Here is a 72,089-nt window from a genome sequence, read left to right on the forward strand (position 1 = left end):
TCAATCAAGACATAAAGCCACAATATTGATAAACAAATGGCAGCAAGAGGAAGAAGGAAGAGAAATTTACTAATATCCTTACCCAACATCTTATCGAGTCAAGATATTCCCTAGATTTCTAAAACAATTAATAGAGATTTGAGACTATCATTCAAAGGTTAATGATTTCACTAAGGTAATAAAATTTTAATAATGAAAAGTTTGGCATAGAAAGGGAAATGGAACACTGTGTGGGTTAAATCTATGATTTTTGGAACTGGAAGTTAAGAGACAGCATGTTAAATTGATAATCGAAAAAGTGTAACAAAATACCGAGGACATTTTTCAAAGAACTGGAACAAACAGCCCTTAAATTTGTCTGGAACCAGAAAAGGCCCAGAATTGCCAAGGAATTGCTGAAAAGGAAAAACAAAGCTGGGGGCATCATGTTGCTGGATTTCAAGCTATACTACAAAGCTGTAATCACAAAGACAGCATGGTACTGGTGCAAGAACAGACACATAGACCAATGGAACAGAATAGAAAACCCAGAAATGGACCCTCAGCTCTTTGGGCAACTAATCTTTGACAGAGCAGGAAAAAAAATCCAGTGGAAAAAAGACAGTCTCTTCAATAAATGGTGCTGGGAAAATTGGACAGCTATATGCAAAAGAATGAAACTTGACCACTCTCTCACACCATACACAAAGATAAACTCCAAATGGATGAAAGACCTCGATGTGAGACAGGAATCCATCAAAATCATAGAGGAAGAACATAGGCTGCAACCTCTTTGACATCAGCCACAGCAACTTTTTTCATGACACATCTCCAAAGGCAAGAGAAACAAAAGATAAAATGAACTTGTGGGACTTTATCAAGATAAAAACCTTCTGCACAGCCAAGGAAACAGTCAAAAAAACTAAGAGGCAGCCCACAGAATGGAAGAAGATATTTGCAAATGACACTGCAGATAAAAGACTAGTATCCAAGATCTACAAAGAACTTCTCAACTTAATACACGAGAAACAAATAATCAAATAAAAAAATGGGCAGAAGATATGAACAGACATTTTTCCAATGAAGACATACAAATGACTAACAGACACATGAAAAACTGTTCAAAATCATTAGCCACCAGGGAAATTCAAATCAAAACCACATTGAGATATCACCTTACGCCAGTTAGAGTGGCAAAAATTGACAAGGCAGGAAACAACAAATGTTGGAGAGGATGTGGAGAAAGGGGAACCCTCTTACACTGCTGGTAGAATGCAAGTTGGTACAGCCACGTTGGAAAACAGTATGGAGGTCCCTTAAAAAGTTAAAAATTGAGCTACCCTATAATCCAGCCATTGCACTACTGGGTATTTACCCCAAAGATACAGACGTAGTGAAGAGAAAGGCCATATGCACCCCAATGTTCATAGCAGCATTGTCCACAATAGCTAAATTGTGGAAGGAGCCGAGATGCCCTTCAACAGATGATTGAATTAAGAAGATGTGGTCCATTTATACAATGGAATATTACTCAGTCATCAGAAAGAACGATTACACAACATTTGCAGCAACATGGAAGGGACTGGAGGAGATTATGCTAAGTGAAATAAGTCAAGCAGAGAAAGGCAATTATCATATGGTTTCACTCATTTATGGAACATAAGTAATAGGAAGATTGGTAGGAGAAGGAAGGGAAGAAGGAAGGGGAGGTAAACAGAAGGGGGAATGAACCATGAGAGACTGTGGACTCTGGGAAACAAACTGAGGGATTCAGAGGGGAGGGGGTGGGGGAATGGGATAGGCCGGTGATGGGTATTAAGGAGGGCACGTATTGCGTGGTGCACTGGGTGTTATACGCAAGTAATGAAACATGGAACTTTACATCAAAAACTAAGGATATACTGTATGGTGACTAACATAACATAATAAAAAATTATTATTAAAAAAATAAATGAGACATTTGATGGTGAATGTACAGTGTGTGCAATGATGGTGGGGGTCAGATAAGACACTACTGCTTTTTATCATAAGCCTTTCCACACAGTTTGTCTTTTTAACCATGTGCAAGAATTTCACTAATTTTTATTAAAGAATTAATTTAAAAATTTTAAGATTTTATTCATTTGAGAGAGAGAGAGTGTGTGTGTGCATGTGTGGGGGGAAGGGAGCAAAGATAGAGGGAGAGGCAGAGAGAGAATCCCAAGCAGACTCCATGCTGAGCCCAGAGCCCTATGCTAGGCTCCATCTCACAACCCTGAGATCATGACCTGAGCTGAAACCAAGCGTCTGACGCTCAACCGGCTGAGCCACCCAGGCGCCACAAATTAATAAAATTTTGATTAGTAGAGAAGTTTGGACTTAATCCCCTCTGGATTGTCTTTGAGATCCCAGCCATTATTCTCAAATAGCCTCTGAAACTACTTAGAGTTAATACTGTGTTTCATGTAATAGTGGATTTCGTAGTTAGTGTTCATACAGTGTTTCAAATAGAGGAAATACTTTTTTCACGTTTATCACTTCTATATATTTTTAACAACCCTGGGAAATGTGGTTGGGGCACTTGGAGAATAGACTCTGAGGTAGATACGTGTTTCAAAAGTTTGTTGGTGACACCTATGTGGAAATGAGGAAGCAGGATTGGGAAGGAGGATACAGTGAGCTGCGGGACAGTGACAACAAAGTCTTCAGCTGATTCTACAGGGAATTTTGGACCTGAGGGGACCTTTCAGAGTTGTCCCAAATAGAGACAATAGGGCCTGGGCACTATTCCCCCTTATTGACAAGAACTGCCTGGAGGCTTGAACTTGGGGTGTGATGAGGCATTCTTTAGCCGAGGGCAAAGCCCCAAAAAGAGGATCTCACTAAATTTGGTCTCTCTCATTAGATTTTAAAGCCCCTAAAACTGAGACTTATCCCTTGGCCAACCACCGTATTCACTGCTTTACCTCCAGTAGGTGCTCAAAAATGTCAAATTGCAGATTTCTTTTTTTTTTTTTAAGATTTTATTTATTTATTTGACAGAGAGACAGCCAGCGAGAGAGGGAACACAAGCAGGGGGAGTAGGAGAGGAAGAAGCAGGCTCCCAGCTGAGGAGCCTGATGCGGGGCTCGATCCCAGAACACCAAGATCACTCCCTGAGCTGAAGGAAGACGCTTATCGACTGCGCCACCCAGGCGCCCCTCAAATTGCAGATTTCTTAGAAGGCAAATGGAAGGCTTGTTGTAAATTCCAAACTTGATGCTTTATATTTTATACTTTTAATTCGAAGACCTCAGACAAGTCCTTGTGTCTGTTTCCAGGTTGCCCTACCTACATCACAGGTCAGGTATAAAAAACAAAATGCTATTCAGACAATGACGTACATACATTTTACAAGCCACAGTATAATGGACATATTATGTTTTTCTATTGTGATTGTGATACCACCAATTGTCAACTTGATTTCAAGAAATTGATTTCATCACTATAAAACTTGATTGGCTCCCAACCACAAGCTTACATTCACCCCTCTTGACCTAACTACATGACTCACGGAGCTGTGAGTTATGCCATTTTCCTAACAAGATGCCCAGTACTGAAACAAAACCACTGCAATTGGATGTTTATTTTCAAATACAGTGTCTGTAAGCATTCACATTATTGTGACTTCAGAATACTATCCCAGTCAATGAATGAGATTTTCCTCTGAGGTTGCCTCTTGACATCTGACTCATGTCCAAACTAAAATTTTAAGCAACAGGAAAATATGCATCATTGCCCTGTGTGTATCATAGGTTTTGTTTTGTTTGTTTTGTTTGAGGTGATGTGCCAGAGCCCAGAAAAATACTTTCCTCTTGACTGTCAACCAGAAGGAAAAACAACCCTTGGATTTATCATAAATGCATTTAAATACCTCTGTGATACTATCCTGCTACTAGAAGGATAGACTGTCCATAAATAAAAGAAATTGGCATCCAAAGTTTATTTCATGAAAAATATATAGACATAGTCCTCGGATGTGATCTACTAACTTTATGAAGTATTCATACTAAATGGACATTAGTGAATAGTCCTTGAAAACCTGAAGTTTAACATCTGTTTCTAAATAAAATATGAAAATTATTTTCCACTTGAGGGTATTTGGAAACAGATACTGCTTGGTATGAAATTTCTTAAGTGAAGGCTTTGTATTTTCTTTGGAGAGTTCTGTAAAAGTTTCTGTGCTTATCTGATATTACAAAACTTTTTTTGAGAACTGTTTTACAAAATTTATGTGTTCTTATGAGTTCTCTGGTTCTAGATAACTATGTAAAAGACACCAGTACCAAAGTAAAACCAATCTTGAAAAACAAAAGAAAAAACAGGAAAGAGAGGGTTTATTGTGGATATCAGACCTAGACTTTGAAATAACTGTGATTAATATACTTAAGACAATAGAAAAAAGACAAAGAATTTAATCAGTAAACTGGAATCTATAAAAAATAAAACCAAATTCTAAATGTGAAAAATAAAATAACAAATTTTAAATCTCAATTGAGCAGATCTTCCTCAGGTGAAAAAAAAAAAGGCTAAAAGATTAGTGAACTGGAAGATAGGTCAATAAAAATCAAAAACAAAAGCATACAACCATCACCACAAAAACCCAGATAGGTTAGCGTAGAAGAAAGATGTAGTAGAGAAAAGTGAGTACTGATACGTGGGTCATGGTAAATGAATCTAGCATTAAAGTAATTAATAAATATTGTTAAAGTTTTTAAAAGAAAATGGCCATGAATCTTACAGAGCTTACAAACTATCTAAAATGTTGATTCACAAAATTCTACAAATTCTGAGCAATAGAAATCCAAAGATAAGTCACACCTAGCTACATCATAGTAAATTTGTGGGCAATCAAAAACAAAGGATAAGCAAGAGATAAAAGATATGTTTTTCAAGGAGTATAAACACACACAGAGACAAAACTGTCAGATAGCATCTCAACCAAAATATTGGAAGCCAGAGAGCAGTGGTATGGTAGCTTCAATGTTTTACTGATAGTCAGTAAAGTGTGGTGATTAATATGCCACATTTGGGAGTTAAAGAATACTGTATTCATATCCTAGCTGTGCCGTTATCTAGTTGAGTGACCTTCGAAAAAGGTCACTCTCTGAATCTTTAGTTTTATTATTGAAGAATAGTTGACATACTCTCTGAATCTTAGATTGAATGTTCAACCTCTTAGATTGCACACGTGTAACATGGGGAAAAATAGTGACATATCCTTCATACTTATTGTTGAGATTAAAATATATCAATATGCATAACATGTTTAATACAGTACATGACATGTCTTGTTATTATATTTAGTTCTTTAAAATATACATAACAAAATTTACCATTTTAACCATTTCTTAGGGTATGGTTCAGTGGTGTTAAGTGTCTTCCCATTGTTGTGCAATCAATGTCCAGAATTGTTTTCATCTTCCTAAATGGAAGCTCCATACCCTTGAAACACTAATTCTCCTTCCTCCCACCCCCAGCCCCTGGCAACCAGCATTTAGCTTTCTGTTCTATGAATCTGATTACAGTGGGAATTCCGTATAAGCAGACTTATTCCATATTTGTCTTTTTGTGACTGGCTTATTTCATGTACTATTACTGTCTTCAAGGTTCATCCATATTGTAGCATGTGCTACAATTTCCTTCCTTTTTAGGACTGAATGTCCATTGTATGTCTATAGCTCATTTTGTTTATTCATTTATCTGTCAATGGACACTTGGGTTTTGTCTACTTTTTGGCTATTGTGAATAATGCGGCTATGAACATTGGTGTGTAAATATCTGTGTGAGTCTCTGCTTTGAACTCCTTAGTGTATATATTCGGCAGTGGAATTACTAGATCATATGGTAATTCTATGTTTAATTTTTTGAGGAACTATTATTATATTTTTAATTATTACTTATAAATACCATTCTTTTATTCATTAGGTTGAAAAGACCATGATGAAAAGCATAAGGTTTGCCACATTACACTGGATTCTCACCTGGTCTATAGTATGTATCCAATAAATACTTGATGAATGGATGTATCAGTAACATTGTGGACCAGTGGACAGTACACTGAATGTGAGGGTAGAATATACAGGTTCAAATCCAAGTAATCACACAACCCAGCTTTGTGGTCTGGCTTCTGGTCACTTTAGTCACTGAATTTTCTGAGCTTTGCTGTTCTTTCATGCATTAAAGGGAAGAAGAGAAAAGCCCAGTTCTGAGAAACAAATGAGTAAATTTATGTAAAGACAATCCGAAGTGCTTTGAAGAAACTATGATAGTCTAGTCAATTTTTAACCATTATTCATCCTGAAACAGATGTTTTGGCATTTTCACAAAACACGTGGATTGTGGTTTGACATTCCTAACACAATATTTTTGTAGAGTGTATTTTAAAATAACTTTTTCAGAAAATGATGAGTCCTGGTTCTATTCACTTACATATTTAAGCGCTTCAAAGTATTTTTAAGAAATCAAAATAAAATTTTTTGGTTACAGATTGTTCTGAACATCAGGGTGGAGGTTACATTAATTATGTGAAAATGCTGGGGGAATCTACATAATAATACAGTTTGAAAACATATGAGAAGATGAATAATGAAAGAAGATAATTCTCTGCAACTGTAAAAGTAGTATAAAATGCAAGTTACTGCCTTACTGTTAGGTTTTAGTGTGGAGTACCAATTATGTACGAAGTGCTCTGGAGGTCCTTGGCAGTACTAGCTTTCATAGCTGTAGGTAAAAGAAAATGATTTTAGGGGGAAAGTTGGGGAATAGTGGTATGCTAACTCCCAGAATTTAAGTAAGTGATGAACAATAAGCTACAGGGAGGTCAGGTATAAATTTGAACTTCAGGAACAAATGGAATCAGGAACTAAAATGCTGCCAGATCAGTCTCTGTGTCTCTTACCACTGCTTTTGTGGGAAGTCTGTCATCATGTTACTGTTTTAGATTGGTTTCTCCTTATGAAGGGGCCAGCAGCATATTATTGCTAACAGCAATAGACGTCTGCCAACAGCATATTACTTGGCTTTGCCTACAAAAGAGGGGCTGATTTGATTTGATTTGATTTTTTAATTAACAGACTTTATTTTTTAATTCAGGTTTAAGTTTGCACAAAGATGAGCAGAAAATGCAAGGAGTTCTCATTTGCCACCTCACCCACCCACCCTCTGCATTTCCCCTATTATTAACATCTTGCATTAATATGGTACATAGTAATTTACACAAATTAATTATAATTGATCAGCCAATATTTATATGTTATGATTAACTAAAGTTTATAGTTTACATTAGGGTTTACTCTTAGTGTTGTACATTCTCAGGGTTTTGACAAGTGTATTATGACATATCCGCCATTAGAGTAACATACAGAATAATTTCACTGCCCTAAAAATCCCCTGTGCTCCATCTATTCATTCCTCCCTCCCTGATCCACTAAACCTGAGGCAGGCACTTATCTTTTTACTATTTCCATAGCTTCACCTTTTCCGGAATGTCATGTAGTTAGAATCATACATTATACAGTATTTTCAGATAGGCTTTTTAGCAATATGCATTTAAGGTTCCTCTGTGTCTTTTCAGGGCTTGATCGATAGTTAATTTCTTTTAATCACTGAAAAATATTCCGTTTTATGGATATAACACAGCTGGTTTTTTTTTTTTCCATTCACTTATTAAAGGACATCTTGGTTGGCTCCTAGTTTTGACAATTATGAGTAAAGCTGCTATAAACATTAGTATGCATGTTTTTGTGTGGGTATACATTTTCAACTGATTTTTTTAGTATACTTTTAAAAAAATTTTTTTTATTTTGGGGAAGTATTAATTTTGGGGAAGTATTCTGATCAGACAATCTTAGGTTAAGGTTATATCCCTGGGTTGATGCATTATTGGGTTGATTCATTTGTTTGGTTTTGAGAAAGAATTCTTTGGATTCATTTGTTGAGTCAAGAGAGGGAATGATAGCTACTGCTCTGGCCATGTGAATGAGGAGCTAAGACTGAGCTTAGGAGAGGGCAGGGAAGACATACATGTGTACTGCAGCCCCTTGTACATTTCACACATTTAGTCTTTACCACAGCCATTTTAATACTTGAAGAAACTCACTAAGGTTTAGAGAATTTAAGTAAGTGATGTGGGTGGAAGAGTCAATCTAAATGTATCCATTTTCAAAATCCATGCTTTCTGGAGAAACCTGTTAGAATCTAGCATCATATAATTTCAGAATATTGCAATATTGAATCCATAGTTGAGGCTCAAATTTGAAAGTAACTCTTATAATATCTTTCATACAGGATTTTTGCCTGCTGCCTGTGCCCTTTACACAACCTGTCACACAGACAGTTATTCAGTTAGGAATCAATACCTGGCAAAGATTGAACTTAGTTGTTATCATCTGATCATTATATCCTCATCATTAAAGTTTTGAAAATCTTCTTCCTATTCATGCAGACTCCCCAAGTTGATTGACTCAATCACTAGAGGTTTTATTTATACAACTATTTTAAAATTGCAGAATAAAGAAGAGAGAAACCAATATAATGCAGTCTAGTGGCAGGAAATTAGAGATATCATCTTTAATCACAATTAAACTGTTACAATGTATCCTGCTTATTTATTGATGAGTAATAAACCACTCCAAAATTTAGTGACTTGAAATAGCCATGCTCACAATTTTGTGGGTCAGGAACAGTGGAAAGACTCAGCTGGGCAGTTGGTCTCTGACCCATGTCGTGTCAACTTCGGGTCTCTGGGGCTGGAGGATCGGATACAAAAATGGCTTCTTTACAGATGTGCCACCTTAGTCTTCCTTGATCTGCTTCTCAACATCATCTTCTAGTGTCCTTTCAACTTGCTTGAGCTTCTCAAATATGTTGATCTTAGAGTAGTCACTTTTCTTACATAGAAGCTGGAATTTAAGAGGCAAAAGCTGCCAGAACAGTTAAGAGTCACACTTAGGGCAGATAGAAAAATCCAATTTTGTCCTATTCTGTTGGTCAAGGTGCTTATAGGACTCCTTTACACCCTATCCTCATTCAAGAGTACATCTCTTCTTATCGGGGGGATGACAGGTCACATTTCAGGAGAGCATGCAGGGTGGGAGATGATATTGTGAACATCTTTAGACAATATAATCTGGTACATCACTGCAAACAACTCCTCTCTTTCTTGCCTACCTATATATACAAATAGTATCTAAGTGCCTGTAGAAACTTAGTGATAGCAGAAACTAATCTTTTTTTGTTTGTTTGTTTATTTGACAGAGATAGAGACAGCCAGCGAGAGAGGGAACACAAGCAGGGGGAGTGGGAGAGGAAGAAGCAGGCTCATAGCAGAGGAGCCTGATGTGGGGCTCGATCCCATAACGCCGGGATCACACCCTGAGCCGAAGGCAGATGCTTAACCGCTGTGCCACCCAGGCGCCCCAGCAGAAACTAATCTTGACTATACAATTTAGAAGAATTTATCGATCTCTTGAATATTCCTAAGAATATATGATATGTTATGTCAGGTCAAGCTTAAGTTAGTTAACTTAGATAAAGCCATGACTTGTTGAAACCATATTTCTACGCACCATTACTGGGCACTTCCTTTGTGACAGGAATTCTACTACACACGTACATATTTAATTTTTTATTTAATCTTCATGATAATCCTCAGAAATAAGGATTTATGTCTTCCTTTACATGTAAGGAAGTTAAAGCAGTAAGAGTTTAAATAACTTTGTGCTAAATCTGAGTTGTGAATGCAGGTCAACCTGACAGAAAAGTCTATATAGTCTATACTTTATTTTTTAAACCCACATGTATGTGTGTATATGTGTGTGTGAGAGTGTATGTGTGCAGAGTTTGTGGGGTTTGGCAGCAGCCTTCCCAACTCACACATATTTAACATAGTTCTCACTGAACTACATCAAACCCCTGCCCTTGACATAAATGCCCAAATCCCAAATAACTAGTGTCCTCCAGAAGAGAAAATCATGAACCTGCGGGTCCTTAGGCAAGGTCTTCTCCTCCAACAGCACTCAGCTCTCAAACCTACACACTTACATGAATTTTAAGGACCACAGGTCATTTTTTGTCATGAATTTTTGAATGTCTTGGCCTTCGTGACATCTTGGTGCTCAGACATATCAAAACTGCTTGTCACTGTTCTAGCTATCTAACTATGCCACAAATACAAAGAGAACCTAGGATAAAATATAATTCAAAGTTGGTTGCAGGGAATGCCGATAGAATCACTAGCTAGTAGAACAAAGGGCAAGGAATATTGGACAGTGCATTCTGTCTTAGTCCAGGCTTAGCTTGGACTAAGATCAGGGCCTGTTATAACCCCCCTCAAACCTATGTGAATATTCTCCCTTTATTAGACCTGAAAAATTTCTCTACAGAAATGACCAGCAAATTCTGTCATGCATGCTAGTTGAAGGGCTGGCACCATTACTTCTATACTATGAACCATGCTATATCTTTATTCTCCATACCGCCTACTCAACCTATCTCCCCATCTCCTATATAAAAATTGTAATTGGTCTATTTAACAAAATTTATATAGTTTATTCATTATAATTTAGCTTACTCTAAAGACCTATGAAATATGTTCATGTTAAATTTATTTATTTAATGTAATTCCCACTATTAGCTCAATTCAATTTCCTTCTATTCCTCATACCTAAACGTTACTTGGATATCTTATTCTTTCCTGTGAAATCTTAATGCTCAAGTATTATAAAAATACAAAAATGAAGACACAATTTGGAACAGAAGTAGAAAGTTCTCTGATGTCATAATACTAAATAATAATAATGTTCATAAAACAAGATTTTATAAGTAGCAGTATTATTCATTAAAAAACACCCCCAAAACTTACATGATTTCTATTTTTAATCCATCTCTAAAGGTAGAATTATATACAGTAAAATAGTCAAAATTTGTTGAAACAATATTTTACACATTTACTTATAATTCCATAATTTTAACTAGAGTATTGAATAAAGACTATTATGTTTTTGGCAGATTTGTCTTGCTTTATATTTCTAGGATATGAAAATAGCCCAAAGAAATTTTAACTTCCACTTTTCCTAGTTCACAAATGAAAATTGAAGGTTAGTCAAAGGAAAACAGCTTCCAGGAAGAAAGATATTCTAAAAAAAATTGAAACAGCAGCCTCCTCCAAAACCCCAGGCCCAGAGGCAACTCCAACATGGCCAATAAAACTGCATCTGGAGCCTTGAGGGGAGCCAGATGCTGCAGCAAGTAAGGCCTCCTGCAGCCAGTGCCTGTTTCTGCAGCTAGCTTCCAAAGAAGAGAAGGATTTTCAGAGAAGAGTTGCACCCTTTCTTTACTGATGAGCAATGACTGTGATTAGAAGTTCAGAATGCTACCAAAACAGCCACAACAACAACAAAAACCTACATAATATTCTCAATCAATGTCTGTTTTTTGAGGTTTCATCATTTGTTCATTATTATGGTCAGGTTTGCTGAGACTTCATTTTTCCTCATTGCATTCTAGGAAGGCTTCCCATTTTCATCGAGGAACATGTGGCGCCAGGAATTAGTGAAAAGAAAAATAAACCAACGGCAAGAGGATCAAGCCCTTTGTGACTAATGTCATGCCATGGAATCATGTGGTTAAGATATAAACATTACCTTAAATTTGTACCAAAATACCGTCATGGTTCTTGACATTGTGAATTCAGGAACACAGAAGCGTCCACATGTTTGGGGATGCCCCTGCTATTATTGATTTAAAGAATTTGTGGGAACCTAAATCCTATAGCAATGTATTTCCTCCACATTGCCTTGGGCAACTCTAAGCTGGGCAGAAAGGAAGATCTTAGTCTACGTGTACTGGAGCCACTAGAAGGCAAAGTGATAGTGTAGCAGTTTTTGGCTTAAATATTCCTGGACATCTTAATTAAACTCAGATTCTTTTAACAATTAGTGAGAATATACTATTTTTACATAGTTGTGTTTAGAATTCATTAGATGATATCAGTAAAGCCCCCAATGTGACTGTGTTTAGAGATAAGGTCATTACGGGGAGATAATTAAGTTTAAATGAGGTCATAAGGGTAAGGCCCTCATCCAATAAGACTGTTGTCCTTGGACACAGAGGAGACACCAGGAATGCATGTGCACAGAGAAAAAGCCATGTATGGACAGTGAAAAGACGAACAGCTGCAAGACAAAGATAGACGCCTCTGGAGAAACCAACCCTGCCAGCACCTAGATCTTGGACTTCCAATCTTCGGAAAACTGGGAGAAAATGAATTTCTGTTGTTTTAACCAATCAGTCTGTGGTATTTTGTTATGGTAGCTGAAGCTGATGAATACAAGTGCATCACCTAAATGCATCACCACCTACAGATGTTGAAAATGAAGTGTTCTCTATTTGTCTTCAGAGTTTCCATTTCCTTGTGAAGGGGTGGTCAAATGAGTGATTTCAGTTACTGGGAACAACTGAGTGGGCAAAGATAGCTGAATTGACACAACAGCCCTCCACTGTACCAAAAGCAGCATCAGAAAGACCTGTGTCGGGATTACGAATCTCCTTCCCCACTTAGACTTTTGTAAAAGCAGTTCTGCCATGACTCTCCTCTAGTTAGCACCCTTCCAAAAATATGAGGAATTGAAGGAGCTAAGAATGCACATCCATTTTATAGCTCCAGCTCCCCTCCCACAACATGCTTCAAGAAACTGGAAACCTGGGATTCCAAGCTACAAAGGCTTTCTACCCTCTCCCATAGCCTGCTTTTGCTTCTTTCTAAGATCAGTCTTAATGGAAGCTCATTCTGCCAGGGTACACTCCCTAGACACAGAGATGGCCAGGAGTGAAGTGCAATCTTTTGCTGTGAGGTATGAATAAACCTTTGGCATGATCGTTGGAATGTCCACTTGCATGTGTGCATAGCCTATTGTAGTATTGGGTGAACTTGGAAATGGGAAGAAAAGGAAGATGTACTGGGCGTCAGACAGACCTGAGGTCAGAACTCCAAGGAATTTGAAATTCTCAATTTAAGTCTGGCCTTCTAGATCATTTTGAAAAAATGTGTGTCAATATAGAAGGGAAGATAGATTTTATTTACTGGAATGTTCATTTAAGTTATAACTATTTAGACATGTGATATGTGGCTCTCCATTGGTACTTTGCCTCTGGCTCCTGGAATGTTGGGAGAGGTGCAGTCAAATCCATATTCTGTGGAGAGAGAGAACTGACACATTCATCTTTAGGTATAGGTTACATAGACTGTGCTCATAGTTTTACTTCCCCCAGTCAAGAGTGTGCAAACTGCACTTCTGAGCCCTGAGTTTCTATGCTGCTGCTCCACGTAGGAATGGGGTCAGGGGTAATAAGTGAGCATAGGGGATGGGTCTTGAGCATCCTACTCCAGCAACAGTTTCATTTTGTTCAGGCTTGGGGCTCTTACATATGTAAAGGACCCCTTTCAAAGAAAAATCATTATGCACTTATACTTTAAATAGAAAACACTTGCAGGTGCTAGGCAATCTATAAAATGTACCTTAATTCATTTAAACCAACACAACCGTCTGATGACATAGGTTTCAATGGTCTCACTACTTTATAGATGAGGAAACTGCGTGTCAGAAAAGTCAAAGAAGTTACCCAAGATTTCAGAGCCAATAGTTGATGGAAAGCCAGAAAATAAATCCTACACTTAGAGCTCTAGTCCATCCTATTTCCAGGACTCCATGCTGTCATTCAGCTGTGCTGTGCTTATAAATTTTCTCGAAGTAGCATTCAAAATTTTACTGAAGATTCTTAAGAGAATATAAGATGATATATATTAAAAATAATAAATGTATGTACATGATTATGTATTTATATGTATTACATATAATCATTTGTGAATATACATATATATGATCATGTGTGTATGTGTATATATACATATGTATATATAATCATAAAATTCACAGACTTTAACATCTTGAAAAACTTAACAGACAACTGGATTCAATATATGCAAATTATTATTCAGTTGATTATGCAATCCATCCAGAAACTAGTAGTTATACCATACCTTATAATTAATATCAGACTGCCTACACAGAATAAAATTAACTAAGTTTGTACTCTGACTAATTTTCATTGCAGCACTGTCACTAAGGAATTTAAATAACTTCAACAGTAGGTTTTGTAATACTCCTCTATTGCAAGGGGTTGATGGAAGCATCTGTTCTTTGAAGTGGTTTCCCTGGACTTGGGAAAAATCAGTATTAAATTATCCCCAAATAAAACTTTAAGTGCTATAACAAAAATCACTCCTATGACACTGATAGATTTGTTTTTGTAATTTATTTGATTATTTTAATGAACACATTATTATGTGGTAAGCTTTCTTCACATTATTTTAAGGTGGTTAAAACTATTCTCAAATACATGAAGTAATTATTCAGAAAGCAATCAAGAAAGAGTTTGCCGTTAGAATGAAAATGTGCCTTTCAGATAAAGCTTTAAAAATTTAAGAAAAATCCTGATTTTTGTGTTGCTCTGTAGTGGTATCATACCAGGACTTGAACATTAATTTTTGAGCTGGGCAGGCGCCTCTTCTTCACAGTCACTAACGGAACCCTTTTCATACCAGTTAAACCCTTGAAGTAAAATTTAAAATGTAATGAAAAGCAAATTACTCTAATGTAAAGTGGGTCTTGAAGAATCCAGAACTTTAATGAAGTAGATAAAATTTAAATCTAATTTGTAAAATTAAAACATTTCATTCTCTCTCTTTTTTAAAGATTTTATTCATTTATTTGTGAGAAGAGAGAGAGCATGAGCAGGGTGGGGGGAGGGGCAGACAGACAGAGAGAGAGAGAGTCAAGCAGACACTCTGCTCAGCAGGGAGCCTGATGAGGGGCTTGATCCCAGGACCCTGAGATCATAACCTGAGCTGAAGGCAGAAATTTAACCAAACAAGCCACCCAGGTGCCCCTAAAATATTCCGTTCTTTTAGAATTGGTGAACACTCAGTAACATCCTTGGAAATTGGTGGACAGTGGTCAGCAGTAAGAATCATTAATAAAATTTATGCACTGACTATCTGAGAGGTTCCACAAGCTGTATGATCTTTTCATAAACGACTTAATCTTTTGTAGTAGGCTCAATAAAAGTTACCTAAAGATACCAGTTCCTAATTTTTAGAAACTAATTGTTTCCTAACAAGGGAAAAGAATCTTCATAGATGTGATTAAGTATCTTGAGATAGGGTTTATCCGGATTTTCCCTGTGGGCAGTAAAGTTAATCACAAGAGGTGGAGGGAGATTTGATACAGATGAGAGGAGAGGATGCACGCACAAGGGAGAAGACAGTGGGAATATAGAGGCAGGGACTGAGTGATGCAGCCACAGGCAAGGAACGCTAGAAGAGGGACCAGGTGTTGGGAAAGTCAAGGAACGATTCCGCCTAGAGCTTGGGTTGGGAACACAGCTCTGATGACTTCTTAATTTCAGCCCAAGGATAATGGTCTTGGCCTTTTGGGCTCCAGAACTATGAGAGAATGAAGTTGTGTTGTTCTACCCCACTCAGTTTGTGATTATTTGTTTTAGTGGCCAAAGGAAACTTACACACCTGTCGTTGCTTTGGTTTCTCCAGCTGTAAATCTAGAGTAATTATAGTACTCATTTCACAGAATTATTAGAATTTAGGAACAGGTCCATATAGTGCAGAATAATGCCTGCACTTGTCTACTTATCTTTATGTATTCTTTAGCTATATTTGATATAGCCATACCATAACTATACTTACCTATATTGTCTACCTACTACCTGGAATTTTCCATTATTACCCATTTTTGTTCTATATCTGAGGCTAAGATTATTAATAAAAATGCTCACTATTGGAAAAGAAAAAAAAAGTTTGTTCCACCAAATGACATTACACAAACAAAAAAACCTCAAAACATGATATTTACATTTTTCAAAACATTTATTTATTAACTATTTATGAATAATGCCATGAAATAAGAAATAGCATGACAATTTTTTTTATATTTGTCAATAAAAAGGATAGCTTGGAAAGACAAAGAAAATCCTCAACATGCTGATTTTTCTCTGTGAGATACAATGTCCAATTTTTAACCTGAGATCCATCTTTAGTAGAAGTTACTTGCCAATCAAAAATCTTTAACTCTAGGGTGTGGTATTTGGGGGAAAAAGGAAGGGATTTCCATCATTGCCTTTACCCTAGAGCACATAGAAGAGGGGCAATACTAGATTCGAAGCTAGGAAAAAGGCCTTTCTTCATTGACTCTTCCTTGACAAACTGTGGCTTTGGGGTTTAAGTTCTCTGGAATTTGGCTTTTTACTCCATATCATTCATAGACCTTTACCAGCTGACTTCACGCTGATGTTCTCTACCTTCTTTTAAATTTCAATCGAGCAATCTATTTAGCTTATTACTGCATCCTCCCTTATGGTTTAATTATTCATTTCTAATGTATCCACTCAACTGTAAGCTCCTTGGGAATAGAGGCCATATCTTAGCATCTATGTATCTGGTATCTGCTCCTTCTCTTCATTAGCTCAGACTATCCCACCTTCTTCCCAACCCTGACTCACAGAATACCTAGTGAAGTACCTAGCATACCTGTGTTCTCAATCTCTCTCTCTCTCTCTCATACACACACACACACACACACACACACACACACACACACACACAGTTGTTTTGTTTTCTTGATGGTAAGAATGGATCTTTAAACAAATGAATAAATGTGTTAGACAAAATAGGGGCGCCTGGATAGCGCAGTCGTTAAAGCGTCTGCCTTCGGCTCAGGGCGTGATCCCGGCGTACTGGGATCGAGTCCCACATCGGGCTCCTCCGCTATGAGCCTGCTTCTTCCTCTCCCACTCCCCCTGCTGTGTTCCCTCTCTCGCTGGCTGTCTCTCTGTCACATAAATAAAAAAAAATAAAATCTTTAAAAAAAAAAATGTGTTAGACAAAATAATCCTTAAGCTCTTTTAAAATTTCAGCTCTCCAAAACTCTTCATCGCTTTAGGTATTTGTACTTTTCAGCAGTTTTCTCTACATGGTCATTAGTCTATTCAGGATTTTCCTACATAAAAGAAGTGGTGAGGTGAATTAACAAATTGAAAAATAAAAAAGTATTGCAAAAAAGCAAATATTAAATGATTAAATTACTAAAAACAAATATTAAATGCAATGAGATCATTTTCAGGCTGAATGTATTGATTTGTTTGATTTATGGACTGCACTAACACCAATTGACTAAATTTTTAAGGGTAACTCAAGTGACGGCTAGTGGACAACCAAGAGAAATAAAGCACTTCTAAGTACTCTGGTTCTGTTAGGCAGTGCTGTGCAAGGCCTCAGACTGTTCTTTGTAAGTTTACTTCTCTTTTTCTAGAATTAATATTATCAATATTTGCCAACAGACTAATCTTTTGAAGGTCTGCAATTGTATTGTAATCATCTCTTTAGTTGACTCTCTTCTGTAAGATTCTATCACTTCATTGATGATCATCACTGGGCTTTCCTTCCCTAGAATCTGAAGAGTACCTGCAATGAACAAGCACACACCAAATATTTCTGGAATATGTAAACAAATGAAAAACTGACTATAATCTAAAATTGAGTAGTTCCTTTTAGAAAAGTTGTATGTATGGGGCCAGGCAGGAATTAAGGTTATTTTGAGTATTACTAATACCTTTCACAACTGTTTTATTGGATTCATTCCCTGAATAAATCCTGCCCACATAATTATGTTGACTCCTGAGGTTTTCAGAAGCTTTGACTCTAATATATCATCAGTTTTTACAAAAGATTTTGTGGAAGCGAATATCACATGTCCCCATGTAGATTCAAAATTCCATCTCAAAAAGTATAGTGCGCATTCCACTTCAAAATCAAATCTTCTGAGCTAATTATTCACTATGGGCTTGTGTGCAGGTGGTGCTTTAAAAAGACAGAGAAAACCCAAGCTAAAGTGGATTAAAACAAGACTCATTGTATTTCAGTAGGAGAAAAGTCTATGAAGTAAAGCTGAAATCTTGGATCTAGGGATGAGCATGGTGTTTTTGTATAGTCCAAAGCAGACTTAAAAATTGAATTTAAAGTCAACATAATACAATTAGAAAAGTAGAGGAGATAAAAATCTGTATAAATCTGTAATTCAACAAAACATCATTTTACCATGAGAAAGCAATGTGGCATAATGGAAAGTACTTGGAATTGAACAGAACACAATTTTATATTCTCATCTAGCTAAATGACATTGGGGGCAGCACTCATTTTTTAGTATTGGCTTTGTTTTCTTACCTATAAGTGTATACAAATATCAATATATCCGGATTGGTTTAAGAATTCTATAAAATAATATAAAAAGCTTTGGGAAATGCCTGACATATAGTAGCTAAACAAAAGCTCATTGTTACTGGTTTTTCAGTTTGCTGGGTTTTTTTTTTTTTTTTTTCATATCTGTCCCCATGCCTACATACTTTTAGTAATTGCAACCATAGTTCATATATGTCTTTGATTCCTTTATGTTGTTATTTTCATTTACCATATCATGGTACACATTAGGTTTTTTGTTTGTTTACATAGTCTTACAAATTATCAATTTTATTGATTTATTTTTTAAGATTTTATTTATTTATTTGACAGCGAGAGACAGAAAGGGAACACAAGCAGGGGGAGTTGGAGAGGGAGAAGCAGGCTCCCCGCCAAGCAGGGAGCCTGATATGGGGCTCGATCCCAGGACACTGGGATCATGACCTGAGCCAAAGGCAGACGCTTAATGACTGAGTCACCCCGGCGCCCACAAATGATCAATTTTAATAATTCCAAATACTGTCGCCAGTCAACATGGCCTCTTGATGGACATGTAGGCTTTCTGAAGTGGGTCTTTAGAAGTGACTTCCAGAATAAGGGGCACTAAGCTCTGACTAGAAATAGCTGCTTGTTATTCCCATCTGCACTTGATGAGGAAGTTGTGGCCTCTTTTTTTCACTGATGTGGATTTTACCATCATTATCCATGCCTCTAACCTGCAGCCTTGATTACTATAATACTCTTGACTTTGGACTACTCTTGAGCTTTGGTTGGTGAAGAATGCGGCAGTCTATTTGCTTGTGGGCAGCCACTGCAGGAAGCAGATTGTACCAGTGCTCCATCGTAAAATGCAATGGAGCTGCACGTTAATGAAGCCACAGCAAGGCTGAGTATATTTGAGGAATCACTTGAATATTTAATAAGTCTAAATGGAAGGGAGATCTGTTTGTTTACTATTTTCCTATCAGACGTTGATCAAAAGACACTTAACAAGAACATCTTAGCTGAAACGCTGTTGTTTCCAATACCATAGGCATTTTACAGCAGAAAAGTTAGATTCCTAGCAGGGCTTAAAGGCACCTGTTTCCAAGCTTAGTGCAAATGGTTGTTACGAAGCCAAGGCCACCATAAAAGAACATCCTTGTCTTCAGGTGATGACACCATCTTTACGGAGAGTGATGAGGCAAAACAGAAAGGTGTCCAGCAATTGGGGAGGATGGCCAACTTGCTACATAAATAGGCCAAAAAAATGCAAAGTCATGTCATGACATCATCTAAAGCATCTAGGATGTAACACATGAGAAAATATGTTCTTGGTGATATTCCTACAAAGGGAATGAATAAGTAATTACCTTCAGGCATTCTTTAGATATGCCCACACATATATGGAATATATGTATAATTTATCAGTTTCCACACAATATACACATACACATAATGCACACACAAGTATATATCTATTTTTTGTCTCTCAATTGACACTCCATTTCTCTTTTTAAGAGGTGTCCTTAGCTGTTATTATATTATCCCCGTGCCTTACTTATCTGAAAACATCTCACCAAGTCTTGTTTCCTAATTGTATCTTCTTCTCTGCTAAAATGAAAATAATCATAATTGTATCAGCCACCTAGTTTCTGCATATCCTTTTATAGTCAGTGATGCTCTGCTGTCATTTGTGACTGGCACCTCCTGAGAGCAAACATGTGCATTTAGTGCATCCCTGAGTTCATCAGCTCATTTGTTACAAGGGCAACCTTCACTGAATTAAGTTTAGTTCACTTTTATTTTTTATTTATTTTTAAAGATTTTTATTTATTTATTTATTTATTTATTTGAGAAAGAGAGAGAGAGAGAGCACAAGCATGTGGAGGGGCAGAGGGAGAGGCAGAAGCAGACTTCCTGCTGAACAGGGAGCCAAATGCAGGGCTCCATCCTAGCACCCTGGGATCATGACCTGAGCAGAAAGCAGACGCTTAATCACGTGAGCCATTTAGGCGCCCCAAGTTTAGTCCACTTTTAAAAAACCAATGGATAGGTAATTCTAATTATACTTATAAGTAGATCTTGCTTTCATGAAGTTTGGCAGAAAATACTGGAAATGGAGATTTAGGGTTGGGGTCCTAGCTCAGCCACGGGTGGACTGTAATGCTTGGAGCCTGGAGGCAGAATTCCGTAATGGGTAAACAATGGTTAACCACACTTTTGGACTTCACTGCTCACTAGCTGTGAAACTTGAAACACCTTACATAATTCTAAATATCAATTTTATTGTCATTAAAATGATGATATTAATTATACCTTTCTCAGAGGTTTGTTGTGCCTATTCCATAAGATAATTTCATTCATGAGTCTACACTAAGCATTCAATCGTTTTAGTTATTGTTCATATCATTGTATATGAAATAAAAGGGGAATATTCTCTTACCTTCTAGGCCTCTCCAATGTCAATATTGGACTCCGGAGATTGGGGGAAAAATTAGTTTCATTGTTGTTTGAAACTATTTGAGTGATTGATGTTAATTCATTCATTTCTTTCTTCCTTTTCTTTTTTTTAAATTAAAAAAAATTTTTTTTAAATTACCAATTCAACGAGTGAGTACTGAGTGCCTACCATGGGCTGGACACTATGCAAAGAACTGATGTTCTAAAGATGAATAAGACAGAGTCTCTGTCTATAGGATGCAGGTCTAGATCTAAGGAAAGATCCATGGGTGAACGTGAATTACAATAAAGTATTTCGATGGAAGAATGCACCTAACTCAGTCTTGGGAACGGATGGGGTAGAAAGTGAAGAAGTCTTGAAAAGAAGAAGGAACCTCATCTAAAGTTTAGATGAAAAAAAATAAGTCATAACTAAAAGAGACAGTAGAGTTTAACTAGTTTACAGAACTTAATTTAGAGTTGAATCTGAGAAGAGTTACATGGCATGGCCACATAGTCAAAACACTGGGAAGCCAGAGCTCTTTCTTCAACTCCAAAGATTTTACATAAAGTCATGTTTACCAAGCTGCATGCTGTGCTGTTGTCCATAGACTTCAGGGTTAGGAATTGGGCCAAGACCTTCAAACTTATATTCTGGAAAACAGGGCCCCTAAGCCAGGAGCCAGCCCATCTGGGGAATGTTGAAACCTATAATTTTCACCCATCCCTACAGCAATATTTCCCTTTCATTTGATAGTAAGGTGGCAATTAAAATAAAATGCAATGCAGTGTACAAGAAGAGGGAAAAGGCAAAACATGAGAGACTCCCAGTGAAAAGGGGAGGAAGCATATGGTCAAGGTAATTAGCTTCTCTCTGTTAAGTGTGGGCACATAATTGAGAGCTGCATAGACCAATCTGTATATTTCTGACTTTTATAAGAAACTCACCTAATAGCCAGCTCTGACTTTCAAAGAAGTGTCAGAAATATTATAGGTCATTGTTCCACTCTACTTTAACTCAGACAATTTCTTCAGCCTAGCTTCAAACCAGCCTTTCATTTACATAACTACCCCCAATCCAATTGACGGTCATTCTAAGGCAAAATTTAACTTATTTCTTTAATGGTAAGTCCAACATGGTTTTCTTGTTCACATCACCAAGTAGTTCTCTGATTCTCAGTGACACTGACCTGGCATCCCACAAATTTAACTCAATTCTGGCACCTATGTACCTGGAGATAATGTCAGATCCCATAGTCTGAGAGTTCCGTCCCCCAAGACTGCCTCTACTTCAGTTGACAATCACAAGTTCAGGTTGTTACCTCTCCTGCTGACCAACTGGATGTAAATTGGAGATTCGCACAACCCCTCCTCGGGTTCCATTAATTTCCTAGAGCAGCTCATAGCGCTCAGGAAACCAGTTTCCTTACTAGATTTTTGGTTTATTTTGAAGGATATTGAAGGATAGAGACAACCAGACAGATGAAGAGATTCATAGGGTAAGGTCGGCAAGGGTCCCAGACAGGGTTTCTGTCCCCATGAGTTAGGGTTGCACCATCTTCCTGGCACGTGGATGTTTCTGGTTCACCAATCTGGAAGATCACAGAATACTGTTGTTGAAGAGCTTTATAGAGCTTAATTTGCAGCCCCTCCTCCTTCCCTTCTCAGAGGTTGGTGGGAGGGCTGAAAGTGCTAACCTTCTAGTCACTTGGTCTTTTTGGTGACCAGCCCCACCCATCCACAGGCTGGCTAGGAGCCCCACCCTAACCTACCTCATTAGCATAAGCCTGAAAGGGGCTCCTAAGGAACAGAAAAAGAAACTCGTATCACTCAGAAGTTCCAAAGGTTTGAGGAGTTTTGTTTCAGGATCAAATATATTTCTTATTATCCCACAGTAAGGAATTTTATTTAAAATATTTATTAATTTTTCCAAGGCCATAGTAGCTAACCTCCTTATTTCCAGTTCATCGGGTCCACTGAAACCATGCTCCTCTTATTTTTGGTCAAATACTTTATTTGTTGTTAGCGCTATAAGCAGCATAGCACGTTCTGCCTGAACGGGTAGAGAGGACCTTATAACATCAACTTTATTCTAAGAAATCCCAACCCTTTGCTGAGTTATCTCAATCAAACGTATACCAAAAGAACAAGAAGAAAAAGCCCAATGCCCAATTTATTACTCTTTTAGGTAGGTAAGAATTAGGACGTAATTATGCATGTTCAGGACTATATGGAATACTGTAAATTATTGGTTGCCCCAATGTAATAAAAATTTAGTGACGCTTTGTCTTAAATTGTCAATTAAGTAAACTTCTGGCCTACTGACTAAAGTTTGATATATGTTGCCTTCCTCTTACTTTTTACAAAAGTGAGAAATTACAGAGCTATCTTAATGTTTCAAAAGATTAATTGTCCGTAACGCCAATTTGGTTTGCATGAAGTCTGAACAGCTGTAATTATGCTTACCTTCCCTAGTGAATATACCTAAGGAAATATTTCTAGGTTACAAGTTCCATCATGTTACATTTAAGAGGCCAAGTTATATACAATGAAACCTGCTTATTTCACTCTTTTTCTGAGTGCTCTCCTACAGTTCACATACAAATTTCAAAGCCTTAGCAAAGTTTCCAAACTGCTGGGTTGCCAACATTCAACTTTTTTTTTTCTTCTTCTCAACATCTTTTAAAAAAATTATAAAGTTTTTTTCTGTCTTGGTAATTATTTCTTGATTAATATCTTCCTTTCCAATTGCATGCAGTCAACTAATAAAAGGACACGAGGATAAGTAAGATAAATTTGAATTTCAATGTCTCTTTTTAATCATAGTCTTTGAACTAATCTCAGTGATCTGTTATCTGAGGTTACCCATTTCTACACACACACACACACACACACACACACACACACACACACACACACACACAAAACACATAATAATGTAATTATCCTAAGGTAACCCAGTTGGAAACACTAGCTTGAAGTCAATGCTAGAAAGACAGAATTTCCAGGCCAATTCATTAGTGAGTACTTTAAATATTCACACAGATCTTTTATTCTCTACTTGACAAAATTATTTTTAATTGTTTTTTATTTTTTCAGAGAAGGGTCCTGAGGATTCAGACCATTTTTAAAAACTTTATTCTAATGTCCTTAGAAATTAAGAGAAAATGCCAGAACACAATGCATTTGGTTCCAGAGACAGCTGTGTTCAAAATAGACTTCAAAAGGTTGCAAGTGTTTTGCTACCTAATGTTCTTAAAACTGCTCTCCTCCTGAGGCCTATATTCTACAAAGTAGGCTTCTTTTAGTTCTGTAGTGCAAGGGGAAAAAGAAAAGGTTTGAAAAGAACAGGAAAATAGAAATGTAGACTTCAGAATGTTTATAGCTTAATAGACACCAGAATTAGGCATTAGTCAGAGTAAGCCAAAAAGTTTAAAAACACCTTAGAGATTAATACAAAAAAGGGGCGCCTGGGTGGCACAGCGGTTGAGCGTCTGCCTTCGGCTCAGGGCGTGATCCCGGCGTTATGGGATCGAGCCCCACATCAGGCTCCTCCGCTATGAGCCTGCTTCTTTCCCACTCCCCTGCTTGTGTTTCCTCTCTCGCTGGCTGTCTCTATCTCTGTCGAATAAATAAATAAAATCTTTAAAAAAAAATACAAAAAAGTTAAGAGATCAGAGGTCTTAATGGGAGGAAAGCTCACAGAAAGGTGTTTATCAGAGTCAGAAAGACAGTATGTGGGTTATAGTTTTTCACTTTTTCTGTGGTTCTAAGCAAGTTACTCAAACTCTCTGACCCTTGTCTAATTTTTTAAAATTAATATAATAATATTAAAATCTGATAGAGTAACATCCAATCCACAATGATACTATTTACCCTAGAAATAACCATGCTACCTCTCCTAACATTAAGTGTAGAGCTGGGTACCTGTGTTTGTATTTGATATTGTCTTCTGAGAAATACAGAGTACATCACCTGTCCCAAGCTAAGATGATCTGCTTTTATTCCTGAGAGGTTGGAATTTAGCCAAAGGCACCCAACTTAGTGTGGCTTGACTGTTGGGCTGATGTGGCATTAAGTAGCCATCTTTTGCCATGTGTACAGGAAAGCAGAGAAAACCATCTAAAGAAACAAATCAAGTAGATATTCAGGGATGGATGGTTGTGAGAGACCCAGAGAGACTGGAATAAAGGGTGCTTGGGGGTTGGATGATTTCCTGTGACCTGGTTGTCATCCGTTGTGTGTTACATGACTACATTCATGTAATAAATTCTTCCTTTATCCCTAGGTCCACTCAAATTGATTTTGTTTTCCAGCGAACAGAAGAGTTTTAACTAAGAAAAGTATTAACCTCATGAGGTAACTGTGATTTACATTTGACAACTATAAAGTATCATGTAATGCAATGTTTAGTGTGGAGTTTTAACAGTGACACATATTTCCAATGCCTGCTAGAGCCTGGTGACTATATAAGTCACATGTTCCACATAATATGTTGCCAGTTTGGGTGCTCATATTTCCATTTTATAGATGAGAAAACTAGGGTCTGGATAGATACAATGATTAGCCACTAATCCATTTATTCACTCAAAACATATTTATATGCTGCCAGTGAAAGGGAGATAAGTCAATCACTTAGGATACTATGATGAATGAGATAGAAATCTCCCCAGCCTTCAAAGTTTCAGTGAGGAACAGGAAGAGTAGGCTTTAAATAAGAGCTTTATAGGGGCACCTGGGTGGCTCAGTCCTTAAGCATCTGCCTTCGGTTCTGGGCGTGATCCCGGCGTTCTGGAATCAAGCCCCACATGAAGCTTCTCCGCTAGAAGCCTGCTTCTTCCTCTCCCACTCCCCCAGCTTGTGTTCTTCTCTCACTGGCTGTCTCTCTCTCTGTCAAATAAATAAAATCTTTAATTAAAATAAAATAAAATAAAATAAAATAAAATAAAATAAATAAAAGCTTTATAATACTCCAACTTGGTCCTCTTCAGGCATTAAAAATTTCTTTTTTCCCTTTGGCAAAAAGTATTTACAAAGAACACAAGTTTTCCATATTAATAATACATCAAAAGGCATTTCAATCATTTATTTAATTTTAGCATATTTGTTTACTTGGTTATTTTCTAGACTGAAATATATGTGACAGAAATTTTTATTGATTTTCCGCTACTTCAGACAACGTTTAAGAAAGAAATTCTTTGCGCTTCCCTTACATTAACAAGAGCTAACATTAGTTGAATTGTTGCCACATGTCAAACATTGTCGTAAGCACTTCACATGCAGTTTCTATTCAATTCTCTTAATACATCTATGTATCTATGTGGTATTTTTTTCAACTTCCTGATGTGTCAGGAGAGGAAACAGCCCTCTACCAGAGAGTTAGTGGTAGAATCAAGATTTAAGCCCAGGTAGTGTGACGGTAGAGCCAACTCTCTTAACCTCGACTCTAGTCCCTTGAAAACATAACACAACAGAAATACTGCTAAAATAGCAGTTACCATGTATTGAATTCTTAAATGCCAAGTTATTACTAAGCTTTTATTATTATTCTATGTTCCAGGAATGCAACAAAACTAAAGTTCTATCACTACAAATAATTTTAAAAGAAACTCCATATATCAAAACTTACTTTAGATCCTGTCACTCCTCCATTATTTCAAGCTATATTTGATGCATTTAAGTCCCATTAAAACAGTACCTTAATTTTAGTAAAATATGACCTACTTCCTACCCCTGGCAAAAAAAAAAAAAAAAAAAAAAAATTAAACATTGGTTTTAATAGGATTCCAGAATACAGATTAGATAATATGCCAATATATTTTCAACTAAAAGGTTATCCTAAAATTTTGGACAGTAAATTTCACTTACCTCTCGATATGATATGTTCCAGCCTGCTGTGGTAGACAGATGGCCCCATATCTATGTCTGGCTTCATGTCCCAGGTGATGTAGGTCAAATTTCATCACCTCTCCAGACCTCCATTCCTGCATCTGTAAATTAGTGGGAGTTAATATGATGACACCAGGTTTCACTTTGTGTCATCTTTTTATTCAGCATTGGTTGTCTCTAGCACTGAGTTTTGAAAGAATTTGAGCTACATCAAGATTCAGAAGAAAAACGTGCCATGATTAGGGAGAAGAGGCTGTATAATTGGAAGGCACTGACAGAAGATTTCTGTTTTACTGAATGTAGGTGAATTGCTGTAATGAAGACTCCAAAATATATATTGACTCAAACACAATAGAAGTTTGTTTCTCCATCTTGTGACAGTACAGGACAAGGGAATGAGTTGGTGTGACTCCCTTCCCACACAGTCATCCAGTGACCAGCCTAGTGGACATCATTTCAGTTTCAGCTGAAATGGAGTGGGGCTGTTGAGTGTCACCACCTGAGAAATTGTTATGATCCAGGTCTGAAAATGTCATCCATCACTTCTCACGTTCTACTGTTGGGTTTCACATGACCTAACCAATCTAACTGGAGGACTCACAGCTTCTGTGTGACCTTAGGAAGAAAATGAAAATATGGATTTTGATGATCAGCTATCTGTCTCTTCCACAATATCTAAAACACCTTTACATTCGCGTAGTCAACTTGATTCCCATTTACCACATGCCTATTTATCTAGTATGCTACGGATTCAAGTCATGGTTCTGCTTAGTAAATTTAAGGATTAGTTTCTTTATCTCTACAGCGGCAGTAATAATTGGCAAAGTGACCAACTACTTAGCTCAGTCAGTCAGCATAAGGCATTAATAAGTCAGGGAATAAATGTTTCAATATTGGTGTTAATTGGTTAGCTTTATTCTAGTAAAATCGTTTTCTATTTCTTTCACTTCTGTTTTTTCAGAGTGTAGGAAACTCATCTGTCCTGCTGTTCAATACATACCCAACAAATACAACAGTGCCTGGCATGTAGAAGATTCTCAATGAGTATTCATTAAATGAATGAACACTCAGATCATAAAATTATTATCATACATTATGAGCTCATGGGAAGTTTCCTCTAAAACTATTACCTATAAAGCACTAGACAAACATATAGTTATTATTATTCATTAAATAAGCTAGAAAATCTCTAACCCTCACATTATTCCCCTTTAGAACTTCCAGTGGCATGTCTAGAAGGCAATTTAACATGAACAAAGAATCATTGCTGGCCAACAAGGTGACTAAAAACAATACTCATTAACACTGAACAGTAAGAAAGGTAACTATACAATCCCACGTGCCTGTGACTGTCGTGGCTTCTGTCCGTTCACTCAGGATTTCACCTGGATGTGAACTTGTTCACTCTCACAAGGGTCCCACTTTGGATGAGAAGTTACATGATTACTTAAGTAATAAATTTTTGTTTAATATTGTTTTATTTTTAACTTTTTAAATGGTAATATGTCTGAATTCTTCCTGATTTCTCCTAGACAGTTCTAATTTCATTGAAGCTTGTGGCTCTATGATAATTTGAAAGGCTGCTTCAAATAACAAATCCATTGCTATAAATCCTGCCCTGTTTTGTGCAATATTATATTATTTTTAAGCATTTGTTAATTGGCTAAACCAACTATTCCAGTTACGAGCAAAGAAAAAGTCATTAGAATATAGTGCTGAGCAGAATTTTAAGATTTACTTGTCAACAGATTTCCCAAGCGTAACCATATTTGGTAACAGCTATAACTGAAATTTCAAACACAATTCATAATAACCGGTGAATTAGCAATAGACTTTCCAAGCATAATTGGGCATAAACAGTAATAACTATTAATTGGAAATAAATTTCCCAAGCATAATTGGGAATAACTAATAATAACTAATTAATTGGAAATAGATTTACTAAGCACAAATGTATCTGATAGCAGCTATCAGAGAATGTCACAGCTCAATTTCAAACACAATTCAATGTTTTAGATCAGACAGCATAATTCTTTTTTTAAAATATTTCATTTTTTTTAAGTAACACCCAGTGTGGGGCTTGAAATTACAACTCTGAGATCAAGAGTCATCATACACTCTACTGACTGAGCCAGCCATGTGCCCCCGGATGACATAATTCTTAACTGAATATTTTCTAGTTTAGTTGAACGATTTGGACAAATTTTTAAAGATAATAAATATCTTCTAACTGCAATAACTAGAGAGCTAGGTTTTTTAGTTAGTAGGATTGCTTCAGTTAGGATCTAGTCCTTCAGGCAATTAAAAATCATTGCCTTTCTTTTCTCTTTCACCATAGAGCAACTATATTTCTACCATTATTGTTACTCCATTTCTTCCTCCTCCTACTGTTCTCATGTAGGACTTCTATGACTATGTCTCCCAGATTTAACTACTGTCATATGACTTTTTTTTTTCCTTGTCAAGTCCACTCAAGCTTTTTATATCTCTGCTCCCCACTTTTGGCTCTTTGCCTACAGACCTCACAGCCACACTACTCAATGTAAAACAAACAAACAAAAAACGTTCTTTAAATGCAGTAATAGCTATTATATGTCAGGCACACTAATAAGTGTTTTCATGCACATTGTCTAATTTGTTTGCTGTTATAATCTTGTGAGATAGGTATTATACTTTGCCTCGTACACATCTGGTCTTTCCCAAAAGAATAAACATTCTTGGTCAGTAACCATATGCTTACCCTAGGATGAATCTTAGCATACCCTAGGATGAATCTTTTGCCATTCAGAGGCCTCTGTCAGTTTGTTACCATGTGAATTCTCCCAAAATGATTATTTGTTTTCTCAAAGCTAGCAAGAAAGAATCAGAAAGATGGGTATTACAACTTCTGCGATGTAATCACTTACACATGATCACATACATCTCTCTGCTGGTCCATTGGTTAGAAGCAAGTCATGGACCATGTATCCACTCAAGGGAAGGGGATTATGCAGAAGGATGACAACCAGAATGTGGGGGTAATAGATATCACTCGAGAGTCTTTTCTCCTACAATTTTTCTACCAAGCTTTCTAAAAAGAAACTTGCTTGATAACAGCATAACATTTATCAGAAAACCCATATTGATAACATAAGTAAGAGGAAGTTTTAAAATCTGGGCAGTGAGAATTTAGCATATGGTTAGTTTGAGTTGACAGTAGAAGGTTATCTGTGAGGCTAAGTTTGCTTTGAAGAAATTGGCTACTTTCTCTCCACACCTTTTACAGTACGTGGGCACAGTATTAAAATATTTATACAACTTACATAACTGCATCTAGAAATTATGTATTTGATGTAATCTTTTCAGCCACATTTTATTTTTACCTTTTTTTCTAAAAGCATTTTTGGCAACATAAGCTTACCTGGCCCACAAGCTCCGGAGCACTGTGGTTTTCCACGTAGCAATCTAGATGCTGAATTCATTTTAACTAATAGCAGAATAGGGTCAAAAGAGTACATATCATTGAGTGGAATTCAAATTATTATGCCTTAATCTTTATGAGAATTCTCAACTGCCTTCATATTTTAAATTCCAGCTGATTAAATTTTTTCTGGAATGATATTAAAAAATCATAAGGTAACACATACAGAAGCACATGAACTCTCATTTATATTCCTGTGTTCTCCTAAATATGACATTTCCATGTTTAGTGAAATATCCTCACATGTGTAGGCACAGTTTGGCTGAAGCAGAAAATTCACTTTGAGTTGAAGTAAAACTCTTCCCCTTACCTCTTTGTATCCATCTTTCAAGATTGCTAAGAGCAAGATCTTTGTAGTTAAATAAATGTGAGTGCCAATTCCAGCTCCTTCACTTACTAGTTGTCTGATCTTGAAAATTCACATAACATTGGAGTGTCTATTTCCTCATCTGTAAAGAAAAAAAAGAAAAGAAGAGGATAATTATACCTGCCTACAGGGTGGTGGTAAGGATTAAATAAGATTGAATACCTGAAGTGCTTACTGCAGTTTCCAGCACTGGGTTGGCATGCAGTCCATGTCAGTTTCTTCCCTCTGTCTTACATTTAGACATCACTTTTACAGTCTAAAAATGGTGATTCCATTGGAATTGTTCCTCTAAATGAAGTCCAGGCTTTCATAAAGGGATGGGTTTTCTGTAACTGAGGTGACTACCATGACTGCACCATATCAGTACACTGACCATCAGCTCTATTAAGTGTCTGTCAATATGTTTCTGATAAATCAATTCCAACGCTTCAGGTGGCTCACGGCAGGGTTCTGTTTAAGAGTTCCCTTTCTACATAAATGAAATCTGAGTTACTGGTTGCTTACATTAATGGAGGTTTGCCCAGTTATAGATTCCTTCCATTACACTTATATAATAAGTCCTTGAAATACAATGCTAAAATATTTGGTAAAGTGTGTTGGTTCATATTCCCATGAAATATGTTTTGAACATTTGCTGTGTGCAATTCACTGTAGAGGCTACAAAGAAAAAAAAAAGAGGCAATCTTAAGAATAATACTATTATTAACAAACATTACTTTATGCTAGGTACTCTTCTAAGTAATGCATTTATTCATTCATTTAAACCTCACATCATCTTTTCAGGTGGGTGCTATTGTCACCATTTTATGTATGTGAAACCTCTGGGGTTCAGAGAGGTTAAGTAGGGTCACTGTACTTTGTATGGGTCACACAGCTAATAACAGGCAGAGCCAGAATTCAGACCTCAGGATGTCTTATTCTACAGTCTCTTCATCAGCTGACAAAGGCTTACATCTAGAAGCTCATGGTCTAGTATATTTCAAGTATGTTGTAGCCCATTAGTTAGATAAACCAGTTGTTTTAACAGTTTTTTAATTGCAAAAACTCCCTCTCTACCCTCAAGCATTAGTTCAGTGTCTACAAAATAGAAGAGCTTTTGTGAAAATATTATTAGAATGTCACACTGCATGCTCCTGTATGACCACCTCAGTGTGACCCTGGGAAGCTTTTTTCCAGGGCTCTTTACTCCTAATGGTCTTTATTCATTAACAATTCCCCTCAGCACCCCAAGTTTTTACTGTGGTACTGAGCATAGTCTGGTTGGTGAGTGTCAGCCATTGGTTCACATTTCTACATTGTGTTGAACAAATCTGTTAAAGGTTCTGAGTGTGCAGTGGGCACATTAGCGACTTTGGTCCCTTGCTTCTTCCCTATCTTCTATACACTGAATGTTTATGTCTTCCTCAAATTAGGATGTTGAAACCTAATCTTCAATGTGATGGTATTTGAAGGTGGAGCCTTTGGGAAGATCATTAGGCCAGGAAGGTGGAGCCCACATGAATGGAATTAGTGTCCTTATAAAAGGGATTCCAGGAGTTCCTGGCCCCTTCTACCATGTGAGGACCCTGAAAGAAGATGGTTGTCTGTGAAGCAGGAAGAGGGCCCTTACCAGACACTGATTCTGCCATCCTCTTGATCTTAGACTTCCCAGCCTCCAAAACTGTGACAAATAAAGGTTTACTGGTTAAGCCACCCAGCTGATGCTATTTTTATGATAGCAGCCCGGACAGACTTAGACAATCCTCATCAAGGCTAGTGGGAGGCAGGGACCTGGAATTTGGGTCTGCTGTGCAGGCTCAATCTTACCCTTGGGAGTGTCTGTTATTTCAAGGTGACACCCAGAGACTGTAGAGCTTGAATGCATCCACCCTCTCTGCCTTTATGAGGGGGTCATCTCCTTTGTATTATATCACACTTGGTTCCAAATATTTGTGTGGAAAATGGATGCTATTTATTTGCCTTTTTAGAGAACCCACTTATGAACTCTAGCTGGACTTATGTTAAAGTGAACCATTTTGAAAAAGAATTTTTATTTGTTCCTGGAAAGGACAGCTTTACCTCTTCTAGAGCCCACAAGTATAAACTCATCTTCTATTTCCTTCAAGATGCATATTTATTAATATAAAAGGGAACATTTGTTGACTACCTATTTACAGAGCATACATTCCTTAACTCTTTGAATCTTTATTGCAAAGTTGTGTTTTGTGTCCTCTTATTAACTCATTTTACAGACAAAGGAAAAGAATAACACAGAGGTAAAGTAACTAGCCCATGTTCTCATAACTAACGATGAAGCCAAGATTTGAACTCAGAGGTTTTATCTGCAGACATTCTTATTTAATCCTGTACTAAATAAGTGTCCTTGGTACCTTTCTGATGCATAGTATACTAGTTCAAGTGATAGAAATGTGAAATAGGGATACTGTTGTACTTTTGAGATAGTTATTTATACGATTTGGTTCTGTTGAAAAATTTACCGGAAGGAGGGATTCCTAATCCATTTAGACAGCTCCCCCTTGTCTAGGCTGGTAGAGTCCTGTCACATACAGTTTTCTCCCATGCTTCTTGTTTGCCAGCCAAGAAGGCTTTACATTCAAGCTCCTTGGGTGGAGCCCAGAAATACAGTGGCAGACTTGCTGGTAACAAAGCACTTTAATAGGTGAAACAAGAAACTCTAGCCAAAGAGACACCTCCAAACATCTCGACTCTATGAGGGCTAGCCAAGATGAACAGATGATGTAATCTGTGCTGTGAGAACCGCGCTCCAAACCCGGGCTGCTTCTGACTGGTTTATGAGAGAAAAGTCTTGATCTCAAGTTCATTCTGAGAGAGGACAGCCATTGCTCAAGTTACTTTGGGAGTACCTGAGAAGTGATGTTGATGAAAAATGTTGAATTTGGTTTGTCAAAGGCTGATAATCTTGGGACAATTAAAGCCATTAGAGGTAGGCAACCATATTTAATTTTCAGTGATTGTCCGAAAATATTTTTTAAAAGATCTTCCATTTGGTGAAATTATAAAGTCTACTTTACATTTAATATCCTATTTTTAATGCACTGCATTATTGAATTATCAGGAAGATGTTTTCTTAGAAGTTTAAATAATTATTGAACTGTGGTCTAACTTCAGATAATCATTATTTTCTTCATAACATAACCTAACACTGCTATGGAGCAGTGTAATTGGTTGGTAGATCCTATTTCTTCTCTATTTCAGGTTGGTAAATGTTTTGAATGGGAATAGTGTTAGGCTCTTCTGTCAAAATATAAAGATACATAAATTTCAGTCCTTTTTCGCAAATGTTTAAAATTAGTTGGCAGTATAATAAATCAGTAATAGAAATAGTTATGATGTTTTGAGGGCTTCCTTTGCATCATGCAGTGTTTAAGGACTTTGCATTTATTAAACCATATAACTATAAAAACAACCAGATTGCTCTTTTTACCCTCATTTTTTAAGATAGAAAACTGATGCCCAGAAAGCTTTGATATTTTGCTCTAGATTACTTGGCAAAAAAAAGTTTGTAAATCCCAGTATATTAGTTTCCTAATATAGGTCATTGGGTTGCTGTACCAAATTACTACAAAATGGGAGACTAATAATAATAGAAAATAATAGAAATAGTTCTGGGAGGCAGAAGGCTGAAATTAAGGTGGCAGCAGTGGGGTATAGCCTCTGAAGTCAATAGGGGAGGACATTTTCTTGTCCCTTCTAGCTTTTGGGGGCTGTCAGCATGCCTGTGTCTGCACCACTCCAATCTCTGTCCCTTATGTTCACATGGCCTTCCCATCACCTGTGTCTTTTCTTCTATTTTTTACAAAGATACTTGTCATTGGATTTAGGGCCCACCTAAGTAACCTCATCTCGCAGGATGATCTTATTTTAAGGACTTTGATTACACTTGCAAAGACTGTTTTTTCAAATCTGGTCACATTTAAAGGTCCTCAGGATTAGCATGTGGGCATGCCTTGTTAAGGGCCACCATTCAACCACTCCAGGATTTCCAGCCTCAGTGCCCTGGTTTTGACTCTCTATACATAAATACATATATGGAAGGGCAGAATAAGATACTGGGATGGAGCAGTAGAGAAAGCACAAGTGATGGCATTAGGCAGAAACAAGTGTGAACTTTGGCTTTACCATAATTATAGTTTGTCTGTCTAGAATCTAATTACAGATTAGATTACCTATTAGATATAAATTTCAGTTTTGTTATTAATAAAATGTGCTTTATTATATGTTCTACTACGTCATTTCATGAAGATTAAAAAAGAAACTAAATAAAATAATCAGGTCTAAAAAGTAACGGGGAAATACAAAACATTAGTATTCCTTTACTGCCCATGAACAAAAAAAGAAAGAGGGGGCTCCTTGGTGGCTCAGTTGATTAAGCATCTGCCTTCAGCTCAGGTCATGATCCCAGAGGCCTACGATCAAGCCCCACATCTGGCTCCCTGCTCTGCAGGGAGTCTTCTTCTCCCTCGGCCCCTCCCCTCATGCGTTCTCTCTCTCTCTCTCAAATAAATAAATAAAGTGTTTTTTAAAAAGTGGGAGCAAAGTGGGAAAATAAGGAAGAACTTATTTCTAAATGAGACTCAAGGATAAAATTTGGAGGAGGCCAAAGTCAAGATACATCTTAATGCATTAGTTTATTTTCTACAGGTGAGTGCAAGTCAAGTGCTCTCTAGAAAACATGAAATAGGATTTATTTTGAAAAATTAAAAAAATAGAGTATTTTTACAGGAACACCATGGACAATAATTTGAGTCTGGAAAAATAGATTGCTGCAATACTAAGGAGGACTTTCTAAATGTTAGGACGAAGACGTTTACAGAAATCTGAGGAATTATTATAAAGTTCTGAGACAAATATATTAAAATGTAAGGTTTTATTTTCTTGTGAAAGCATTTTTATAGTAGAATTGATATTTATGATGTAGAAAGAATAATTACACAAATGCACAGAAAGCAAACAACCCAGCAGAAAACACACAGAAAATTTAAAGAAGCACTTTAGAGAAGTAAAAATTCATGAATCTCTGATGACACTTGATATATGACGGTGGTGATGTTATAGAAGGAATGAGCATCCCTATTAGCAATTAGGGCATATGATTAAAACCAGATGATTACACTGGCAAAAATTAAAACTGGGAAAATAACCAGAAGTAAGTGCAACAAAAATTCTCATGCCCTGTTTATGGAAGTATATAAAGTATATGGAAGTATAAATTGAAATATTTTGTAATATAGAATGTAATGTAGTAATATTTTGACATTCCTTGGGACCCGGTGTTTTTACTCTTAGAAAATTGTATGCACATTTATATCAAGATACATAAGGCTCATCATAGGAGCATTGTTAATAATATTTCCAAACTTGAAACAACCCAAACTATCATCAAAAGTAGAAGGACCCACTAAACTATGTTAAATAAGTAATGGACTATGTTAATACTATCCTAATAGTATATTAAATATAGTAATGAAAATGACTGAACCATAAATGCATACCTCAACAGGGATGTACCTCGACGACACACTGAGCAAAAGAATCATGTCGCAAAAGAATGCATACAGTGTGAATCTATTTATAGAAATCCCAACTGAAAGAAAACTGAACTTTATTTTTAGGATAGACACATGAATAAGAAACTATAAAGAAAAACAAAAAGTCCAGGAGATTTTAATACAGATTTCAGAATAGGAGTTGCTTGTAAGAGAGGGAGGAGAAAATAACTGGGTTGAGGTCTCTGTGACTTCCAAGTACTGGCAAATTGTGTTTTTTTCTGTAAAAACTCAGCAGTATTAATCATGTGCTCATTTTAGCCTCTTAATTAAACTTTATGTTTATATTCTATGTATATACGTTTGTGTTTTAGAAATACTTTTGTATGTATATGTTGCAATTTTTTATCTTTTTTTTTAAATACTTTACTTATTTGACAGAGAGAGAGCATGAGTGGGGAGGGAGGGATAGAGGGAGAAGCAGACTTCCCGCTGAGCAGGAAGCCAGATGAGACACCAGGCTCAATCCCAGGATCCTGAGATCATGACAGGAGCCCAAGGCAGATGCCTAACTGACTGAGCCACCGAGGTGCCCTTATATTTTAAATGATGAAATGAAAAGATGACCTCTTTGACATACTAGATTTTTGAGATGAGTCAGATAGTAATGAGATTTAATAAGACTCATCACTTACCTAATGTCAATGAAGAAGGAGCCAGGCACGAGCCAGAATTGTGTCTTGAATTAAAAATAATAATAATAATAATAACCTGTCAAAGATGGTGACATAAAAGTCTCCTGAACTCACCTTCTACCACACGCACACTGAATCTACAGATACACATGGAGCACTTTCTCCTGAAAGACATTCAAAACCCGGCTGAACTACACATCAGGTGACCTAGAATATACTCACATTAAAATGCGTAGGAAAGGCTGAGGCACATTCTCAGTATGAACCCCATCTCTGGCACAGGGATATACAATAGGAAGGGGACTCCCAACTCCCAGCTTATCTCTGAGGAGTAATTGAACCCAACATCTTGGACCCCAGCTTTTAAGACTTTCATCAGAGGATGGTCTCCTCAAACCCCTATCTTTGAAAATTAACAGGGCTTGCTTTCAAAAGACTAAAGCAAACAAAGAAAGAGTTCCTAATGAGTTCAGGAGGACTTGCTGTGTTTATCCCCCAGGGCTCAGTGCAGAGGGATCAGCCAGAAAGGCTCATCTCCCAGTCTTCCACTGAAGAAGGAAAAAAAAAAAAAAAAAGCCTATTTTCATACATTGAAAGCTGTTGCCAGAGAGTCAGCCTTCTAATTTCTAATTTTGTACACAACCAGTCTGACTGTGATCCTCCCTGGACACCTTCCTATGAAGCCAGCAGTGCAATCTCCACATTCCCCCTATGGCCCACTCCAGGTTGCCATGTAGTAGAAAGAAGAAAAGAAGAATGATAAGATCTGATATAAATGAAATAGAGTCTAAAATGACAGTAGACAAGTTCAATGCAACTGAGCTGGTTTTGAAAAAAAAAAAACACAATAGACAAAACTTCAACTAGACTTAGCAAGGAAAAAAGAGAGAATAGTCAAATAAATAAAATGACAAATGAAAGAGGAGAGATTACAAATTGTGTTAAACAAATACAAAGGTCACAGGTGAATGTTATGAACAATTAACACACCAACAAATTGTACAACCTAGAAGAAATGGGTAAATCCCTACGAACACAAAACCTACCAAGACTGAATCATGAATGAACAGAAAATCTGAACAGACAAATTATTATTAAAGAGATTGAATCTGTAACCAAGAACTTCCCCACAAGGAAAAGTACAGGACTACAGAGCTTTCCTGGTGAATTCTACCAAAAATTTAAAGAAGAATTAATACTAATTCTTCTCCAACTCTTTAAAAAATAAAACAGGAGGAAACACTTTTAAACTCATTTTATAAGGCCACAATTACTCTGATACCAAAACCAGACAAGACACTACAAGAAAATTATAGACTGACATCCCTGATTAACACAGATGCAAAAATCCTCAACAAAATATTAGCAAATGGAAGCAATACATTAAAAGGATCATACACTATGATCAAGTGGAGTTTATTCCAGGGATGCAAGGATGACTCAAAATTCAACATTTACAGATCAGCCAAGATGATATACCACTTTAACAAAGTGAAAAATGAAAATCTTATGGTCATCTCAGTAGATGAAGAGAAAGCATTTGATAAAACTCAACATCCATTCATGATAAAAATTCTCAACAAACTGGGTATAGAGGAGAAGTACCTCAACATAATAAAGGCCATAGCTAACAGCATACTTAATAGTGAAAAGCTGAAAGTTTTCCCTCTAAGGTCAGGAACAAGACAATGATGTCCACTCTCACCACTTTTATTTAACATAGACTGGAAGTTTTAGCCAGAGCAATTTGTCAAGAAAAAGAAATAAAAGGTATTCAAGTCAGAAAAGAAGAAGTAAAACTGTGTCTATTTGTAATGACATGATATATATTGAAAATACTAAAGACTCCACCACAAAACTGTTAGAACTAATAAACAATAAAGTAGCAGGATAAAAATCAATACACAAAAATCAATTGCATTTCTATATACTAATAACAAACTATCAGAAAAAGAAATTAATAAAATAATCCCTCTTACAATTATATCAAAAAGACTAAAATACCTAGGAATAAATTTAACCAAGGAGGTGAAAGAGCTGCACACTGAAAACTATAAATCACTGAAAAATGAAATTGAAGAAGACATAAATAAGTGAAAAAAATATTCCATGTTCATGGATTAGAAGAAATAATATCTATTCATTACAATGTTCATATTAAAAGCAATTTACAGATTATAAACAATTCCTATCAAAATTCCAATGTCATCTTTCACAGAAATAGAAAAAAAAATCCTATTTTGTAGGATTTGCATAGAACTACAAAAGACCCTGAATAGCCAAGGCAATCCTGAGAAGGAAAACCAAAGCTGGTGGTATCATGCTTACTGATTTCAAACTATATTATGAAGCTATCATAATCAAAACAGTAGGGAACTGCCATTATATGTGTGTGTGTGTGTGTGTGTGTGTGTGTGTGTGTGTGTGTGTGTGTGTGTGTGTATGCCAATGGAACAGAAAGGAAAGCCCAGAAATAAATTCTTGCATATACAGGCAATCAATGTTTAACAGGGAAGTTAAGAAGACACAGTGAGGGAAAAATAAACTCTTTAATAAATGGTATTGGGAAAACTGAATAACCACATGCAGAAGAATGAAGTTGAACTCCTACTTGCACCACTCACAAAAATTAACTTGAAATAGGTTATAGATATAAATATAAGAAATGAAACCATGAAACTAGAAAAACAAAAAAACAAAAAACAAAAACATAGGGAAGAAGCTCCTTGACATTTGTCTTGGCAGCAATTTTTTTGGATATGACACCAAAAACAAAGCAACAGAAGCAAAATTTAACAAGTGGAACTATAGAAAATTTAAAAAGCTTCTGAAGAGCAAAAAATAAAATAATAGTAATAACAACATGAAAACACAGCCTATGGAATGGGAGAAACTATTTGTAATCATATATCAAATAAGGAGTTAATATCCAAAATACATAAAGAACTCAGACAAACCAATAACAATAGCAAAAAAACCAATTTGATTTAAAAAATGAACAGAGGGGTGCCTGGGTTGTTCTGTTTGTTAAGCATTTGACTCTTGGTTTCTGCTCAGATCATGATCTCAGGGTCATGGGATTCAGCCCTGTGTAGGGCTCCGTGCTCAGCATGGAGTCTGCTGGAGATTCTCTCCCTCTCCCTCCCCCTCTGCCCGCGCTCTCTCTCTCTCTCTCTCAGTAATAACTAAATAAAATCTTGAAAAAAAGTTTAAAAATGAGCAGAAAAACTGAATAGACACTGTTCCAAAGAAGACATAAAAATAGCCAACAGGTTCATGAAAAGGTGGTCGACAGCACTAATCATCGGGGAAATGTAAACCAAACCACAATGAGATATTACCTGTCAGAATGGCTATCACCAAAAAGACAAGTGTTGGCAGGAATGCAGAAAAAAGCGAACACTTGTAGACTGTTGGTGGGAATGTAAATCATGCAGCCACCGTGGAAAATAACATGGAGGTGCCTCAAAAAATGAAAAGTAGAACTACCATGTGATCCAGCACTCCTACTTCTTGGTACATATTCAAAGGAAATCAAAATCAGGTGTCATAGAGATATCTTCACTGACCTGTTCACTGCAGCATTATTAATAATAACCAACATATGAAAACAACCTAAGTGGCCATCAATGGATGAATGTATAGGGGAGATTTTGTACATATATGTAAAGATTTATACACATATACATATATATGTGTTTTATTTTTTTTTAAAGATTTTATTTATTTATTTGACAGAGAGAGAGACAGCCAGCAAGAGAGGGAACACAGGCAGGGGGAGTGGGAGAGGAAGAAGCAGGCTTCCAGCGTTGGAGCCTGATGTGGGGCTCGATCCCAGAATGCCAGGATCAGGCCCTGAGCAGAAGGCAGACGCTTAACAACTGAGCCACCCAGGCACCCCTGTATTTTAAATATCTTACAATTTTATCTTTCAATTATACCTCAGTGAAGCTAAAATATAAAAAAAACAAACAGGTGAGGAACTTTATCAATGGGATGTATTTCAAATGGTATTTTCTTTTTCCTTTTGATATATGTGAATTTCCCTGATTATTATAAAATAAAACCATTTTTATGTGTATAGTGAAAACTTCTTTTCCTCCTCTTCCTCCCCTCCTCTTCTTCTTCCTCCTCACTCCCTAGCTCTCCCTCTTCTCTTTTGTTGCAGTTTTGTTCAGATAAGGTTGTTACTCTTTCGGTAGTCAGGAAAACAAATAGTCAATGAAGAGTCAGTTCCAGGAAGAGCATTGGCCTGGATCTAAGATTCATTGAATGTGGGAGTAAGGGAGGAGTTTCAGGAAAAGAGATTGATTGGACAGACTCCCCCCTCCTTCCTCTTCTTCTTTGGGGAATTGTGCGTACTTGACCTTTGACCTTTGTCTTCCTATACTATGTTAAAAAAAAAAAAAGGAAAAAGAAATCTTTTCCTTTTTGGACCAGAGATTAAAGGAAATGAAGTCTAAGCTACGTATCCTGCAATCAGCAGGCATTTGTTCACAAGGGTACGCAGGGAAATGAATGGAAGTCCCTGGCATTTTATAAGGTGTGACTGATTCAGGGAAAATATTTAAATAACTCTTTAAACTACTTGAGGCTTGCTAGACATGGACTCTTTCACACACAAAATCTTTCGATAATACCATTCTAGCATCATACCTATTTGCATGATTAGATTTTACTTCATCATTTTAGAATTTGCTTTCAGTGGTACGTCTGGTTATTTATTTGACAAATTTTTTTGGCAATGTATTAAAAGTTTAATAGCCAAGCATGTAGGAGAGTGAGAGATTTTCCGTCTGTTGACTGAGAAAGCCAAATGGAGGAAAACGCTATTGCACAATTCTAGAACAGTGTGGATTATTGAGACGACTTCACAAGGTGGCTTCTATTATACTTGATACACTGAAAAGTGGGTACATTCATATCTACTGAAAAGCTAATATTTTATTTTATTTTTCCTTATAAAAGATTCTCTTTTGCTGTTTTGTTCAAATGAGGTTAATTGTTACTCTTTTTGTGGCCAGAAAAGTAAATGTCACATGAAGAGCATTGATCAGTATACAAGATATACTGAATGTGGGAATGAGGATAAGAGAGTGGTTGGACTCCTTGACCTTGACTTAAAGGTACATAGCACTTTTGTCTTCAGTAAACTAGTAAGAACAAGTTAAGATTTACAGCTGAAAGAGAAGAGTATTTTTTAAAATTCCATCACTTTGCATTTATATAGTTTATTTAAAGAGACCAAAGGGTAAAATGATTACAGAGCAAGCATGAGATGGGATGCTTTTTATTTACAAATAACAGAGCTGTATGAGGACACCAATGCATTCGCCTCAAGCTATAAATCACTATGCTTCAACTTCCTATGCAGTTTAGCACCTAACACTTCCTTTTGCCCCATAAATATTGCTACAAACTACAGGTACTCTCCCAGCACAAAATAAATAGAAATTAACTTTAATTTAATGTCTATATTGAGAAAGTATTGGAAGAAATGAATCACGATTGTAATAAAAAAGTAAGCCTTGAATCCTTTTTTAAAAAAAAAGCCTTAACATGTACAATTTTAATATCGATGATACAGCATTGCTCAAGAATGAATTCCCTTAACACCTGGCAGACGTGATAATGCAGTTTGGAAACACAGGAGAACTTAATATGAAAAATTATATTCAAGGCAATATTTATAGAACAGTAAGAGACCACACAGGCAACTCAACTGATAAATGTGATACTTGTAACACAGCAAACCACAACCTGAAATGAGTTTTTGAACTTACATAAAATATAAAAAGAGAGCCAGAAAGAGATATTCACATGAGAATTCAAGCCCAAAGGAGCTTTTCTGTGAAAATACTTGATGTTAGGGGACTGTAAGAAGCATGAGGGATTGAAATAGCCAGGGAACAATGGTAAGAAGATTTTGCTTTGTAGTGGATAAATGTGGATTTTCTTTTCTTCTTCTTCTTCTTCTTCTTCTTCTTCTTCTTCTTCTTCTTCTTCTTCTTCTTCTTCTTCTTCTTCTTCTTCTTCCTCTTCTTCTTCTTTTTTTTTTGTGATGTCCTAGGATTCATCACTCTATCTGGACTTATGTCTGAATATTCTTTGGTGGAGTCATCGCCTCCTGTTTTGTGTATTTGGAGGGGAAGATAATTATAAGTAGACATTGTCCACTAGGGCTAAAAATGAATCCGAACACACTCTTTCTGACTTATCATGGCCAGGGGCAGTCAGATAACCCAAGGACCGACAAGAAACATTCCCCATGGACTTTGAAACCTGGAAAGTTACACACAGATATGAAATGGGAAAGGGCAGTATGGAGCTCAAAAGAAATGATGCATGTGAACATGACTCATAAAATTGGGCCAAATATTAATTATGTTTCAAGAATTATGGCATCAAGTGCTTTCTCTTTGAAGGCAGATGTCTGCGCACACTTCATGGCAAAGTGAAACAAATTATAGATGGTCTCTAGTCATTTAAATCAATGGGGAATAGCTAGAAACAGGTAGACGTAGGTACGAATGTGGATCAAAGCATGGGTTAATAGAACTGCGCCATCCTGGAATATTACCAGCTATTTTGAAAACTATCTGTATAGTATTTACTGGTGTTTTTGTAGAGGTTATCAGAAACATGCTACTTTTGACGATCAATTATCAGGGGTAGATTAAAATTCAGTTTCTACTCCATGTATGAACGTTCTTTTTTCTACCTTGTTAAATCTCTCATTTCTTTGAACCACATATTTGAACTGTAAAACGTGAGATTTTAATCTCGGCTGACCTAAATATAACTTTCAATAATACACTTTTCTGATTCTACTGTTATTTATAATTCTATAATTAGTCTTTAACATCTCTTTTCATGACACGTAGAACTTCTGAAAGATCCTATGTTGAAAATATGAGTAACACACTGATGCTTCGAATTTAAAACACTGTCTTGAAAATGGTGAATTTATTCAGTTGGTTTTGATGAACATATTAAATCTTTCTTTCCCATGATTACGCAAAGACTTCATAAATATCAGCACATTCTCTTATATTTAGGTTATTAGCCATCCAACAGCCACTCACTTTATTTTATACCAAAATTGATTAGTATTTCCTGCTTCTGAATTTTAGGAAGACATATCTTATCTTACCAGAGTCTGTAAGAATTGCATGGCTAGGTCAAGCTGAGCCCTACTGGAGGTAGGGAGACTAATCTTTCCTCTGTCTCCTGCTTTGATTACCATACAAATAAACAGATATGTATTTTTCCTCTCTACCTTGGACTAGACCAAGATGGAGGCGATCCACAGCAGGGAGCAAAATTGTAGGCAATAGAGCATGCCATCTGGTAAGAATATGCTGGAAAATCTTCAGCTTTCTCATTTCAACAAAAGTAAAAGTAAAAGTCTATTAATTCAGCTTCTTGCTTGGCTGAGAAATAAATTCCACAAGTCTCAAATTGCATCTGGTTTACTACATGTCTGGCTCTAATATGTACAATGAAAGCCAGGCAATTTGGATGAAAATATTGTTCCTCTCTGAGTTTTTAGCAATTGAAGGGAATAATAGCGTTTTTCATTTCTTAAATTCAGACACCCTCCCTCTCATGGATCCATGATATTGATCTGGAATACACAGTCCATCTGTTTGGGTTATTCATGGGTGGTGGGGTATGGACTAAAGCTGTATCTGTTTGGGTTATTCATGGGTGGTGGGGTATGGACTAAAGCTGTCTTCCTGAGAAAGAGAGAATGATTATAGGAAAGATAGTTCCCCAGATCAGCACACCTGTCAGTAGGACCCCCTGACAAAACCATCATGATACCAGCTCTCTGTGCTTTGCACTGGCAAGATCTTTGAATCTTCTCCTTTGGGCATATGACTGCCTTAGGAAGCTATCAAGGCACCCAATTATTATAAAATTTTGACAACCATCTCCTTCTTATTCACTTTTCTATACCTCTGTGAATACATTATAAGTATTTTTAGGTCAAGAGTCACCCTAACATTTATGTTATGCTCTCTACAGTGCTTCACACAGTCTTTTTTTCTTCTCTTTTTTTGAAGATAGAGTGTTTTTATTTTTACATATCATATTTCCTTTATCCATTCACCTGTTGATGGGCATTTAGGTTGTTTCCATGGCTTCTGTGAATATTGCTGCAATGAACATGGCAGTACAGATGTGTTTCTGAGATAATCATTTCATTTCCTTTGGATAAATACCCAGAAGTGGAACTGCAGTGTCATATGGTAGATCTATTTTTAATTATTTGAGAAATTTCCATACTGTATTCCATAGTGGCTGAATCACAGTCTTAAATGTACGAGAAAGTTTTCCTAATTTTTCTGGTGTTTGAAATAAATGTGATCCTCTTGGTCTTTCCCTTATGGGCACAAGATAGCTGCTACAGCTCTAGTCATCAAAACCATATTCAAACATTAAAAGAAGGCAATGATTGGTCATGCCAGTTTTATCTATTCCTTTCATCAGGAATGGCAAAAGCCTTTCTGCAAATTCCTCACCAATAGATGTCCCCTTAGGTATCATTGGCCAGAATTATGTCACATGGCTTTCCTGCAAAGGAAAATAGGAATGTATTTATATTCCCAGCCTATATAGTGGAGGTAGGAAAATGAGTTTAGGAATGTGTGTTGGGTGTCGTTTTATCTAAACTATAGCTCCTTTGGCATGCATGAACAACAGCACATAATAAGGACTCAATGAATTGTAGGTGCTCCTAGCTACTAATTTGAGGGAGAACCTTATTCAGTTTATGGAAATTAGTGAAATATGATTTCATAACCTCAAAGAGAAAAATGCACATAATTTAAGTTAATCATCAGGCAGTACGTAAAGAATTAAAAATACCACAGTGCCTATTTTTTGTTGTATTCAGAGGGGAAAAAATACTATGCATGTGAATCCATAATGTTCCATTCATTAAAGATTTCTAAAAATTATAATATCTAAAATAATTTATATCTGAAATTGAAATTTAGAAAAAAACATTTAAATAGAGAGAAAAAATTGTTTGTGATCTTTACAAGAACTAATCTGATACTCACCAGAGCCAAAAAATGCAAACCAGACCTTGTCAATCTTTACTCAAGACTATCACCTGTAAAGGCAAGCTTTTTTTAATCCCTAAGCACTGGTTGCCCTGGAATCTAAACCATGTCATGTAGGAGTGGTGGGGCTTCTCTGGGAATATAAGCCATCCTAATCAGGGGTTAGATACATCCCAGGAAAGAATAAATCAAGAGTAAACACCAGAGATAAAGCTCAGAGCCAGACCAGAGTAAGAAAGCGTTTGCCAAAATACCAAGCCAAAAATGAATGAAATATATCTTGTAGCATCACTACGGTGCAGAGCAAAAGCCATGCTCTATTGCAGTCAGACATATGTATTTGGAATACTGACCTTGTTATCTATTAGCTATGGGACTTTGGACAAACTGCTTAATTTCTTGGAATCCTAATTTTCTTAACATAGAAATGGGGAACATACGACATAGCTTTTAGATTGTGGTTAGAATTAGAGAAAATATGGGTAAAATATTTAACAGATTATTTATTGGATATAGTTATTTTCTGAGGTTGGGATTGTCCTCAAAGCAGGGTCTCGGGCAGTACTTGTATTCAGGTAGTTTATATGAGAGAGAAATCTGGAGGGGAAAAAATGGAGGAACCAAGGAGTATGAGACCATGAGAGGAAAAAAAGGAAATCCAATGCAAGGATGCATTGTGTTCTTTATCACTGTGAGCATTAGGGACTTGACTTGGTTGGGACTCTCTAGGGAGTAAAGAATGAGTGACTTACAGAGCAGAAAAGGGGGTTCCATTCTCCATTGGTTGAGCATTGTCCTGAATTAATTCCCTCATAATTCCAGGGTCAGAACACAGGCCACAAGATCACCTAATTTTTCCTCTATAAACCATAAAGGATTACAAAATTACACAAGATTAGAGTACGGGAAAGCCATAGCTTTTCCAGAGAATATGAAAATAAAGGCTATCTGGATTTTCATGGAAAGGAATGATTATCACCAAAGACCACAGGTTACTGTAGATTAAATTATATATCAGAGACAGACATTCATTTTAAAATATAAAATGAGAAAATGCAGTTTGGACTAAGGACATTTTCTTTAAAAAGTTATTTTCTGAAAAATTCTATCCATATTAAGAGAAGTAATCTTGAAGTGTCTGCATCATCAGGGTATAATCAGCACCCCAGGTTATATTTATTTAATCCGTTGAAAGTCTGAAGAAGCACAGCTCTATCTGGCAATGCCGTGATGAATAATACTGCTAATGGAGTTAAAAACTGAAACTAATTGGTTTATGTGATTGTTATTAAGTCCAATTTAAGTTAGTTAATGGAATTTTGTTTGGCAAGGGATGGAGTTGATCTTTGCGGATGATATTTTAGTTTTGAAATAAGTTGCTGTCACCCTACTGAATCCATGGATCTAAATAAGCTTGAGATGGCAATGTTCCCCTGCACCCCTTAGGCCTAGGGTTAATCTTAGAGAAAGTGCAGCAAGACCATTCATAACGCTCCTAATATAGTAGTGTTTTTACCTAGAATATTTTCACACCCAATCTTCACTTTGAGCAACCTCCATATAAGATCAAGGCATTTAAATCAGAGTGACAGTTCAGTAGAATATAAATCCATATCACAGTTGCCTAAATAGATTTCAGTGCCACCCAATGAAGAAATAAATTATCTTTCACGAGAACCAGACTTGGCAGAAATGCCAGAAAACCTAGTTAAATAGAAAATATACAACTCGGACAGTCTTCTATACTATTCATTATTCTTCAGTATGATTGTTCCTTAACTGACCTATAAAATACAACCTGGCTGAAATTTGAAATCAGTTTTCACATATGTAGACCATAAGTTGATTTTTTTTTTAACCTTTGTGCAATGGAGTTCTCTCGATTTTTTTTTCATATGTCATCAATTGTCCTAGAGGAAAGAGGAGAGTTGAAAAAATTCAAAATGGCAATCAAACTCACTTCTACCACTTGCCATTTCAAGTTTGGCTCATCACTTTTCAGACTCTATAAAAAAAGCAAGAGGAAAGAGATAGAAAGGGAAAATGAAAGTCCTGCCATTTCTCTAATTAGCTTCTGGATGAATTCTTTTCCAAAATAATTCTTTCCCAAAGAACCCAAACTGCAGCATTTGGTATGCACAAGCTCCAGCTAGTGATCAGATCAACATGAATAAGTCTGTGCATGTGGTTCACATACGAGTTGCATTTGGAGGTGTGAATTTGCCACGTATGAAGAGCATCACCTACAGTAAAATGGACAAAATAAGAGTAAAGGTCATCGATGTACAATGGCAATGTTCTCCATAGCATGTGAGCTTTCCTCACTCTCCAGGAAGTGATGATTTACATCTTAGGTATCCTGCAGACAAACTTTCATAGTCATTCACACAGCAGCATTAAATGATTTTATTCCCCTGCACTCCTGCATCCTATAACTACTCTTTACACCTTCACACAATATTTATCTCATAGGTTTCAGTGCTGGAAGAAACATAAGAGATATGTAACAGACAAAGGCTCTAATTGCTTAATTGTCTGTACAAGATCGCATTGTGGAATTGAGTCATAAAAGATTCAGGTTTCTTGATTCCAAGACCAGTGACAAGGGAAGAGAAAATGTAACTGGTTGATATTTATTCTGCATATAATCAGAATTTGCAATATGCCATTGCAAAACCTTTGTATAAAGTAACTCACTTAATGTTTACAATAACCCTGGGTTCCACTTAGTATTCTTCTTATTTACAGATAAGGAACCTCACAGTCCCAGGGGTGAATTCTCATAGCCAAGACTACACAGCTAATAATAATATTCTAAGATTTAATCAACGTTCTTTCAACACATTATACTAACTATCAGGTCGTGGAGAAAAGAACTTGTTCATTTCTGTAGGGGGTACACATTTGAAAATGATTGATGCAGTTGATATTCTCAACCATGGTGGGGAAAAAAGGAGCCAATTTTTCACAGTGCTTTACTCACTAGAGTAGAATTCAGAAAAATAGAATACTTAGGAAATATGATGCTTAGAGTCATTGAATTTTCTTGATTTTTGACACTTAGTCTACGGTCCCTAACTATTTTGACAATCTGTCTAGCCAACGTATTGATTCGCCTACCTTACTAATCCTGGCAGTGTTTTTGCTTACAAAACTTAAGGTTGTCCTGCTAAACATTAATGATTATACAACACATGATTGTAAATACAGAAGGGACGCTTGGTATTTACTGATCCTACTCTGAGAATAGGGTCTCACACATGGTAGATATTTAATAAATATCTAATGCTAAAAATGGTTTCAGGACATCCTTTGAAAGTCATGCATTTCTTCTGTCTCTTCAAAGAGGAAAAAATAAAACTTGGGGTCATGGAAAGATCTGTAGTCAAGTCATTTCAGTTATTACAGAAGCTATTGCTATATTAACCTTTTATATGGGTTATAAAGTAGACACTAAAATACCCTTTCTGTTTCCAAAAGCTTTTACGGTTTCATGCTGCTTAATGGAGAATATATAAAAAGTGCACAAGGCCTTCTTCAAATTTGTGTCAACCCACTCTTCGGTTACTGCCTTTTCCTACCCTTCCTCCCATGCCACCCTGATGTGACTTACACGATCCAGAACGAATCAGACAACTTCCATCTTCATGCTTTTGCTTATACCTGTCCCACAGCTTGGACTTCCTTCTCTCCATCACTGCATTCTCATCATTGCTTTCAAAAGCCACTACTATCAACGACTATCAGACCACTTGAATGCAGTAGTTTCCTCCTTCTCAAACCACCATGATATTAAGAGTTCATTTTGTTGTCTCACATTTTATTTCAAAATTTAATCTCCTCTATCTGATTAAAAGTTAACCTGATAATAGAAACTTACTAATACTTTCAATTTCTTTAAAAATTTCTACAAATATTTGTATTATGTGATGTATTGTACCATCTATTAAAATCACTCAAGGTTTCTATCTTATAGATATTAATAACCTAAATTAGAAATAAAAGCATATAAACTGTTTTTCATTGATTCAGTTGATTAAATTATGCATAATATCCTCACTATACAATTTCTTTCCCTCAGATCTTTGAAGACAAAGACTCATGATCTGCCAGCATTGTATGTTCCTGTGGAAAGAAGTCTGAAGGCAGCCTAGTTATATTTACCTTGTGGATAACTTGCTTTTCCTGTTCAAGTGCCTAAAACTTTCTTTGTATTTGAAGTTCAATAACTTAAATATGATGCATATTGGTGCTCATTGTTCTCCATCACATTTTGCTGAAATATTGTCTATTCTTAGTATCTGCCAATTTAATTCTATATTCATTTCAGGGCAATGTTCTATGAGAGGTTTGAAAACACATACTCTTTCTTTGTTCCTTTTTAATTTCTCTCTATTTCAAATGTATCAATTTTTTCTTATCATCTGTCTAATTGGTTTTTTTTTTTTTTGTCTTTCTTGCCTGTGTTATTTCTGATTATCCCAAGCTTTTTTGTTCTCTCTCTCTCTTTCTCTCTCTCTCTCTTTTTTTTTTTTTTTTTTGTAGTAACTTGATTTTTTGGCTGGCTCTGTTTGGTTCCTTGCTGATTCCAATTTATTTATCAATTCAGTAATGATATTGTTTTCTTCATCAGGTTTTCAATTCATTTTTTCATCAGTTCTTGTTAGCTTATCTTCATGTCTTTCAGACATTAGCTTATTGAATTCATGGAGCAATTATATTTGTTGTGAAGGGTAACACTGATGAAGAATGCTCTTTTGTTCCTTTGCTTATTTCTCCTTTTAGTGCTTGCTATGCCATTTTCTTTTGTAATATTGCTAACCCCAGGGCAGCCTGGTGACTTTGTGAACACTGAATCTTTTCTTTACTTATCCAGAGCTAGTTTGTTTTCCCCACCAAAGACGGGTTTGAGTGTTAGGTATTTGGAGTTTTGTCCACTCCTTTGTAGCTTAGTGGCATGGGGAGGTGGGGACATCCAAAATAGTGGGGTGCAGTATTTTTACAGTGCCTTTTCTTGTTAAAAATATTTGGCTAAGTGCCCTTTATCAGGTACTATTTCTCCTAGTTGTAAAGGACAATCCATTCTCATTGCATAGTTACCCTTGTGCTTTGGACTCTTCCTCGTTCAGAGTAGCTTTGGAGCCTTGACTTTCCTTCTTTTACCAGATTTTCCAGCAGCCATAGTCACTGCTTACCAGTAAGAACAGTGAAAATTTAAGGGTATCTACTTAATTTGCATTTTCAAAATGTTGGGGTAATGGCAAAAAGTTCTGCTAGCTTATTAGGAAGATGGTTAATATTAAGAGCTCTGCTGAGATGTACATACACTAAGCTACTATATAAATTTCTATTTCATTCTACAACCTGTAATTTCTGAAGCCTTAGATGGCTTTCTTTTCCATGTTTGGTTGCTGATAGTACACTTTTCTTCTTTTCTACCATATGTATATATTTTATTCATTTCATAAATTATTGGTTGAGGAAGGGGAATTCTGTTTATCAGGTTTACTCTGCTTTCTTAATCCTGAAGTACTTGTTCATCTCTTTTTAGATGATCCTTTGAACTGCCTTTATAAAGGCCCAAACTCTGGCATTTTTTATTATAATAATTATTATTATTTTTATGAGAGAGAGAGAGAGAGTATGCTGAGGGGCAGAGGGAGAGGAAGAGAGCATCTCAAGCAGGCTCCACACCCAGCATGGGGCCCAACACAGGGCCCCATCTCAAGATCCCGAGATCATGAGATCATGACGTGAGCCAAAATCAAGAGTTGGTTGCTCAACTGAGCCACTCAGGCGCCCCCAAACTCTGGCATTTTTAGAGAGGTTTCTTTTTGGCTTAAAAGGTTATCACTTACAATTGCTATCCCCAATTGCCCCCAACAGGAAGCTTTCTAAAAGGTGATTTTCTTTTTCGGAGTACTATTACTAATACTAGTACTATCTTAGGCACCATTAGAACAGAGAAATTTGAGATAGCTGCCTGCAAAAACCATGCCATTTTGCTAAGAAAATATGAGCAACGAAACTTAGGTATCAAATTTTGTTATGTGAAAGAAACTAATCACACTGAAATAAACAGTGATATTTGAAGGAGTAACAAGACTTCAAGGAGAAACAGGAATTTAAATCTCCTGGGTGTGTTTAAAAAGGGATGAATTTGAATAGAAGTTTTAGGGTGTAGTGGGATTTGGACTTTTGATGATAGGAGAAAATGGTACTTGACATGTTGAGCAAAGGAGAGAAGAGAGAAAGCACAGGTGTATTTGGATGCATCATATTAATCAGTTTGGTTCTATTATAAGGCACAAGAAAAGAGAGAATGTGAAGCAATGTTTTAAAATTACAAAAATCATGGAGAATCTGAGTGACAACCTTAGTAACTTTTGACTTTAACCTTTAGCTTTAGAAGCTGCCCGCCAGATTTAAGATACTTCCCACGTCAGATTTCATGTCTCTCAGTCAAAACATTTAGATTCCTTTCCTCCTGTAGAGAAGAATAAGCTTTTCTAGCAAGCCAACCTCATCTTATTGAGTTCAGTTTCTAGCAGGCTCACATTAGTAACAAGAGATTAGAGGTGTGAACTTCCTCAATTTATGTTAACAAGGTGCTAAATGCAAAGGCCAATTATGGCTACCCCTGAATGTTAACTTCCTGTCTCCTGAATATCCAGCCAATAAGTTTGATCAGGTTATGGCCCTTGTCCTGTGGTATTTATAAGATTCTCAGCTGAAACTTATTGAATTCCTGAAAGTGTGGGTTGTAGATTCCTCAGGGTATTGAGGAATTTTGTGGGTTCACTATAAATGCCCCAGATGCTTTCCAGAACACCTGGCAATAAATTCCAGCCTCTTTGACTTCCCATTTCTTCTGATGCAGGGTTATTAAATATGAAATATTGCATGCTGAAATTCACATAAAACAGCCTAATTAGTAATAGGATGAAGTGAGAGCAAGGGCACACGTGGTAAGAAGGGGACGATGGAGGGGCTAAGGATAGGCCTCTATAATTGCAAAAACACAGGGAACTTAATCCCCTTCCAATTTTTCAGTGCCCTACCTGACCTAACAATCCCCTTTGCTGACCTTTTCCCATGAGTCTGGCTGTTCTTTCTTTTCATGATGTCTTCTGTCTTTTCTGTAAATAAACGTTTAATTGTAGGATAGTTTTAGATTTACAAAATGTTGTGAAGACAGTATGGAGAGTTCCCATATAACTTCACTCAAATATCAACTTATAGAAAAATGTCAGGATACAGACCTTATTCACTCTAGGGAGGAAACATTTTGTTTTTGTTTGTTTGTTTTCCCCCTAATTCCTTTCCTACCTTCATCATACTCTATGTTGTGCCCTACTTTAGATTTTCAGAAATTTTGATAGGATAAGCTTACTAAAATGGCATTGTGACCCAGGTCTATATATGTTGCTCCTTGTGTCTACAACAGAGTTACTCAAAACATAGTCAATAGACCTCTTCTTTTCTACAAACTGTTTGTATCCAATCCTCAAACTACTAAGAAGCTCGTATCAGAATTTAAATCCCCTACATTACTGTGTTTCTTGTAGCAATATAATTTTTAAGAAGAAAGACATGCATTGATTTACATTCTAGTGCCATCCTCTGATACATTCTCATTGCCTATCTACCTGCAAGGTTCCTACTCATTCTTCAAAATCAACTGTCTGTGTTATTTGCCCTGAAAAGCCTCTACAACCACATGGACTAACGACCCTGACATACACACACCTACTCCACTGACTCTTAGAAAACCACCAGAATATAAGTACCTCGAGCAAGTTCCTAAAAATCTGTTTCAGAGTTGGGCATACAGAAGAGTGTTTATAATATGTTGAATTGCTTAGAACTCAGTTATATTGAGTTAAATTGAAAAATTAATGATCACCTAGTTTCCATAGCCAGATCATGGAGGAAATGGGTTTAATTCATATTGTGATTTAGGGTTTAAAAAATATAACTAATGAACACTGATGTGTTTGAAACTATTGCTGTAAATGTAAAAATAGCATTAAATGAATAGAATTACTTGCCTGCATCCTCAACTATTTGGCAAAATTTTTAGGTTGATTTTCCCCATTCATCCTTGGTGTTCATTGCCTTCTACTTATGACAATATTAAAATACTTTTTGGTTCTTGATGTGTGTATTTGTCATCAAATAAAAAGGCCTTGATTGTTTTAATCTAGAAGACCCTGTTTGAAATAAGAGGAAAGCACACTAATGGGGAAAAGGATTCATGTCCTAGTTCAAATCATGTACATTTTATGAGTAATAACACCATACCAAAAAAAAAAAAAGTAGCCTTCAATGGATTAAATACACATCCATCACTATAAGCAAAGAGAGGAAATCTGTTCTGACCTTAGGTTCTAAAGCAGCAATTCTCAACTATAGATGATTTTGCCCATAGGTGATATTTTACACTGTTTGGAGACTTTTTTTTTTTTTTTTTTTTGGTCACAACAGGAGCAGGAATGCATGCAATAGGCACCTAGTGCACAGAGGTTAGGGAAGCTACTAAGCATACTACAGTATACAAGACAGACTTCACAACAAGAAATTACCTGGTCTGAACTGTCAAGAGTGCCAAGGTTGACAAATAATGGTCTAGAAGACCACTAGATGCACACTAGGAGGTCAGTAGATTTTTCTCAGAAAAAATATGAATATACTCATGAAGGCAGCTGAAGTCATACATGTCACATGTGTCAGAGAACATAGAAAGGTACTTAGCTCAAACTGAGAGCTCATAAAAGTTTCCTAGAGGAAATAATCCCTGAGATAACTCTCAGTAAGAAATTAAGTATTGCTCAAGAAAACACAATTGGAATGGGTTTTATAGGAAGGGTAAACTGCACGAAAACATTTAATAGGTTGGGGTCTGAAAGAAACTTTATATAGTTTGATGTTAACTAAAAATGAGGTAGGGCATGGGTGGATATGCAGGTAGAAAGTAGTAAGATAATTCTGGGTCGTTGGAGGTCTTAGACCTCTCAGAAGGGAATCCCCAGAGATGAAGAGGATGGTTGAGAGCTTCGGCATTCAAGAATCTTATAATCCGAGATACGAAGCCTATATGTAAGATAATAAATGTGAATACTTTGCTTAAGTGTTATAATAGAGATACACAGAAGGTAACAAAACAGCATATAGGACAGGGTAGTAACCAAAATAGAGAGGAACTGGAAAGGCTTCCTCGGTGAGGGAACATGGTTACATTTAAACTGTATTCTAAAGGATGACTCACAGGAAGCTGGGTGAGCATGCAAAGTGGTAAGGAGTTTATTCCAGACAAAAAGAAAGGTTCACAGAACGGGGGGTGGGGGGGAAGAGTCTGGAAAATGTCACATTTCAAGTAGTCCAGTATGGGTACCACATATTGCAAGAGGTGAAAAGAGTGGGATTAAGGTGGAAAAGAGAGATAAGGGGTCAGAATATTATAAAGTTTCCTCTATGGCAATGCTGAAGGTTGGACTGACCGTATAACACCAGTGTAGGAAATAAAACAAGGGAGTGATTCCGTCAGATTTGTGCCTTAGGAGATTCATTCTGTCCAGACAGTTTGGCTGGAGAGGCCAGGTTTGGAGTCCAGGAGGCCTGTCAGGAGACCTTGGAGACCATCTAAGCAAGAGGAGTTGGTGGCCCCACCTCCTCACATACATGGACATGTTATTTGCTTATCACTTTCAAAATGTGAAGGACATAAAATATCTATGCAATAAATATTTGAAACAAACAGTTTCCCTAAACATATCATCATTCTAGAAAATGTGGACATGTAGGCAAATCAAATATTGACCCCAACTTCCAGAAGTTATAGGGGAGACAATGTATATGTTAACTGATACCTAAGGTAAAAGATGATGCACTCCATTGTAAGGGTGCCGGCACTTGCCAGTGCGAGCTAAGAGCAGGCAGAAGATAACTTTTGCACAGAGAAACGGAAAGCACTCTATGATAGTGATGGCAATAGAGCAGGCTACTAATATTATAATAAGTTATACTAAAACAATAAGTGATTGTGAAGTATTTATTATGTGCTAAGTGCTTCGTGGACATTATCCCTGTTAACCCTTACAATGTTAGGTGCAGTCAACATCTTCGCTTTGTTGATGAGGACGCTGGGGGTAAAGTGGTTCAGGGATTTACCCAAGGTCGCTCAACTGTTAAATGGCAAAATCAGGAATTAATTCTGGTGTGGATAAAACAAATAACACTTAGAGAGGTTGAGAAAGGAGGAACAGGCTTCCTGTGTAGAGGAAGGAGCATCAATATGGGCACTCAACTAGGGCGTCCCATGACACATATGGAGAAAATAGAATGGTTTACTTTGCCAGAAACCTGCATTAGATAAAGGATGTTCAAATAAGCAGATTTTTTCCAAGCCATGTGGACAAACAAACCCCTAAGAATCTTTCAAAATTTAGATTTTCCACTCAACACCATAGCATAAGTAAACTGTTCTCCTAAGGTGAAGTATAGACAGCCTTCCACTGCTTTCTTCCAGATCTCTGAGGTGGGCCATCTTGAATAGTTTAGGGCAATTATTTGATCACACATTTCCTAATTGACAAAAAATGTTAATAGTATCTTCAAAATCCCTTACTCCCTAGCCTGCCAGCGGAACATGCATGGAACAGATGCCAAAGACAGCTTGGAAACTTCCAAAAGGGTTGGAAACAGCAATTGCTATTAGTCCCTCTATCTGCCACATCCAGGGTTGGCATCATGAGCAGCCATTGTGCTTGCCAAGGGGCTCAGGTGGCATTCTGAAGGGACTACTTACTTAGAAACCCATGTGGTGATTTGTATTCCCTTCAAATTCCAAGACAAAAATAGAGACCAAGTATATGGATATTTAACCTTCAACTGGAAAAAAAAAAAAAAAGAATCGTTTCAAGGAAATACTCATTTTTAAATAGTTCACCACAAAGTTCATACTCAAGATTGGGCACTGGCCAGAGATTCCAGTAAAATTGTAGTGTAAACTGACCACCTCCTTCTAATATATCTGGCTGAATATTTCCTCTGCCTTAGAAGAAAGTGAGGGCAATCAGATTCCCAGGTGAAACCATCACTATTGGATTCCAGCCACCTTAGAGCCACAGATCCCCAGCCACAGCCTCACCCCAGCCCTCTGAGCCAGGACCTCTGCACGCCCTTCACCTTCTTGCTAATTTGTCACTCTCCACCCTGCTGAAGTCCTGCTTATGTTTTGTACCCTGTATCCTCTCTAAGCTGTCTTCCCAGCTCTACTCCAGGCCCACAGTTAATGTTTCCCTCAGTTCCACCTTTCATTAACACTTCCATTTTAGCCCTCTATCTAAAATCAGACTTGTAAGCCAACTACAAAAGGCAAAAATAACGAGTTTGTACACTTCAATTTTAATGACTACATTATTGCTTTCTGATTATCTATTTGTGTGTCAGTTTCCCCAGCTAGATATTGAACTTTCAAAAAGCTGGCCCCAGGTCATATTTATCCCTATCTCCTAATCCTGGCACAGGATCCAACACATAGCAGACAGTAAATCAATCAATAGTGGTTAAGGAAATGGGGAAAAAAAATCCTTCTTCTTTAAAAGAAAATGTATGTTAATTATATTTCAATAAAAAATAATTTTAAAAACCACAAAACAAAAAATTTATTTCCTCCACATTTTAGAAGAGATTTTATTTTTTCTATTTCTTTTTTTTTCAAGATTTTATTTATTTATTTGAGAGAGAGAGAGAGAGAGAGCATGAGTTGGGGGAGGGGCAGAGAAAGAGGGAGAAGCAGGCTCTGGGCTGATCAGGGACCCCAACCCTCGAAGATCCTGAGCTAACTGCAGATACTTAACCAACTGAGCCACCCAGGTGCTCCTATTTTTTCTATTTCTTAGCACAATGCGGGATCAGATCTGAGGATAAATCCTGACTCCTTCACTTTGTAGCTATTTTACTTTAGTAAGTTAATTAAGCATGGCAAAATATGAACATTAATAATGACCACCTTGTGGAATTATTGCAAGAAATAAATGAGATAATGAGTATAAGAATCTCATTCTAGTGTCTAGTATAAACTGAACTCAATTAATATTAGTTACTAACATAATTATTATAATTAATAATCAGGCAAGTCTCTTGATTATCTCTAAGGTGCACTGGGCTCAGAGGCCTTTCAGTTATTGTGTTTCTCTGTTTGTCCACCTGGAATGACAAATCTTACCTCTTAAAAGCACCAATTTTTCTCCCTCTCTAGGTCTTCAGTAAATTCTTTGTAATGCTCACCATTCATGATGTAGCACTTGGCTATGTACAAGAAGGAGGACTTAGGACTCCAGTTTCAAGCTTTGTGATGCTTTCACAACTCAAACTCATCAAGAGTTGAAATCAGGATGAAGCAAGAACGGCAGAGTAGTTGTGGTATGACTTCTAGGACTAAAAAAGGAGTCAGGAAAACAGGGAGCATGTGAGCAGCAAAGACCAAGGATAGCATCTGGATCCTCCAGTCAGATATGTAATGCCTAAGAACAGAAAACTCTAGTGGAAGGTCCACACCCTGCAGAGGTAGGGGTTTTGCTTTTTCTTTTTAATTATAATGAAAATTATTGAACATACTTGAGAGTAAACTAAATTGCAATATTCCCATATATTATTATATATTAACAACTATCAAGATTTTGTCACATTTTTCTTTATTCCTTTTGTCTTTTTTTTTAAAGATTTTTTTGTTATTTCAGACAGAATGTGTGAGCAGGGGGAGGGCCAAAGGGAGATGGAGAGGGAGGATCCTGAGCGGACTCTCCGCTGAGCGCAGAGCCCTTTGTGGGGCTTTATCTGAGCACCCTGAGATCCTGATCTGAGCCAAAACCAAGAGTCCAATGCTTAAGTGACTGCACCATCCAGGTATCCCCCCTTTTGTCTTTTTTTTATTCCTGTTTACTGATTTATTTTAAAGCAAATCATAGACATTATATGCCTTTTCATCTTCCTGTATTTCACTAGCTATATCACTAGCTATATCTAGAAAATAAGCATTTTCTTACAAATCACAATATCATAACTAAGTACAATTAGTAATATTCCACATATACATTTAATATTGAGTCCATAATCACCCTTCCTAAATGATATCAAAATGTGTTTCTACTCTTGTTTTTTTCATATCAAGATCCAAAGAAGATCTATCACCATACTTAGCTGGAACATCCCTCTGATTTTTTCCCGTATCATTGACTCTGTTGTTGTTGTTGTTTTTTTTTTTTTTTAGAGAGAAAGAAAATGCATGCAAGCAGGGGTGGGGGTCGGGGGAGTCAGAGGGAGAGCAAGAGAAAGAATGTTAAGCAGGCTCCACATTCAGCTAGGAGCCCTATGTGGGGCTCGATCTCACAACACTGAGATTGTGACCTGAGCCAAAATCAAGACTCCGATGCTTAACCAACTGAGCCACCCAGGTGTCCTCACATCATTGACTTATTACAGCACTCTGAGTTGTGTCTTAGAATGAAAGTTAACTCTAGGGGCTAAATTAGATTCATGCTTTCTTTTCTTTTAAAAGAATAGTTTATAACTGATAGCTCACATCAAACACACATATTTCTATTTATCTTAATTTAGTGAGGCTGTGGGGATCAATGGGTCCAGTTTGCCCGATGACTCCGTTATAAAGTGCACCATCAGTATTCATCTAAGGCTTCCATCCCTTGATGATGATTGCCTAAATTAATTACTTTATGTGAGGGGACCAAATGGCGATTTTTGAATTCTAACTTTATTTATTAGCTGGGGTTTTTCTAAGAAGAACTCCTTCTCATCAACAAATCTATTTGGTGACATAGAAATACAGTTCATACAAAAAAGAAGCAGAAGATGTTCTTAATTATTTCCTTTAAAAAATGATTGTTTTTGGTGAAGGGAATTGATGTCCTAGTAACCTTGAATGGTAACCATGAGTTTTCTCCCTCTCTCCGTCCCTCCTGTTTCTTCTTTCTTCCTATCTTTTCGGAGTAACACTATGGGTTTCAATATATTCAATGTTGTCTTAATTAGTTGTATTTATTAGTTTCATTAATATTATTTTTGCTACTACTATTAATATTGTTGTTATATGCTGACATTTCTCACTTAGGACCAATAAGTGACACTTCATACTTGCTCCTGGATTCTTTTGAAATGATCTGTTAGATTTTAAGAGCTCTCTTGCATTCTGTACAAGGAGTCTCAGACTCCTCTTGGACATTTCCTTCTTGAGACTTGAAATCAATCATACTCCAAAGATTGCTCATTCTTTTTGGTGGAGTATATTATATGGACACTACAATCTGGGTGCTTGTGCTCTTATAGCTGTTGTGTTGTCATAGATCCTAGGCTTTTCCAATAGGCAGAGCTAAGAAGTACGTATTTAAAAACAAAAACAAAAATAAAAAACTTTGTGTCCACACTGATATTTTCGAATTCGTGTGTAATATGACATCATTTTATTTCTAGTATTTTTCTTTTTTTGTACACTGAGAATATTAACCTCAACTATTAACATAATTATTTACTTGAATTTTGTAGTGAATATACACACATGCATACATGTATGGTTCCAATGTAATGTAAACATTATTAAAAGAAATAGTACACTATTGAATGCTGTTTAGGATTACTCGAAAGTCCTATTCATTCTTAGATTATATTCCACTGTGGGACAATAGTAAAATTAGTATGTTCTAAAATCACTTTAAAAAATTATTTCCTCGGGGTGGTTAAATCACCATGTTTATATTAGAATTCTATATTCAATTTTCACATGTTGCTTTGTTTTACATTCCCACTTAATTTTATTTTGCAATGTTTTTCAATTCAAAACTCTACAACAAGGTATATTTAGAGAGTTTGCATTTCTTGTCAGAATATTCGTTTTTTAATTAATTAGTATTTTAGGTTGTAATGGAGAATTTCATGGATTCTATATAATTAGATATTAAGGAAAGGGAAACTGTTTCTTTTAAATTATGATTTTATGAGTGTTTCATACAGTTTAATAATAAAAAATGTCTCCTTTAGTTTGTTCTTTAAACTATCCTTGCATAGAAACACATTGTTTGTGAGATGCTGTAAGCAAAATCATAAAAAATAATAAAAATATTTTTATGTGTGTTTTTTATTGTGGTCTAAACGACATAAAATGAGACCTATCTTCTAAACAAATTTTTAGTGTACTGTACAATATTCTTAGCTATAAGCATAATGCTGCACAGCAGGTCTCTAGAACTTTTTCATCTTGCACAAAAGAAGCCATATATCCATTGAACAGCGATTCCCCATAGTTCAAAGCACATGGATAGTAATTTATATTTTCCTCAGTGTTACCTGGAAATAGTTAACTACATGCAGTTAACTACATGCAGTTAGCTACATAGCTATTTCCTCAGTGTTACCTGGAAATAGTTAACTACATGCAGTTAGCTACAGAATGTCAATATCTGCTTCATGATCATGTGTTACAAAGAGTTATTTAGGACTTATAGAAAGAACTTGCCCATAAAAGGTAGTTATCACTATTATTATTGTTATACTCCACCCCTGTAAGACCAAATAAAAGATATAGAAACATAGTGAATACTATTTAACATACTATGCACTACAGAATTTATATTGATATTGCTAATATAATAATTTATATTATATTGATAGTTACAAAAGAATAGATATTAATAAAAGCTAACATCTACTAAATGCAAATAATATGCTCATCACCAATGTATGTGCTTTTCTCATTTGCTCATTTGACCACACAGTTGTCCTATGGGGGAGAAATTATTAATATTATTATTATTATTACTATTATTATTCCCAATATACAGATAACGTGATTGTGCTTCCAAAAACCTGAGAAACTAGCCTAAAGCTACTCTAGTATGTAGTGTGTCTATGATCTAACCCAAATCTACTTGATGGGAATCATGCACTGTTTTCTCTGGTTTTATAACTGAAATTCAGAGGAATTAATCTCTTAGATCACAAAGGTAGTAATAATCTGAATTTCATTTCAGTCTGTACTGTTCCAAAGTCTGTGCTATTTCTATTCTATCATGCTGTTTCTACTTGCAATCTTGCAACAGACACAAGATTAAACATGAAAAGCAACTTGTGTTGTTTATAATCTAGTGTAAAATGTATGGATCAAGTTAGAAAGATGTTGGTGACCATTTCTGTGAACTAAGTTTTCACTGATTCATTCAATAAATATTTTTGAGCATGTATTACATGACAAGTCCATTTCTTAGAGCTTGGAAAACAGCCTACATTCTAATGAAGAAGTCTGATTTTGAACAAGTAATCATTTAATGTCAGAGGATATTCATGCTCTAAAAAAAAAAAAAATGGAATAAGGGATTGAGAACCACTGTTTTAGGAAACAGCGTCGGGGAAGAACTCTGAGAACGTAACATCTGAGCTGCGACCTGAATGGAACAAGGAGTTGAGTCCTTAGGTAGGGGAAAAGCAAGTACAAAGATCCTGAGGCAAGCTCAGTGTTCATCAGACAGATGATAAAGTAACCACCAGTGATTTCCCATCTCCTGGTATCCATGACTTCATGTAATCCCCTCCTGCTGAATGGATGTGGGATCTGTGAGTTGCTTCTAACAAATGGATATAGCAAAGGTGATGGGATGTAGCTTCCTTGACTAAGTTACATTTTATGACAAAGATGATAAGATGTAATTCCCATGTTTACATTATATTTATAAGACCCCATATTAACAGACTACAGTGAGAGACTTCCACTTTGCTGGCTTTGAGAAGCAAGCTTTGTAGCTGCCTACGGAGAGGGCCTTTTAGTCAAGAAGTATGAGGTATCTTTAAGAGCTGCAGGTCTCGTCTCAGTCCTACAACTTCACAGGGCTGAATTCTGCCAATAACCACATAAGCTTGGAAGAGACTCCAAAATCTTGAAAACCTGATTACAACCTTGTGAAACCCTAAGCAGAGGACCTAGATAATTCAGGCCTGGACTCCTGACTCAAGGAAACAGTGAGATAATAAATATGTGCTGTGTTAAGCTGCTGAAATACTGATATGTTGTTTCATAGCACGAGAACACTAATACAGTATGTTATAGAGAGAGCAGGAACGTGGGACTTGCTGGAGGGAAGGTGGCAGTGGGAATGAAGGAGGGAAGGAGATGGCCAGGCATGAGATTATGAGAGTAGTGCTAATCAAAGTGTGGTCCACTAACCACATTCTTCTTTGAACTACCAGCCCTCCATGACTATAAAATTGAAAGCAAGCACTTAGAGATGTTTATAGCAACTTGACATTCCACAACATTTAAGCAGTGATCAGTGGACTCGTGTCATTGAGCACAATATGGTCAAGCACAGGTGTTGTTGAATTTACTTGGCCAGTCCCTGTTGGAGGAGATGTATACTGGCATTGATCTGCAAAGAGTTGGTGGGGAGGATTGGTCTTTGTCCACAGACAGTGTTCAAAGAACTGATTTGGAGCTTTACAAGCTAGGATAAGAATTTTAGATTGTATTCTAGTAACTTTAGGAAGCCATTGGAGGTTTTTGGGCAGAGTAGGGATCTAACCAATTTTTTTTTTTTTTAAGATTTTACTTACTTATTAGAGAGAGAGAGCACAAGTGTGTGGAGGATCAGAGGGAGAGGGAGAAACAGACTTCCTGCTGAGCAGGGAGCCCAACGTGGGACTCAGTCCCAGGCCCCCGGGATCATGACCTGAGCTGTACTTGCAAATGTGAGATATGAGTGAAATGGAGGAGGAAAAGACTGAACAGTAAATTTAGCAAGAGTATATGTACAGGAACACAGGGAAGTCCTCTTTCCTCCATAATATGGGTGTATTCTATTGAGGTAGAGGAAAATTATTTCCTATTTATCAGGTTTTATAGGACTTAATTACTTTCCACTTCACTTCTTAGGAGGGAGATTGTGGTAGACAAAATTGTAAGGTGGCCCAAAGATTTCTTGCTCCTTGGTGTACATACTCTGTACAATCTCTGAGACAAGAAATATGGTGGAAGTCACTCTTGTGACTAAGTTTTGTTATACAGCAGAATTGACTATAAGGAAGGGAGATATTTTGAGGGGATGTCCAAGAGATGTAGGAGCCAACAGAAGGAGCTCCCAATGGCTAGAGCTGGAACAATTCAAATAACTAGATAGATAGATAGATAGATGATAGATAGATAGATAGATAGATAGATAGATAGATAGATAGATAATAGATACATTATAATCCAAAGTGTTAAATAAAAATCCATGAGTCCATACTGATTTAAATTACTGAACAAATAAATTGAGAAGAGACAAATGTCCTGTGCATAAGTTTTCCAAATAACTTTTGTCAATACTTCACATTTAATGAGGTAGAAGATAACTGTCCACTTTGTAGAAACACTGCACATTGTGACTTACTTCCAAAGAGTACATTATGGAAAGCAGATGCTGGGAAAAAGAGTAACTTTACTGATGATAACTACCTCAAACTAGGGGATCAATGTTAACCTCAATAGTGGTAAATCATATTGGGAGCATATACCCCCAATAGAATGTGATGAGAATGGCACTTAACCTTTGTGGTCTCCCACTTACAGACACATTACCACAGTCTAATGAGAAAAAAAATCCTAACTGGGGGATATTATACAAAATACAGACTAGTAATCTTCAAAACTGTTAAGGTGATCCCAAGCATGGAAGTCTGAGAAACTGTTATGGCCAACAGGAAACTGAGATTAAATGTAATGTGGCATGCCAGATGAGATTCTGAAATCAAAAAAGAATGTTAGAGAAAAACTGAGGAAATCTGATTAAATTTGGGTTTTAGTTAATAAAAATATATCAACTTGTTTCATTAATTTTTACAAATATACAATGAAAAATGTTAATAATTAGGAATGTGAGTTTGTGGTATATGGGAACTCCCATATTATCTTCACAATAATTTTAGAAATCTAAAGCTTTTCATAAATAAAAAACTCATTTAACATCTAGGTCTAGAGGTCAGAGTCAGAGAAGTCAGAGAGTCAAAGCCCAGGACATACTTGATGTACCATTGCTGATTTGAAAATAGAAGGGCCACAGGGCAAGGAACAAGTTTGACCTCTAGGAACTGAATATAGGTCCTAGTTGACAGCCAGCAAGAAAATGGAGGTCTTAGTCTTACAACCACCAGGAGCTGAATTCTTCCAAAAAGAATGAGCTTAGAAGTGGATTTTCCCTCAGAATCTCCAGATAAGAACCCAATCTTTCCAACATCTTGATTTCCACCTTATGACCCTGAGTAAGACTGATGTATAGAACTTACAAGTTAATAAATGTGTTGTTTTAAATCTCTAAGTTTGTGGTCAGTTGGTACAAAGCAAGAGAAAACTCATACATAGATAGAATGAGAAACACCCATCTTCTTTCTACCCACACCTACCATATGTACGCTACTAACTTGGGTGAGTGTGGGAGAAGGAAGCAGGTAAGCCTGACTTTGTTCATTCCTCATTCTTTTGTGTCAGCCTTCTGCAGAGAGGGCCAATTCTGGTCTCTCTCCTTGGTGTACTGAGCTAACCAGGGCTGGGGCTGCCCCCGCAAGGGAGTGTCTATAGTTGTGGGGTTAAGTAAGAGTAAGGGAGAGAGAAGGTTTGAATACATGACAACAGTTAAAGCCATGTTTTTCTCCACGTCTATACTTTCGGTAATGAGGTTGACATTTTGTTCAGAATCTTTTTGGCTCCCATATTTATTTCTTAAATTTTTTCTGAACTAGAGAAGGCAAGACAGGGTGGTTTACTGAGGTGGTGTTTTAGGGAAATCAAAAAGAAAGACAAAAAGAAATACTCTTTTTTAAAAAAAGATATTATTCTCATTATAACTATCAAGGAAAGTGGTGTCAGGTTATTGAGGACTATGAATACCAGCATGAAGCATTTTGATTTAATGAAATAGAAACTGTTTTTTGAACAAGGGTGTGACATGTCGAGAGTGAGGTTTCAAGTCGATTAGTTTTACAGTGCAATGCAGTCCAGAGGGGGTAGCCGGGATGGAGTGTGTGGAAACAATTATGCCTATGCAAATATTATATAAAATGACTTACCTTTGAGCTTCATATAAAAACTGATCTTGGCGCAAACTGGGACTTGCTTAATAGGCAAGAAGAAAGAATGGTACAAAACATAAAACTGACTCCTTAAAAGCCTGAGACAGGCATACGTGCTTACGAAAGTTGAATTTTGGCCAGCTAGCTTATAAAAACCAACATGTCATCTCACTACCCCTGGCACTTGCAGCTGTATTTTTATTTCCATTCGTGGGGAAATAATTTTCGAAGAACTTTTCATAATAGTTAAATTCAGCAAAATACAATATCTAAGTATCATTTGGAGGCCTCAGGTTATCAAACATGGTGGTCATATCATCCTTCCCAAAGTTGCGTTTATCTGGACTAGCTGGCTCTTCTCATCTATTAAACAATATGTGAATTTTTAATCACTCTAAGCCATGAAGCTCTTTTGGGGAAATTTTGGGCTAGGACACTTAGAAGCTAATAAGGAAAATACTGCTCTAAATCTGCTTTCTTATAGAGTTATCACATTTTAGATGCTGTTTCAGTCATGGATATCCCCCTAGGGCCGTGGTCATTCAGATGTGCTGCAGAATTGCAAACACAAATCTAATTGGTATCAGAAGTCAGATTCCAGGTTCAAGTTAGCTGATGGGTGAAGGTTGATGGTTCGAGGAAACCAAAACATTTCCCAGTCCCAGCTACACCCCATTGAGGTATGCCTACAGGTTTCCGGCTTGCTCCGCGCCCTACCACAGTGCAGCGTGATGCTGCTCACATGTCTCCCTGAGGTATGCTGGTACCTTACCGTGTCCTTGATTCTCTTTCTTGTGGCCACTTCAGGTTCCCCAAAACTTCTCAGCCCTGGGATAGAAGCTCACTTCTGTCTAGTATGTAACCTCTAGACAATATAAGATAGTAGTTAAATGGGTAAAATATAGAATTGGATTTCCAGATTTCAAATCCTGTTTCTACCATGTATTATCTGTATGACCTTAAAATACATTAATTTGCAGGGCGCCTGGATGGCTCAGTCATTAAGCGCCTGCCTTCGGCTCAGGGCCTGATCCCAGGGTCCTGGGATCAAGCCCCGCATCAGGCTCCCTGCTCTGCTGGGAGCCTGCTTCTTCCTCTCCCACTCCCCCTGCTTGTGTTCCCTCTCTCGCTGGCTGTCTCTCTCTGTCAAATAAATAAATAAAATCTTTGAAAAAATACATTAATTTGCTTCTGGAGCCCTCATTTTCCCTATCTGTTGACTGGGCTAAATAGAAGAAAGCTAATAGAGCAGTATCTTCAGTGCTTGATAAGTTAATTCTTGGGAACTCAGCACATAAGTGGATATATGTATTGGTCAGTTCTCCAGAGAAACAGAACCAATACGATGGATGTATAGATATAGAAAGAGAGTTAGAAAGAATTAGGTTACATGGTTATGGAGACTGGCAAGTTCTAGATCTTCAGGGTGAGTAAGAAACCTGGAGACCCAGGAGAGCCCACAGTTTAGTTCCAGTTGGAGTCTGAAGGCCTGAAAACCAGAACTGATGGTGTAATTCTTGCCTGAAGGTCAGCAGGCTTGAGCCCAGGAAGAGTAGATGTTTCAATCTGAAGATAGGGAAAAAACTGCTGATGTTCCAGTTCAAACATAGAAAGAATTAAGGTTCACCCTATTCAAGCCTTCAGCTGATTGATGAGGCCGATGCAAATTAGGGAGGGCAATCTGTTTTAGTCAGTCTATTTTTTAAATATTAATCTCATCCAAAAACATCCACACAGAAAAACCCAAAATAATGTTTGACCAAACATCTGGGAAGCCTGTGGCCCAAGCAAGTTGACACATAAAAGTCTATACAAAGCACACATTCTATTGCTGGGAACATGCTTAAATCATGATAATCATTCTTTATCATTAGCTGTAAACTGTACTACATAGTGTATTTGTAATGTTTCTCAGGTGAGCATTCACAGTCACATATTATAAATACAGGTGTTTACAGTGGATAAGAGCTTTTCCAAGATTGCATAGCTACTTTGCTGCAGGACCAGGTTCAGGATTCAGAACTTACTGGCTACAAAAACCATGTTCTTACAACTAAATCATATTGCCTTTCCTTTTAAATAAAAAGCAAACTGAGAAGGCAAAAACCAGATCCCACAAAACTCCCTGGAAGTCCTATAGATTCCAGGGCAGATCTCTGCCAGTGTTCACGTTTATATATAACCATGTGTGAAACATCTAGGCCATTTTTCTGAGAAGTTGAGTAGGTGGCATGTACTTCAACAGCTCATCTCCACCAAATGAGAGCTATAATATATATTTAAAGATGATGTCAGCCTTTCTAAATATAATTTTCAACTGTGCTGGGAAAAATATAAACTGCAGCACTGTAATAATCAACATATAAATAGCTCTCACATCTTTGCCATGCAAATTTGGATGATATTATGGAAGAGGGCTATCAAAAGGGGCCTTCTGTTACCACGCTTTCTGCTAACCAGTGAGCAGCTGGGATTGATGACATTTTTAGTTAAAGCCAGTTTGGAAAGGTTTTTATCCCATGGAGATAAGCTAAAGCCTCAAAATAAAACAATCCCAAACTGCCAATGTTTGATTGGTTTGACGTTGGAATGGTGATATTAAATGCCTGGTTTTCTCACAGTTTTAGAGAAAAAATACACAGCTTTCCATTGCCCTTTGACTGCTGACAAACTGAACCTCCCGTTCTTTTTGTTGTAGGAATTTCCTCCACCTGGCAGGGTTCAGGAAGCCCGACCCCCATCTCCAGGGCTGAGAATGATGTCTTATGCAGCCTGAGCACCTGTCAGGCCTCCTGGACAGTCGCTCTGCAGGATGCACCAAACACCGTGACTCTGGAAAGATGTAGATACACTGGTGATCTCATCACTACAACAAGCCCATCAGGGTTCTTTCTGAAGAGGTGGACAGATTCCCACACACCCCTATCTTAGTTATAGGGCAGGACTCTGGGGAAACTATTTCTTTTGGAATGTTGCTAATTTCAGCTAAAGATGGTTAAATATTTATGTGGCAGAGGTCACAAACAGGTAGTTCTTGGCTATCTCTGGCCCTGAGAGACTTTTGCAGGGGAACTACAGTGTTATATTTTCTTCCTAGCTTGAGTATTTTTAGATAGGTGGGGCATGCGTCATATTACTGCAAATTCTTCCTCCCCTGTTGTCTTATTTCCAGTCTGCCTTATAACTTTATGTTACCTGCCTGATTCCTACAGTCATTTTAGCTTGGGTCTCTCTTCTGTGGAACTTTTGCTATTGAACAAAATGGCAGATGAGGTATTAATCAAAAACTATGTAAACAGTAGGCCATCTAGATATAGAAGTTCTCATTTGATCAAGGAGGCATAAACATAGGTGCAGTAGAAGAAGGAGCCCTCCAGGAACAGTAGATACGTAAGGATCTTCTCCGTGGATGAATTACAACTCTGCCCTCAGCTATTTCAACTTATTATTGAGTCTCATGAAATGTAGAATACCACATTTTTAGGACAAACTCTTTTTGCTTTGATCTGAGCTCTGTGCTTTTCAACAAATTACTTTTCTTTTCTTGGTAAACTTTCTTTTTTTCAATTTTTTTTTCGAAAATAACCACAACAGTTTCTCCTATCACTGTATGCACTTCACTTTGAAACGCAACTTTGTCATTCCTTCTATCGTAACATGGCTCTATTTCTACCTCTTTAATCTGGGTATGGCTGTGTGATTTGCTCTAGTCAGTAAGGCATTAGAAAATGTAATACCAGCAGAGCCTTAAAAAGTGCTTGCTCACTGGGGATTTACGTCCCTTGCTGTGCGTGATAATTTGGAGCCACAACAAGAATTAGCCCAAGCTAGCCTTTTGGGAACAGTCGCTTGGAGGAAAGCTGAGGGTCTCTGACTGAAAGCCTAGCAGCAACTAGACATGTGTATGAAGCCAGTGAAGACCATCTAGTGCCAGACAAGATGTCAGTTGATGGCAGAAATCAGCTGAATTAATGCACTCCAGAAGAGCTACTCTTTGGATTTGCAAAATTTTGAGACCTAAGAGTTGCTTGTTGTTTTCAGCCATTAATTTTTGGGGTGGTTTCATATGTAGCAAAAGTTAGCTGACACATGCAAAATGGATTTAATAATAACTACCTTGTAGTGATACTGTGGGGATCATAAATAATATGTATAAGTGACCCAGAGAAAGTTCCCCATAAATGAGAGCTATATTATTCATTAGTTATCAAACTCAATGAGCTCCTGAGTCCCTTAATGCTCACATAAGTTGAGTTCTGTTTTTCTTTTCCTGGTCTGGAAAATCAGTCTTGACTCCTGATAGTTCTTGATTCTGATGACTTGGTTTTAGTGTTGCTCAAGATGACACTATCCTTCTCCCTTTAATAAATTCATCTCCAATCTTAGGGGGAAAAAAAGAATACAAAAACAAAAAACCCCTCAGATCAGAGCCCTGACCTTCTGGAAGTAAAATTAACAAAAAAGGATAGAGTTAAGTAGTAGTGATTCTCATCAAGTCAGAAACTGAAACTCAATCTTAAGTGTTGAGGTTCACAAGATTAATTCATTATAGTTGAAGAAACCCTTGGGGAGAGTCTCTTTTATCCAAGTTCAGCACGTGTGTTGCCATGCATAAATGTAGCTGGATGCACATAGTTCTTACATCACACGTTACTGGAGAAAGCTTATGAACTGTAGCCCTCCTTTAAAAAGAACTATATAGGATGTTCTACCACAGCATACAGACGTATCACAATACAGCACAGGAAGTGGATATTAAGACCAAGGTAAGAGATCTCACCATGGTAAAGACAGGATTGAGTAGGTTTCTCAAGTACATTAAGTGAGACTCTTTTAGGTTCACTTTTTTCAAAAGATCTAAATCAAACTGGCTCAAAAAAAAAACCCAAACAAAAACAGCCTAAAACAAAGTCAGTGTTTCACATGCCTGAAGAATCAAGGATAGCCTTGACTTCAAAGCATGGCCAGATCCACAGGCCCAAAGATATTATCAGGGCTCCCTATTTCCCAGCTCTCTTCTGTTTCTGTCTTTGTTGGCTCATTAATTCTCAGGTAAAAGAGTTTTCAGAAACACACTGAATCCCAAATTCAAGTTTGTAAAAAAGTGGTTCTTTCTTACAAATTCAAATGAAAGCCCTAGATCTAACACTCATTAGACCAAATTGGATCACATACTCATCCTTGAACCAGTCACTACAAATGTGGGTGGGTTCAGTCCATCAAAGATCCAGAGTCAGAGAATAGGAGTGGAGAGGATGTGCTTACCCCAGCAGGGAAGGGTGGGCTCTCTACTTCCAAAGTAAAAACATATTCATTTGGGCATAGTGGGACTTTTACTCTGGGGCAATGTCTGGGTAGTTGAGTCAGGGCATTTTGCCTGATAGATCAATGGATTGACACTTTCAGTCAGAAATTAACATATTTTTACTACGTTTTTCTTTACATCCAACTTCATTTAAGAAGCTAAGGCAACCATTTTGATGTGCTTGATTTTGTTTCTGAGAAGAAAAAGCAGGTTTGAAGGACCATTGTATGTGTTGTTAATCCTATGCATTATATTTCAATAGTGCATTTTTCTCATTTTCCCAAACAAAGACATGACAATCCCTAGAGTCTTAGCAACTCAGTGGTTACACCTACTCAATTATGTATTTGGCTCACTTGCAGAATGAAGTAATTATATGAAGCCTGGTACAGACTGGCTTGAAGTAGAACAAATGAGTGAACTCATCCAACAACATGCCTGAGGGGGAGAAAATATCCTTTACTTTCATTGCTAATTCAAAAAGAGCCATAATTGAATGGTGCCACTTCGTATTTCACAACAGGATAGGAGTTGGGAATATAAACAACCAGGGTGAGGCAGAACGCAGGAGGTAAAATCTAGGCATAACTGCAGGCAGGACCCAAGAATAAAATAGAAAGCAGAACTAGACAAGGAGCCAGAGAGGACCCCAAAATGAAGCAATCAATCATCCAGGAAACACACAGGTGCTGGCAATCCAGTCTCAGGTGGGACTGAGAACAGAAGGCCTCACCAATGGGATAAATTTCAAAATGAGGGTGTTTGCGGCCCAGGCAACCTATGTTTTGTGGCTGTTTTGGTTTGGGTGCCAAAGTTACGATTTGGATCAGACTGTGACTGTGGGGGCAGGTAAGCTGCATTAGAGGAAGGTGAAGAACAGAGATGGAATATAGTGGAAATGTTCCACTTCTTATTGCTATTGACCACTTCCTCTGTGTCACACACATACACACACACACAC

The sequence above is a fragment of the Ursus americanus genome, chromosome 8 (assembly GCF_024610735.1).
Source record: "Ursus americanus isolate L20-20 chromosome 8, mUrsAme1.1.p, whole genome shotgun sequence".
In the NCBI taxonomy this organism is placed as follows: Eukaryota; Metazoa; Chordata; class Mammalia; order Carnivora; family Ursidae; genus Ursus; species Ursus americanus.